A 72,089-nucleotide genomic window follows, 5' to 3' on the forward strand; every position below is an offset into this window, starting at 1 on the left:
CTGTGAGCACTTTGCGGGAGAGTCTGTTCCACTGCTCAACCACTCTCCAGGTGAAGAACCTTATCCTGATATCCAACCTAAACGTCCCCTAGCACAGCTTCATGCCACTTCCTCACGTCCTGTCACTGGTCACCACAGAGATCAGTATCTGCCCCTCCACTTCCACTCATGAGAAAGTTGTAAACTTCAATGAAGCTTCCCAAGTGACCTCAGCCACTCCTCCAATGGCTTTCCCTCTAGACCCTACTGCACAGCCTCCCTGGGCAGCCTGTCTGGAGGCCTGGATGTTCTCACGATGAACATTTTTCTCCTTATATCCAGTCCGAGCTTCTCATTCTGATTTCAGCCGGTTATCTCATGCTCCTGCCACGTGCCCCTGCCAAAGACACCTTCCTACTCAGAATATTCTGTGAAATCCGTGAAACCTCTGCCCCCGATCGGCTACTCCCCCCCGCTCCCTCAACCTCTCTTTACGAGATACTCAAAAGGCACGATCTCCACTACCACATTTACCGGCCAGTATTAAGTCTGACACCAAGCGCACACGCCGTTCCTGCCGCCTTCCTTCTCCCGATCTCCCGCCAGCGGCCGCGCCATGTCCGGGCCCCGCCATGTCCAGGCCCCGCCGCCACGTGCTGCCGCTCTGGCGGGGCCCCGCTACTCCGCTCCTGCATCCACGGCCGGTCTCGGCGACCCCTTCCTCCCTCCCTCCGTCAGCAGCCGCCTGCCCGGCCGGCCACCCGCCCGCGCCGCAGCCCGCAGCCTGCTCGCTCCCTTCCGCGCCCTAACAAGGCCGTGCAACCCCCAGGGGAGCCAGCGGCCCCCGCCCGCCCCTGCCGGCAGCGCGATTCCCCTGGCCGCGATCCTCCTGGCTACATTCACCCCCCCGGATCCCTGTCCCCTTGTCCCCGCTGTGTCCCCCTGGAGCGGCGAAGCGGCCCCAACGCTCACCTTGCGTGCGCACAAAATGGCGCCCGGCTCCAAAAGAAGGGGGCGGGGCGCCGCGCCCGCCCTTAACAGCGGGGCCCTCACAGGGCTGCCCTCGCCGCGCCTGACGGGAAGCGCCGGGGAGGTGTCCTCTCGCCCGCCGGGGCGGAATGTCCTGGGGAGGTGCGGCGGCCCCCGGGATGGTGATCCCCAAAGCAGTCGCGGGGCCGCCTCAGTAGGAGTGTGACTCTTGGGCGAAAGCGGGGACAGCCGCTGGACGTTTCATGGCTTCGCGTGTGTTTTCATGGCCACGGGCAGACACTGATGCCCAGGAAGTTCCGCCTGAACGTGAGGAAGAACTTCTTAGCTGTGCGTGTGACTGTGCCCTAGAACAGATTGCCCAGAGAGGTTGCGGAGTCTCCCTCACTGGAGGTATCCAAGAACCGTCTGGATGGAATCCTGTACCATGTGCTCTAGGATGACCCTGCTAGAGCAGGAAAATTGGACCAGATGACCCACTGTGGTCCGTTCCAACCTGCCCCATCGTGTGATCCTGCGATTCTGTGACACGGGGCTGGTTAGTGGGAGTGGCAGGGAAGTGGGAAAACGAGCCAGGTGTCTATCAGGGATCTCGAAGAGTGAGTCCTGCGGTGAGCAGCCAGACCGCCTTTCATAAGGAATTAAGTTTGGAAATGTAAAACATAAGCAGCCAGCAAGTTGTTTCACGACATTAAAGTAGCACACCGACATTTAAATACGCGGTAGTGTGAGCCTGCTGCCGCGGTTGTGTGCCAGTCACGGCTGCCTGACCGAAGATCCTGGATTCCCGGGCAGGGAAATGGGGTGGGAGAAGCAAGCCAACAGCAGAGGTGAAGAGGCAGTGCAGATCTGGGGCTTCTTATTATTGTAATGGGTTTGCTCCTTATTATCATGCCATAATCTCCAATTTTTGTGGCAGATGTTCCCGCCAGATAAATAGCACGTGAATTCTCCATAAAGAGCCTTTATAGGGCCACAGGTGCCTGAAAAAGAAGCGGATGGTGAGCAGTTTCCAGAGCTGGCAGAGTGACTCATTGTGTTTGTGCATCCTCAGTATCTGAGCAGACAGGAATCACCATGGGAAGCTGATTGCTGTGAGACAAGTGAGGGCCTCCTTCCCCCGAGCTAAACAAGCAGGGATGGTTCAAAACTTGTCTCAGCAAGGAGTTGCCCTAATGCAGAAATTTTTGTTTTGAATGAACAAAGCACATATTTAATCTAGGGGAGGGATGATTACTTAAAGCAGCATATAAAAACATACTTGATCCTCTGACTAACTTCACAGTTGTACTAATGATGTCTTGCAAAACTCAAGCCCTTTCCATCATCACTTTAAAGCTAGTTTAATATTTATGGACCGAAGAAGTGGATATGGAGGATTAGATACACTGTCAGGTTCTGCTTGCAGAGCTACCTGGCAGGGCATGTTCTGACAGACAGGCCCTGTCTCCACACGTAATCTTTTGAAGCAAAGTGTTATATTTAGAAAAACATGTCTGTACTCCAGCTCTGCACCATGAAAAATCTAGAATTTAAAGCACCTGATATCTATGCAGAGCAAAACTATATAATTTACTATGCATTCAGCCTAGGTATTATGAAACTTTTCCAAGCATGATGATCATTATAAACCTGAAGAGCTCTTAGATAAGGAAGTGTATTGGCAACAGATAGGTTTCAGGGAGGATATCAAGCAAAGTAAAGACAGGAAGCCCAATTGTAAAAGGCACTATTGGATAAAGGAAGCTAGGTGTTTGCAATGAGCTGAATGCCTTACTCTTACCAGTGATTTACATAGTGGGCAAATCTCCACATCAACCTAGAAGGAATGGGGAAGCAATGCCACATCTTGAAACTCATGTCCACATACGGAAGACGTATGGAAACACATACAGAAAGTGTAGTTCATAAGGGAGCAGTAACTGTGAACTTTATTGAACTCTGCTTTATTTGAAGCCAAGTGAGATATTCAGGATGTGCTACATGTTTTTTTCCTGAATAAATTGCATGACAGGTTGATTCAAAATTTCAGTAATGTTTTTATTCATTTTATTCATAAATTTACCTTGATTGGCACATTCTCAGGATCCTTCTTTAGCTCTACATTTTAAAGAAACCATCATGTTTCACAGTTTGTCTCCATTGAATCACTGCCTAGGCATGCTGTCTGGGTCTGATGCAAAAGTCCAGCAGTCCATCCTATCTACCAACATTTGATACGTGGTTTCCCAAAATTGTGACCTGATGAGCAGTTAAAGACTGCAGAGCTTTCGTATGTTGCTCACAAAAGGATTTCTTAATAATGGCTGTCTCCAGCAGATAAAGCTGCACAAGTTGTGGGGTGAGTTCTGGTCTGCAAACCAGAGCTAGCAGCCAGGCAGATATGGGGGAGACCTGCACCTCTACATTTCAGACTGTAAGTGCCCCTTTTACTGCCCTGCCTCATCCTCTCAAAAACCCAGCCTAAACTACTCTTCCCTGATCAAACTGCAGTTGTAGGATCCAGATTCCAATTTCTTCTAAGCTATAGAGCAAGCACCACGTCAGGCTGTGCTTCAGAAACACCAGGTACTCAAGACTGGGGTAAACACTAGTAGCAACGCCCAGATTAACGCAAAGATCCAAAACACCATGAACGTCCCAGCCTGGTGCTCCACCCATTATTGTACTCTGAAAATCTTACTGCACCGTGGTAGACTGTTTCCCTCCCACTCTCCCTGACTTGGAGGTAGAGCAAGATGGGGAAAACAGCTTCAAGGGGAGCCAGTTGCTGGGGAAAGGAGCTTGAAAGGGACAGCTCATTAGAAGTCAGAGGAGTGGGGACTAGATTAACATAATTTTGTTTTTCAGAATGGAAAATATCATGCCAAAAACCAACCATTTTCAGTCTCCAAGTCAGGATTCTGGTATTTTCTCTAGGAGCCCTATTTTGTTTCTGCCTGGATAACAGCTCTCTCTAAAGAATAAATGTGCTATGATGATTCTGCACGTGGGGTTGTCAGGAATCCTTCACTGAAATTTTAATGCACAGTGGGATCTGGCTCGCTTCTACGCTCAGAGGACCAAGTGATACACACAGAGATCTCAAGTGTGACATTCAATTTGTGTTGGGTTATTCAGCAGAGGTATGGAAGGAATTTAAATTAATGAGAGTTTGTAAAGGGCTTTGAGGTGAAAAATGAAAAACATTCCCTTTCAGTAGGGTGTAGGTCTCCTGTGTCTCACATAATGCATTTAGTACATGAAAAGGAAAAAAGATAGCTGATTAGGACTGGAGCAAAATTTTAACAGAAATAACTGAGAATAGGTATTAAAGAGGACTGAAATCTCCAGCTCCTCTTGTGATAATGCCGCAAATCAAGAATCTAAATTAAAAATCAAGAGTGTGAAGTTACGCTATGCACAGAAACACAGTGTCTACACTGCGCTTTTGATCAAAAAGCTACTGACCAAAGTAATCTGTGTCACCTCCTCAGTTGACCCTGTTATTCCATTGTTCACTCTTTCCAGAATGATCATGTTATATGGCATCTCAGAATCACGGTCCTGTCCCTTTCATGGTCTCTTCAGCTCCCCAGTGATTCTAACTCTAACAACATTTTTAGTTCTGTAGTCAGTTCATCTCTTCATCCACAAAACCCATTCTGTAAATACAAGCCTGAGCCTAGTTTCATGGGAGTTAAAATCAATAAAATTTGTGTCTAAGCAACCAATTGCCTTCCAAAAATGACAGTGCAGACAAACTTCTTCAAAGGGCTGACTCTGGAATCACACCAGTGCCAGTACAGGTGGCTGTACTAAGCGCATTGCCAGTGAGGCACATCATGGAGAAAGGAATGGAAAATAGCCTTTGAGAGAAATAAAAAGGCAAAAACTGTATAGACCAAGAATTGTGATGAGGCCCAGTATGTCACACATTGGTGAAATTTTTATTACACTAATGTTATTCAGACATTAATTGCCAATTCAAATTGTTACTAGATGCAGGTAGTTTAACACTAGAGGCAAACAACTGGCCTTTTTTCCATCTTTATCTAGACTGCCACATAAAATCTGAAATGCTGAACAAATTCTGTGATTCAACTGCTTATTTGGTTAACATGGCATTCTACTTTCTATATGTACATCAGTGAATACTGCAGTACTGCCCATTCAGAAATCATCAGGAACTTCCAAGGAAGTTGTTGTGTAACTGTGAGCAGCTTCTCACGGGTACCAAATAGTATAAGCCATTTGTCAAACTTCAGATATATCAGACTTCATTTAAAAAGCAATTAATGTCCCTTTCCTCCCATGCTAACAGAGTGCCTTCTCAGTCAACTGGTTTCATTAATGCAGTGTTTTCTAAAACTTCTTGCATTGCTGCCTTTTTGTCTCTGAGTAACCTCTCCTGAGTCCAAACCATCTAGCCAGGAACAATCAACTCCTCATATTGTCACTGTCAGCTTCACTGTACATTTACAGACTTGTTTTGACTAAAGGTGATCAGCCACTGTTAGGCAACTGGTAATTACAGGTAATTCTGCTCCTTTGTCATGGAGGAACTGAGCTGCTGCCAGCAGTAAATCTGGGGATTTTTGCAGTAATGTGGGGATTTTTGCGGAGATTTTCTTTTGATAATGTGTTGAATATAAGTATAGAATTAATATTAAAATATATTTTTAAAAATCTGATCTTCCGCAATCCAGCCTTGAGCCCTTTGCTAGACCTCTGGGGAGCTGTTAACTACAGTTTAAGAAATAACTGGCTTAATGATTAGGATGCTATTTTCTCTTCATTTGTATATGTCTGATCTTATGTGTACTTCTAGCTGGAAAAACAGCAATGCTTGCCCTTTTTCTGTAATGATTTACACAGAATAATACCTCCTTTACACCCTTATTTTACTAAGTAACCCACGCTCTTGAAGCCTCCACACACATAGCAGACTTTGTGCATTTGCTCCCATTCCCACACACCTCTCTTGATTTTCAGTGATCCAATTTGTACACAACAGTCCCAGTTAACTTTCTTACTGTGCACTGATTACTTCTGAGATACTTTCTGTTGTTACTGAAGATGATCACAATCCATGAAACATGAAGCTTCTGGTGTTGATTTTTTTTTTTTTCTGTCTGTAAATGTTTCAGTGCTTTCCTTAACCTGCTGTCCTGGAACTAGGAGAAAATTTTTTAGACCAACACCTGTGCAAAGTCAGGCCCCTCAGTGATTTCAGTGACACAAAGTCAGTTATTATATACTGACGATTTTTGTCAGGCAAAACTTTCAGTGTCTTCAAAGAGTTTTTGTCTATAAGTAATAAACAGGACAGAATTGGCCTTTAATCACTTTAAAATAGATAGGCTAAAGCAAAACAAATACACTCCAGGAAAAACTGCAAACTGGCGAGTGCCAGACTTAGTTGACCTTTTCCTTATCTGATTTCTAGTGTGAGTGTATTTTTTTCTCTATAAAGTATGATTTTGACAGAAGCTTAACCTATGCCAATGCATTTTTCAAGACAAGCTTAACTTTGGAGGGCAAAGCGGTTTAGCTTTAAGTAGATCTGAATATGAGCTTTACTGTTGAAATGTAATGCCTGATGTAAAGCATCATAGATAAGAACAGGTTATCAAAATGGCACACTGGGTTTGAACTGGTGAAATCTCATTGAAACTATATTACAAAACAAATTTTCGGTGTTATCTCTTTGGTGATTTTGCAGGTGATAACTGCAACTGTTGGGAGCAGTCAAATCAATGGAGAGCAGGGCTGCTATTGAGAGGGACTGAGACAGTCTAGAGAAATGGGGTGACACGAGTTTTGAAGTTCAGGATGGGCAAACACAAAGTCCTGCACTTAGGTTGGAATAACTCCATGCAACAGGACAGGCTGAGGGCTGGCTGTATGGAAAGGGGCTTTGCTGAAAAGGGCCTGAGGATCGCGGTGGACCGACAGCAGTATGCCCTTCTGCAAAGGCAGCTACAGCCAGGATTGTGTTAGCAAGAGGTCAATCAGCAGGGAAAAGGGATTCTTCCTCTTTATTTAGCACTTGTGAGACCACATATGGAACATGCATCCTGTTTTGGGCTCCTCAGGGCACAAAAGACATGGACATTTCTGGAGCAAGCCTGGTGGAGGAGCCACCAAGATAAGACTTGTGTTGGGGTGAAAGGACAGGGACACATGAGAAGAAGCTGAAAGAGCTGGGTTTGCTCATGTGGCAGAGGAGAAGGAAATCTTGTATCTTTCTGCTGCTGTCTCATACAGAGAAGATGGAGACAGACACCTCTCAGGGTGCACAGTAGAAAGACAAGAGCCAGTGCACGGAAGTTATAACATGGGAAATTTCTGACTCAAGATAACAAAAACATAATATAAAGGTAGTCAAAAAAATTAAACAGGTTGCTGAGATAGAAGATGGAATTTACATCCTTGGAGCTGTTTAAAACTCAACATGATCCAGAACAATGTGATTTAGCTGGATCTGCTTTGTTGGACTAAAGACCTCTATAGATGGCAGAGATTTTTTCGAGTCTATGATGCTTCCAACTTCTCAACATCAGGTGCTGTAATTTAAAAAGGCAGCATGTCTGATGGATGCAATAGCATAAAGTAAAAATGTGGGTGGAATTATTCTCTATTCTATAAATACTCTTTGGCATTGTATTAGCATATTGGCATCTGAGGTAGCAATTTGTGTTTCTCATTGATTGTTCTGATCACAACCATTAACATAATTGTTTTTAATTGCTTATAAAGGGGTAAAGAGCCTTGCTGGAAGGGCTATATAAAATATTGCTAGTTTTATTTCAGGTAAAGGAATGTTTTCTACTTAGCATTAGCTGAATTCCAGTAAGCACAAATTTAAATTTATCTCCCAACTATGCCAGATTAAATTTGTTTTTCTGTATGAATACATAAAGACGAAGAAGAATGTTTACATATTTAGGAGTGCTACAAAATGCTCTTTTTAATAATGCATGAAGTAACCAGAGTTATTGCAAACTCATTGTAACAATCTTTCAGTAAACATTATTGTCTTGACTCTAGTTCTACATATCTTCTGGATGCTAAAAGAAAATCCCAGCCTGCCTTCATAGCATCTTCTTGAAAGGAAAGGAAGGATCACATACAGAAACTATAGGAGTTAAAAACATACTTTTATCTGCATTAAAGAACTTTACATGTGTTTATAACTCCAATTATATATTTTTTCCTTGTTGCTTTAGCAGTTTTTGAATCTGTGATCAGAAAATGTCAGCCTTCACTGAGTGATTTGCTTTCTGCAGGTCAGCCACCTTTCCAAAGTGGGAAATGGTCTGTAGCTCCTGCAGTCTTACACATACCACTACTTTAAATGATGAACCTGAGACAGACCCCTTGACATCACAGATGCTTTAAAATAGTTGTATTTTTTTAAAAGTACATGTGCATTTATTTTCACCAAGTTTTGAACATTTTCAGTCCTGCCATCACATTTTTCAGCTTTCTACCTTATTGAGCCACAAACTTGTTATAATAAGCAAAAGGTGAATTTCTCACGTAATCCTCATCACCTGAACCCAGGAACTGTGGTTGCAAGGGAACCATCAAATATCACAAGGCTTGCGATAAAATAACAAGAGTTGGCTATGCTCTGACAACCCCTGTCAGTGAGACAACAATAGCTGCTCTGAACAAACACTACGTCCAGAAAAGAACAAATTAACAGTCGGTCAAGGAGAAGTGAAACAGAGAATTGGCAAAGGAAAAACTCGACCAAGCTGTGACCAACCAAGGATAAACTAGACCAACTTTCCTGCCTCTGTAATAGGAATAATAGCCTATATATATATATACGGAGCAGGGTTGTTGTTAAGGATCAATAAATTAATATTTATGAAATGCTGTGGAGTACTACCTGGAATATGCAAAATAGCAATGTCTGCTAATCAGAGTATGTGCTGCTCCAAGGCAGCCACAGCTTATACCAGGGAGAGAGGCAGGTGAAGGGATAAAACAGGGAAAAAAATCCCACAGGCAAATGGCAAGAAGTGCTGCAGGGAGAGAGAAGGAAATGAAATTGCAGGGGAAGTGGAAGGAGGAAATGAGGCCATACAGGATAAGGAGGTGATGCCTGGATTACTGTAGTGTAAAGACACAGGGCACAAACCCATATGAAATTGAGCTTTATTAGTTCTGCTGCTCATCCTATAACCTGTGGTTTGTTGTTGGATTTGAGTTTTTAATTGGTGGGGTTTTTTCCCTTTGGTTTTGTGGGTTGGTTTTTTTTGGTTTTGGTTGGTTGGTTTGGGTTTTTTTTTTTGGGGGGGGGGGAGTGTTGGGGTTTCAGTGTGTTTTATTGTTTTGTTTTGTTCTGTTTTGTTTTTAGAAAAAAAATAAGTGTAACCAGAGAAAAACAAGTATAACCAGATGGGAGTATTTAACTGACCATCTGCAAGTATGTAGGGGAACTGTGGGTTCTCCAGGGTCTAAATCTTGCAAGAGAAGAAATCAAAATCATTCTACTTCTGTATTGCTGACAAAGAGAGCATTGTTTGAGAACTGATTGCAATGTGGACTTGAACAATAGCTTTAGATCAGCGGAAGCATAGAATATTGCTGTTTCAATTAAAACAAAAGTAATTATCCACCCATTAGTGTCATGAAAAACACAGGCTGTTAACAGTAGATGCTCTTTAGGAATTTTATTATCTCCACAAAGCTGTTTCTGGTATTTTTTCTACCTCTTATTGATAATTTTTTCTACTGCATAACTATCTACATGCTTGTTTACATATTCCTCCTCAGCTTTCTTTATATCTTGGTACTGTAGAGACCTGATTAGTGGGGGAGACTGTAACGATACAAACTCTTCACCTGGAGGCTGCCTGTTATCAGATTGTGCGTCAGTGTTGTTATTACATGACAGCTAATCTGGCTTTTGGAAAACTGCTGCGCAGATCACAAAAATATGATCTTGCTGACTGCAGTGGGAAGCGTTGCTTGGTATTCTAGCAGAGAACACAGAGACTGAGGAAGTGTCTTGCACTTCTCACTTCTAATAATGGATTTTCTGAGTTAGTGTTAGAGCACAGTCACTGACTTCTGAAGTTTTCACAATGAGGAGAAACTAGAGTTACCGAAACAATGAATTCTCTAGTGCCTGTGTCAAGAATCAAAGCCATTAGTTTTTAAAGAACAGTTTCTATTATTGAAAGCATTTCATTACAGTATTAGAAAGCCCTCTTTGTACATATACTTGTGCCCTATTTATCCAAAAGATTCTGTTCAGAACAATGTCAAAAAGCACACAGTTATTGTTTTCAAGCCTAGCCCATGTCCTTTTATAACAAGATCACTGAGATGTAGCTATATACACTTCTCTTGCAGAATACAATGACATCTTTCAAAAGAGTTACCATTTTGTATATGGACTATTTTTCTACGAATTGTAACTTTATTTTCAGTTAGAATTCCACATTCTACTAGGAGTCTAAAGACTCAAACAGTGATAACAGTTTAGAAATTTACTGTTATTTTCACCACAACTAAATTTTTTATATTTTACAGTCTATTGGACATGTCTCTTAACTGATGTATATTTTACATTTATAGAAATTTTTATTTAGTTTAGTCGCATATTTTGTCTTTTCTCAGATGCTGAGATTGTTATACAATCTGTATAATATTATACATATTATAATATTATATAATATTATACAACCTGTATCCTAAATCTTCGTTCGCGAATCCTAGCCATGAAGACAACCTGTATAGTAACATGTTAATTGCGTGCCAGCTATACATATATGGCCAGACGCCCAGTATCAGCTGAGCTGTGAAAATGAAAGTATCAAAATATCTCCATGTGTGAACTCTGCAAGAAACAAATAATACCCTCTGCTTAAAAAAAACCAAAAACCAACCAAACTAAACCCACCAAAAACCCAACACCCCTACTGAGGAAAGGTTTGGTTTTCCAATATGGATGTAAGGGGAAAATCATCATGAGCAAATTTTACCCTGTCAGAGAACTCTCACCTAATTTATTTTGTTTACGGATTTAGTCTAATAGTGACTATTTCTCACACCTCTTTGTAAAATATTATGAAATTTACTGATGAAAAGTGCTAAGGAATAGAACAATATTTATCTATTGTACCATTATATATTATAATTTGTGTAGTTTCCTGTGATAATAATTTATTTATGTCTTGCTTATGATTACAACTAAGACTGAATTTCTGCTTTTGAACCTATGAATAAAATGCATAACTACTTGCTCAGATCCTCGTATATCCAGTTAGTCTACCATCATCCCTGTTATGGCTCCCAGAGAGCATGTACAACTGTTATGAAAATAGTTGTATTTTCTGAAAATGTACCCTCAAAGTAATTACAAATATAATTTATTAATACAGATGTTTCACTATCTGTTGGTCAGCACAAGATGAGTTGATAACATGATTTTCCAAATATATTTCCTGTTTGTCTCTTCTATTCCCCTGAAGGATCCAATTTTACTCACATAATGTGTTAAGGCTCTCATTCTGTATAATTTGATGCAGCATCAGGTTTTCTTGGAATTATGAAGTACAAGTTGGAGAAAATGTCTTTTATGTCTTACTCTCTATTACCTCATAGCATAAACCCTGGAACACCTGTTGCCCACAAAGTAAAGTGTATTTCCATAGCAGGGCTGGTTAATCTGTCATGAGAAGGGTGGATAACCTTCACTGGGATATGTGTCAATAAAAATACCAGTGGTGAATTCAGATGGCTTTCTTGCAAGGATCAAGCCGCCTTCCCTCCACCCCCACTATTATGTCTGGATCCAAATTGAAGAGTTTCCAGAACAAGTAGAGGTATATAGTATCATAGAACCTTGTAGGTTGGAAAAGACTCTTAAAATCAAGTCCAATCATTTACCCAGCATTGCCAAGTCCACCACTAAAACATCTCCATAACTGCTATATACACAAAACAACCTGCTCTGACCTCAGATCTGACTCTGCTAGGAGGAGAAGGTTGGACTGGAGACCTCCAGAGGTCCCATCCCAACTGAATTATCCTGTGATCTCATTGTACTATGATATTGCAGTCATATTTTATTAGTCCAACATCAGGTGTGGTGTGTCTGCGTTCAGACAATGCAACAATAGTCCAGCCAGCTAGTGGTTTGATTGGTTAGCAGAGGAGTATATAGACTCATGGGACTTATTCTGTTGTCAAGAAACATTAATGAAAACCTGACATGCCCCAGAGTCAGCAAAACTATCTACAGTTGCAGATATATGATAGAGGCACAAACATACCTGTACCATGCCTACTCTTCAACTTCTAAAGCCAGCCTACCCACGCACCCTAGTGTAAGCTGGGTGCTTGCCAAACCACAAGATTATGAAACAAGGAGAGGCACAGGACGAGCAACAGCAGTTTACACTTGTTATATTTTCTCTTTGCTCCTCTGTATCTATTGGTGCCTCTGTACATTTGGAATGTAAGTTCTTTAGAAGATAGAATGGGGTTTTCTCTCAGTGTCTTACACAGTGACTCAGGAGGAGAAGCACTCTGGCCTCTGACTTGTGTTTCTAGGTGTTATGATAGTACAAATACTGTGTAATAACAACTACGTGCTCTGAGAGATTTTGACGGCAGGAAATCATTCCTATCTGCTCAAGTAATGTACCTCTGTAAGAAGAATTCTTTAACTGAAGCCCTTAGGAGATACTAGATGTGCTATTTCTCTTGACAGCCTATTCCAACCATGTCTTCCACTGTTAAAAAATGTCTGCAATTTATAATTAAAATTTTTTTTATTTCAGTTTATATGTATTTTTCTTGGTATGCCTCTCACTGTTCAAGATTAAAGATCCCTGTAGCCGCCTTCCAGTCTTCTTTTTGATAAGTCAAGCAGATTGTGCTCTTTAAGTCTCTCCATGAAAAGAATTTTCTCCAGCCTCAAATAATTTCTCAGCTTTCTTTTGACAAGTATACCAGAGACTAGCACAGTATTACCACAAAAATCTGTTCAATGCCATACGTAAAAGGAAAATAATTTCTCTTTCTACTTCCTACATCTCTGGTTTTTTAGGCAAAGATTCCATTATTTGCTTATACCATAGCATTAGACTGGAAATTTTCAGTTGCCGCTCTCCACAACACATCCTCTCATCTCAGCAGATATGACCCACTTACTGTATTTTTAAGTAACTCTGCTTATGTCTATATTAAAATACACTGTATCTGAATGGGATGAATTTACCAAGCAATACAAATCTTATGATAACCCCAGCCCGAATTTAATTTCCCCTTTAGCTACTCACTGTCTCTTCACAGCACATCAGTTTTGCTTTCTCATAGATGCGTTAGCATTTTCAGCAATTTGTTTTTCTCTTGGGATCCCTGCCCTCTCCTGCCAGCTCTCCTGAGCAACTTCGCCCTTCCATTTTGCTGTTCAGGGCATCCCATCTACCAGTTTCCTGAATAAACTTCTCTGTTTCCCTAAAGCCAGGGTCCATGGTCTCCTGCTCTCCTTCCTCAGCCCGCATAGGATCGCGTCAGTCACTTCAGTCACTACAGCCCAGGCTTTGATAACCAAGCCATTGATTACTACACCCCTAGTTCCTGAAGAGAGATCCAGCTGGGAATCGCTCCTGGTTGGTTCAGCCAGGCTCAATAAGTTATCCGTGATGCCTTCCAGAAATCTCCTTGTTTGCTTGCATTCTAATGTAATGTTGTACTTGCAGCAGATGTCAGGCAGATTGAAATTCCCGCAAAACCCAGGGTCTGTGATCAAGAGATCTCCTTGTTCCTAATTAAAGTTCTCCTTGGAAGGTTGGCTGGCCAGTTGGCAAAGGTGGTCCTATTCCTTTTGTCAAGTGGATCTTGTCTCTCCTCAGTGATACAAGATATGACTGATATCTTTTCTCAGGCAAGGTTGGTTACCATACTGATCTATATGCATTACACTCACTCTGTTTTCAAAGCTCTGTTTCTTCAAGCATACCCAAACACATGCACAGTCCTGGTCTACCCACCCCTTTTTTTCCTTTAGCTCATCAAACATCTGGCATACTTAATTAATTCCAATGCCCCAAGGGGCTTAATGATGACAATTAAGTGATAATTTCTGATTCTCTTCCTCATTTCCTCATATTTTACTTTAGTTCAATGGTTGAGAGTATAGAAAGTGTTTCTACATTTCCTCTTGTTCTATGTGGCATGAGTTTAGTTTGTTTATAACACACCACCTCAGTTTGCATGGAATTTTAGAACAAAATGAGTCTCTCTGTAGGTTACTAATTTAGCATCTTCCCAGCTGCTTTGTCTCCAGCCACAATTAGCCCACATCTACAGATACAAGCCAGCATAGCCACTTATCCCCCATTCTTTTTGAAATGCGGTCCAATACTCCACAATATCTAAATTTTCCCTTGGAACTACAAACAGAAAGAGCACATCACGACAAGCATATTTTGTCTTCTTTCTCTAATTTACAGGCAGGAAGAAGCTTCTAGGCAATCTATGACTTTCCGTTCAAGTGCCTTTCAAGATTTCCTGCAGTATTCTATGGCCTGTATGGTTCCACTTGATGCCACATAATTGGTTCCAAACTGAATTATCTCCCAGATAACCATATCAGCTTCTGCAGTAGTGCAATTGCTTTTCCTGTTTTTTGCTTCAGGGAGACAGCACGCTGTCTCATTTTTCTGGTGTCATGTTTTAAAGATTTTGTCTACTCTGGATGATAGAGGAGTATCTGCTGTGGTGTGTCTGATTAATAATGTAAGGAATTATTGTTTTGGAAATGTATGGTCAGCACTGTATTTCAGTAAATGAACTGCTGGATATATGAATGTTTGACTCTTCTAGCCAGCTAAATACTCATTCTTGCTTTTTATTGCTTATAAATGGCCAATCAAATACTTTTTTCTATTCTTTCCCATTCCCCTGATGCTGTCCTCCCCCATGGTTTCTGTGGCAACAAATTCAGAATGTAGTCATCCAAGAGGTGTTCATTTTCTCAGATACTATATTTCTGAAACATGCAACTCTAGGCCTCAGACATCATATAAAAAAATTTTATATGATATCTCAGAATATTTCAGGTTACAATAGAGTTTAGTTGTAATACTTTCTAAAGTCATAGTCTTTATGTTTCAGCTGAAGGAAAAGTTCCTATTCCATTAACTTTCCATTTAACTTGCTAAAGAACTTTTACTTCTGAAGATCACAGAATATGCACTGACATATTTTTAATAATAATGCATCTTAATCTGCTAGACATTTCCTCTATATGAAAAAAGACAGAGTAGTGCATATCTTGGCTAGCTTTATGCTTCTTTAATGCAGGTATCAACATCTTGAACAAGTTATCCAGATTTCTGTTACAGCCTGCAGGCAAACACGTGATTCAGCTCTTCCTCAAGCAGATCCCTCAAGTAGTTGATATGACTAGTCAACACATCAGCTTTATTTTCCAAGACTGGAGCATGCAAATCACAGACTCTCAGAAACCAGTGGGGCAGTCATCTAGAAATAAAGCAAGAAAAAGAGAAATTAACAGGCACATGCCCCTCCACATCCCCATCTTCCTGGGAGTGACCCTGGAGGGGAAGCTTTTCCAGCTGCTGTTGGGATGCAAGAAGTCACTTGGAAGTTAGCTTGGCATGAGTGACTGAGTTGATAGGAAGCAAAAATTTCCTTAATGCCATTCCCTAACTTGCTTTTATTGTTTAGCAGTGAGTTATGCCTATTCACACTCCTCATCTCTCCAGGCCACGCAGGAACTCTTTCCCTGGACACAGATCACCACTTGCATTAAGCCATCATGCACGAACTTCCCTCTCATCCCCCAGCTCTCTCATTGCCAGTGCTTGCCCAGCACTCACCCGTTAGATTTCAAGTCTCTTTTTAATCTAGAGAAGAGGAGGCTCAGTGGGGACCTCACCATTCCCTACAACTACCTGAAAGTTAAAGGTCTCTTCTGCCACGCCTACAGCGAGAGAATGAGAGGAAATGGCCTAAAGCTGAGACAAGGTTCAGATTAGATATTAGAAAAAATTTTTCACTGTTAGGGTGGTCAGTATTTGCCAGCAGGTATTGCCAGCGGGTTGAGGGAGGTGATCCTGCCCCTCTGCTCTGGCCTGGTAGGCCATATCTGGAGTACTGTGTCCAGTTTCAGGCTCCCCAGTGCAAGAGAGACATGATGCTCCTGGAGCAGGTCCAGCAGAAGGGCTACAAAATTTTTCAAGGGACTGGAGCATCTCTTTTATGAGGAAAGGCTGAGGGAGTTGGGCCTGTTCAGCCTCGAGAAGAGAAAACTGAGAGGGGACCTCATCAATGTCTATAAGTATCTAAACGAGGGGTGCCAAGAAGATGGAGCCAGGCTCTCCTTGGTGGTGCCAAGCAATAGGACAAGAGGCAACAAGCAGAAACTGATGCAGAGGAAGTTCCACCTGAATACCAGGAAGAACTTCTTTACTGTGTGAGTGAGCGAACACTGGAATGGATTGCCTAGAGAGGCTGTGGAGCCTCTGTCACTAGAGTTATTCAAGAACCATCTGGATACAAGCATATGCAATGTGCTCTAGGACAACTCTGCTTGAGCAGGGAGGTCCACACCAGATATGGACCCCGCTGTGGTCCCTTCCAGCCTTACCCATTCTGGGATTCTGTGGTCAGACATTGGAATACCACCAGGGAGGTGGTGGAGTCACCCCTGGGGATGTTTAAGAAGCGTTTGAATCTGGCGCTGGGTGATAGTGTTTAGTGGTTTAGGGGTTACTGCGGGTTACAGTGGCAGTGCTGGGCTGACGCTTGGACGGGTTAATCTTACAACCGTGACAATTCCATGAGCCTGTGACTTTGTAACTCCCACGCCACCAAGGAACACCCATGAGCTCTCCTCCCCCGGCGCCGCCGATCGAGCATGCCCGGCACGGTCGGGGCGGGGCGGAGGCGGGGGCGGAGGGGCGGGCGGGGAGCCGGGCGCTGACCCGGCGGGAGGCGGGGCCGGGCGGGGCGGGATCCCGGGAGCCGGTGGGTCGCGGGCGGAGGGAGCGGGGCTGCGCGGCGCGGTGGGAGCTGCGCGCCCGGCCGTGGGGGCCCCGCGCCGGCGGGGGCGGGGGGAGGGCTGCCCCCGCCGCCTGCCTACCTTCCTTCCTTCTTTCCTTTCCCTTCCTTTCCCTTCCCCTCCTGATCCCGCACGGCCCGGCCCGGCTCCGCTCGGCTCGGCACTGTGATTGGGCGGAAGATGGCGCTGGGCGGATGGAAATCCTAATGACAGTCTCCAAAATCGCCTCCATCTGTACCATGGTGAGGGAGTGAGTGAGTGCGGGACCGGGGCTGAGCTGCCCTGCCGGGTCCCGCGGGTGGGGACGCGGGCGGTGGCGGCGGGAGGCGTGCGGGGGGCGGGCTGCGGGGGCGGGCGGGGCGGGGGCGCGGGGCGGTGTCCGCGGAGCGGGAGCGCTGCCGTGGGTGGTGATCGGGAGCGGAGCGGGGTTAATCGGCTTTGGGAGACTCAGCCTGGATGCGGGCGCTGAGGGGGCTGGGCTGGGGGAGGGAGGGCAAGGCGGGGTCCCGGCTTTGGACGGGGTAGGAGTGCGGGATAACAAGCACAGCCTTCCCCGAAGTGCTCCCAGAGCAGGGGACGAGAGCTCCAGGGCATCGCCTCCGGTGCGGGTCTGCGTTTTGTAGGTGTGTGGTGGTCACTGTCGGGTTTCTGGAAGCGCCCCCCTCCTCCCGGCACACTCCACAGCGTCCCCGGCTCTCCGAGCACTATGCTCCTGTGCTGGGGCAGGAATCGCCCATCGGCGGGCGAGTGCTCCCCCAGTTATCCGGACAAGTGCCAGCATCCCGTCCCGCCGGGTCGGCTCCTCACGTTGGCATGTAATCCGGCTTGTTTGCATCGATTCAGGTCCTGCTAGGAGGCTTCTCCCAGTGATTACTTTTTCATTACTCCCTCTCGTGATAAATTAGAGCCATAAGCAGATGTACAGATGTGATAAGGCTCTCTTGGGTTATTTTAAAGAGGGATGGGGAGCTCAGAAGATTCACTGATGGAGGAATGATGAACTTAAGGAAGGAAATATCCCTTAGTAGAAGTTACTAGTTGTCATGGAAGAGATGTGTTGATGGCTCATAGCAGAAGGTCTTGCATTTGGGCTCTCTTCTACCTGTTCCATGACCATATGAAAGTTCTTGTTCCCAAATCTATTGCCACGGGGGACGAGAAGAGATGGTTGGAGGGAAAAAGCTGAATTGCCGTTATAATGCCTCATAACATCAAGCACTGGGAAATGCTTACATTTTATACTATTGGGAACTGCTTTATGGTTTTCATAAATCTCGTGAAGAGGCCTTAGCATCTCAAACAGACATTTCAGTGGTGGCCCATGAGAATTTTAAATGAATGTCTGTAAGCCCATAGGATGGGATTGCTCAGGTGGTTGCTGGTCACTGGAGTGGTGTATTTTTGTGACGTGGGAGATCACATCTTTTAGTTTGGACTTGAAAAGTATGACTTCTTGAATTAATCAGCTGTATACCAACATCTTTATATGGCCAAATGTTGTAGGAAATGTACCATGTACTTCAGGAGTTTTCATTATCTAAAGTAGTCAGGTTTTACTTTAGGTTGTTGAGGAATCAGTGTGATTGATCCCTTAGCTAGGGTGAATCTCATTTTATTGCAGGTCTAGCTGACATCTTTTCACCCAGAGTTGACCACTAGCCTTTGCATCAATATAAATTCAGTGCCGACCTCTTGATTTAGGTCGAGTATGAGACCTCACTGCTCTGCTTCTGGACTGCATTAAAAACTGTAGATCTGGACTGGCCAAGCAGACAGTTTAAGATTATGTTTATTAGAAATGACGTTGTGTCTCTGGGATTTAGGTCAATCCTGAAACAAATTTTTCAATTAAAAATATTCTTATGACTAACTAAAGTGTCTATATCCATAAAGCTGAAGATTCTGATGGCAATTAGATATTATCTGTCCAATCATTATTATGTGCACTGAGATGGATAAACTCCAGGCATAAGATTGTCCCTGGGCATTTCTGATCCATGAGTTTTAATGGTACTGTAATATGGGACACCTAGTATAGGATACCTGCTGTAAAAGCTTTTCAACAGTTAATGTAAGTTTGTGCTTAAAAATATATCAGTAAAGATAGTGTGAAGGAGCACTTGGTGTTTACTGTGGAGTAGTTTGAACAGTATGGTTGTGGTAAGGCAAATCTTTTTAATTTTAAGAAGAGTCAAATACTCATGTTTAGGCATACATTTGCAAAACTGTAAAGGAATCTAAGTGCTGAGTAATACTATTTTTTTTTTCGGTTGATGCTTCTTTGTGTCAACACACTCTTTGATAAAGTGCCAGACAACTACCTAAAAATTCTTTCAAGTTTTTCTTGCCTTTTCACATGCCCCTTACACAAACTCTCAGGCTGTTGCTTCTCTTCTTGTGATTGCTTAGTACAAAACCAGTAAGAGGCAATTTCTGTCGAGACAGTTTGTGCCTACACAAACCTAGTATGCATGTAGACTTATAATGTGTAACAGAGCAGTCCAGAACTGTATCGAAGAAGTTCTTCCATTGTGGTTCTGTGTTTCATAACTTGTTTTTCTTTTTTTAATCCGAATTTGAGTTTTTCTTCTGCTGCCTCAGTTACATTTTGTGCATCTTACCCTTGTCGTTCAAGCTCTGAATATTAGAAAGCAATATACTATGTTTTACAGTACTGGCAGGTTGTGTGGGTACAGTGTAGGTCAATAACCAGTATTTTTAGTTTGTTATCTATGGTGTCTTTTAGGGATGATCTTCCAAAAGGGCATTCTGTCTACAGGATTGGTTACTTAGTATGCTTCATTACTTTACTGATCTATACTCTAGTGTTCATACCAGTGATGGCAGAGCTCTTTCTGTAGGATTGTGTCCAAGTGTTGTATCCCTTTAAGCTTCCTTAAAATTCTTTGCTCTGCATCACCACTCCCATGGTCTTTTGTGCTGTAGTAATTACAAGGCTGGAGATTGTGGAAAAGCACTGGAAGTACCTTTGCCCTTGAGTGGTTTAGCCACTGTTCTTTTTGCAAAATGGATGGGGTTAAAATTGTGTGATCTTTTTTTTAAAATTATTTTTAATCTCTTTACAGTAAAAGTAGAATTTGGTCTTTTACCCTTACCAATGCATGAAACTGCAGTCAAAGTCTTACCTAACTGAATTATGTGGGGCTTTTATGCATGGCTGAGGAGTCATAAAATAACCTGTGCTAACTGCAACAGAGATGTGTCCCAGTTTATGTTTACCATAAATACAGATTGTTTCTAGTACTTCTGACTTCTGCTTCAGGAAAACAGGAAACACTTGTTAGCAGTTGAAAGGTATCAAGTCTTAGAGTAGCTGAAACAAGGAGAAGATATAAATTATCTTTGTAGCTTAAAAGCTACAAAAAGACTCAAAGATGTCAGTCTCAGACATACTGAAGGAAGTTGTAATGGTAGTAGTACTTGTTTTTTCAGTGTTTCTTCTAGAAGGTGGTTGATTGTGTTAGCACAACCTGAAAAAGTGTGATGATATTTAAAAGCAAGGCTAATCTAGAAGCTGTAGCATTAGATGTGAAAATCTTCTTTGTGTTTCAAGTATTTGTCAGGTATCTGCCAGAGCAGCATCTTGTATACAGGGTCAGTGTCACTGATTGTCTTCAGTGACCACCGCAGCCCCCCAACACTGACATCAAGTACATAGTTTGTGCCTAGATGTTGATTGCAGGATGTAACTGTGTGTTCTGCCTGAGAAGTCTGTCTGTGTCTTAGAATCCAAATTTTTGTTCTGTTTTTGAAAGAATTAAGACATATGGAGTTATGCTGAATGGCTGGCTATTGTCCTTTCCCTGTCTGTCTCCTCTAAGGGTACTGTCACCAGTAGTACCTTTTTGCCCATTTCAGTCACACTTAAGGGTGAAAAGGTTTCAGAGATACTAAAGTTCAAACACGCTTGTGTGGAAGAAGGCAGCTTAGCAGAAAGAGACGCTGGAAGAACCCAGCTGAGGGAAGGTTGCAGTGCACTTACCTATGGTGTCATAGCAGAGAGGCTTTATTAAAACTCTAAATTACACGAAAATTTTATAGCTGACTGTGACATAAGTATGCATATATGGGCTTTATTACTGCTTAAGGAATCGTTAGTTTACAATGGGGTTTTCAATCCTGATTGTGAAATCTGCACTTAATGTAAATTGATGTTTGCCAGAGTCTGCAGCCAGACAGAAATGGCTATGATGTACTCAATCCTTTTCTTTCTAATTGCACCGTCTCCTCTGAAGCACAAATTATAATACTTAAACATTAATTGATGATCAAGTTAACAGATTCCACTGGAAAGTATACAGAGGACTCATGCTGGAAGAAATGAGGATTGAGAGTTACATGAAGGAAAGAAAAGTTGTGGGAAAACATAGCTTCAAAATGAGGAGGTGACAGAAAAGAAAGCAGAGGAGGGGAGGACTAAAGTAACACAGAATAGATAGCAGTGTTGTGGTATTCCTTTATCCAGCTGTCTGACTTGCTCATGTAGCACGAGTGGCAAGAAGGAACATGTGCTGTGTCTCAGCCACTGCATTTCACTTTGGCATGGTGACCTGAATCTGCCGTGACCAGTGGACTGGAGTGTTCGGGCACGTGTTCCCTTGTGGTGGTTCTATTGCAAGCATATGACATTTTGGAGAAGTGTTTGTTAGGCAGTAGGGGTAAGAGCTTAAAACACATTAGGGAGGTTCACTCATCTGGTGGGAGTTCTTATCAGGAGAATATTTCATGATAAACATGACACTAAGATTCAAGCATGATTGAGACATTTGTCATCATCATTTCTGTAGATGCAACAATGTGCAATATGGTAATAAAAGGATGAGTCTGTATTTGCTCTTTAAAATACAGGGTTTGTGACACGGGCTAGTATACTAATTAATTTAGGCAAATTTGTTTTAAATTTTCACCAAAATAGGAATTTGACTCTAATATAAAACAAATGTCAAATATGAGACGCAAAGGAAAAAATTCCTGAGGTTGTGTAGCTGTAAAGCAGTCTTTATACCAGCACAGGGAATTATTTAGTTGAGATATTACTTAGTTGGATAATTTTATTTATATAAATGTTCCTTTTTCTTTTTACCTGTGTGTATGCTTATATGCATCTTGTGAGTCCTAAGCACAAAGAAACAATGAAATGCAAACTTGGACTCTAGTCTTGCCAGCAGAATTTTTAGCTGTGTCAGTGGGAACAACTAATCCGATTACTAGATGGGGCTTGAATTTTTAGGTTGGTCATTTATGTAGTCCTTTTTATTTCCTTTTTACATTTCCAAAGCAATTAATTTGTATTAAAATTTTTAGGAATGATTCTGTAAAAATGTGGTAAAAGGCTGTCTGTTCATTAATGATATTGTCTGCTTTTCTCTTTCAAATTTGTTGAGGGGAAAAGGTGTATAAAAGCCCTGTGTAAGGGGTAATTTTTGTTTTCCTAGCTTAGGAAGATTGCCAAAGTTAAATGCTTTTGACAAATGATTTATTTCAGTAAGGTCTATCTGATCTTTTGGTTTAGCAGAAAAAATCTAGGTCTTTTTTGTTGCGTAGACCAGAACTGGAAAACGTTTTTACCATTTTTCATAAACTCAAATTCTTTTTATAATTCCATGAAAATTGGAAGTTAGAAATATATTTGTTTTCTGAAAATGAAATTATATGGGTTAAAAGAGCATCTGAAACACACCACAGCATGCAGTTTATCAACAAAAGCAGTTGAGTAACCTGTTCTGCCCACCCACCCCCCATTTTGGGTAGTTAGATAAGTTTAATTTTTCTGAAATATTAGCTTATCTTTAACTTCAGTATTGAAAACACGAAGTATGACTGCATCTAGCTGGTGTGAAGGCAAATAGGTTGTGCATGCTCAGTGAGGCTCAAAAAATTGGTGTAGTAGACATACCAAATGTGAAGAGAAATTAATTTTGTGCTATGCTATAATTTTCCTTACTCAGGCACAGTTGTTTTCACTTTGTACTCAATGAAAAACCTTTATAATAATATACATTATAATAATATACAGGACTATGCCTTTAACTAATTAGTTAATAATATAACAGTATTTTTAAAGTATTTAAAAAATATTAACCGAAACTATCCAGGTGTTTCATAGTTACATTATCAAGTTGTATGTTTCTAAAGCATGTTCTTCTGCAAAGAAATGAACAACAAGGATTATTGAATCCCACTCATATTTCACTTCTGCTTCCTGGCTAGAAACTCTATCAAATGAGTTATGTTTCCGTTTTAGTTGCAGTTGAAACAACAAATATAAACTGATTTAATATAGCTGTTCTCTTTACTCTTAATCCTGATTCATATAAATACACAGAAATGTATGAATTCACATATTCTGATAAAACATAACCAGAAGAGTAGAGTTATGCATTTCTTCTTTAACAGAAGATTCCATCCATCACAGTGCCTTCATAAATGCATTAGTCTATGAAATTCTGTATACCTTCACTAGTTGCATGGGCAACTAGTAAAGTTCTAATCCATAGTAAAAAAAAAAAAAAAAAGTGAAATCACTAGTGAGTGGTTCTTTACCGAGATTTATTTTTGCAAATTATAAATAATTATGTTAATTTGTTTTAAACGTGAAATTTTGGTTTTACTTGGGAAATTTACAACTCAATCAAACTAGAGGATAAAGCTATTAAGTAAACTGCTGAAAAGATGACCCACCAAATTATCAACAGATATTTATTCTAGAAAGGGATAGATCAAATCCCCCTATCCCACACCAATAAGATTAACATCAGTGTAAGCTTCCAAGCACATTAGGCTGGTTATGAATCAAGCCTTTGTAAGAGAAATTCTGCCTGCTAGGTTGAATGATAATGACAAGGTAGGACACTTTAAAACTGCAATTGTTTCCCTGCTTGTTAATGGTTTTAGACAGTATTTTTAATATAGGGAGGCATCCCAAGTTACTATACTTCGGTTTGTGTCTCAGGAGTGGTTTTACAGGGCACAAATTAGATAGCTTTTGGAGGGAACTAAATCAAACAACATAGTTCAGCTGCAACTGGTGCTCAGTCACAAAGCCAGCCTAGAACTACTCTGGCAAAACCCCTCTGAAACCCAAAGGGTGTATGACACGTCTTAAGCACCAAATGATTTGCTTTACAGATTGGCTCCAGTTAGCTTATCCATATGTTAGCTGTTAGTGTGTCTCAGGAGTACTTGTCTGACATGTAACAACACAACAGTGTGGCCTCTGAGGCAGTGAGAAAAGGCAATAATAAAAGTGGAAACGGCATTTAAATGATATTATTGTTTTAGCAACTGAAAAACTAAACAATCAAAAACCAGCATCATATGTCTGAGCCATCTTTTTTTCCCTGTTTTCCAGTGAAATGTACAATATAAATGGGGGTTTTTTTTATCTGTGAAACTTGAAAATCAGGAAAATCCAACTATACTCAATACAAAGGTAGTACACTTTCCTATCCCAGTGTGTTTTCTGGGCTTTGATTCTACTAAACTAAAATCAAACACTCATTTGGTTAATGTTAAATGTGTTGATTTGTAGAAACCTCAAGCTCTTTTGAAAATAAAAATTGAGAAACTTAATTAAGAGACTTCTGTGGCAAACACAGATTCTTATCCCTTCATTAAGAAATTTGCATTTAAGGGGATATTTTTTTTAACTTGATGGGGGGGAGAAACAGTAAGTGTTCAACTGATTTGAAGATGATTAAGTTAAGGTTACTCATGATTTATATCAGTTTGAAGTTAAACACAGGATGAAGTGTACAGTAGTTCACCTTTACACCTAACTTTCACTGGGTTTGTGGAGATTCTTTTATAATCACTGATAGTTTAACATTGTTTCCAAGATAATTTTCAGTAAAAAATAAAAGTTAAGCAAATCTTGATTTCATATTGTATCGTTGTAAACACACCTTAGTTGCTGAACTTTCTACCTTGTAAAGCCGTATTGCATTAACTATGACAAATGAGTGTTCTCTCTGCCTGTACAATTATCTCTGTGCTAGAAGGGGGGTAATGTAAGGCGGTGCTTGGTGATGTATAGCTTTTATACTAATATGATGCAAAAACTGGTAAATCCCAGTACTGTTCCAATATTAGCTTTTCGGACTTATCTTGTGCCTCTGTTCCTTCCCATTTCTGGGTAATGACCTTGTGTGCTTCCACTCAGGACAATGTGGGAATTCAGAAGTGGATGTACTAACCAAATTTGATGATGTTCCTTTCTATCCCATGTATAATATCAAAGCCAGGTTGCAGTGTAGGGACTGAACATGTATGTGTTATTCAGTGACTCCCTCAAAAAAGAGATGTTTATTTTGTAGTCTTCCCACATCCCAGCTAAGTGGCAGAGGAATAAATTCTATACTCTGCAGCATACAGCACAGCCTGAAATTTCCTAAGTCCAATTCCCAAGTCCAATAAACCCATCTTGACTGATGGAAAGAAATACATTGCACTTCTGCCTTAAACCTCTTCTGTCCTCTTGTCCAAAAGGTGATATAGTACCATAATGGTGGTGTCTCAGTGCTCCCCCCTGCATCTGTATTTGCATAAGAGTCAATAAGAGACTGGGACTGATAATGTATACTGTAATCATGATTGGGAAGCGTTTTGCAACAAGGTGTAGTTAGGTTTTAAAATAGCTTTTATGGGTCAGATGTGAACATGCATTTTACTGTACTATTTCAGTGCTTTTGCTCTCTGCAACCAACACTTGCGCAGTGTAAATGAGTGTAAATGATTACTTTAGAGGGAGGAATGTCTCCTTAATGACAGACAAAAAGAGAGCTGTGAAGGGAAGTCTGAGTAGCCTGAGGGTTTTTATATCGATGTAAAACATCCATGCTGGTTTGTACTAACATTCATAAACAACTGCATTCAAACATAGGTAATACCATGCTTTGAAATCATATGAAAGTCTAAGCCTTGAATGAAGCATCTTTGAATTATTGCCAAACCATAACAATTTTGGGGTATCTTACCATGTCTTTCTTATTTCCAAGTCAGGATCTTTATTGTGCTAGAAAACTAAATACAGTGTTCAGGTCTGTACAAAACAGAAACATCAACGTTTATATCATAATATTTTCCTTCCAAAGATAAAGCAGCTACTCCACCCTAGCTTCGAAAAGAGGAAGTGTCTCCTAAGAACCTGCTCTTGAATTTATTTATTTTTAAAGAAGTAGAGAATTTGACAATAGGATAAAAGGCCTTCACAGTTTCTTCTTTTTCCTACTTTATTTGTAAATAACACCCCCCTTGCCAGAGCTCGTAGGTGCATTTCAATAAAGCTGCAAAACTAAATATTCAGAAGTCATTGAGTGATTTTAATGTTAAATGAGGGTAACCCTTTTCCTTACCACCAACATCTCTATTTGAGAACTGCTTCTGAAGTAATAAGCTCTGCAGCTACATCCCCAGTAAAGGAGAGGCTTTATCTTACAGGATAATTGGGGGAGATGTGACTGATGAAAACAGCTAGGGCTGTGCTGTGAATGGAGCAGAGCTGTACTGTCTCAAGTGTGAAGTTACACTATCTTTTGCTCTATTATCTCCTAATGGGCCTTTGACCATGCATTTCCAGTTTCAGAACCACCGAGGTAGATTGCATAAGTCCTGCAGTACTATGATCACATCATGACAGATGCCACATCATAGTTTCATTTTAATTTTATACATTTTGATACAGTTCTAATTTTAATTATGTTCCCTTTCTCCCTCTCTGTAATTAATCTGTAAAATCCTGTGTGCTGCTTTTAATGCAGTCTGTGTTTTTTTTTTAATTCTTTTGTTGTAATGTCCTGTGTAATGACTATTTGCTATAGCCTTGGTGTAAAGAAAGAACTTGTTGGGAAGGAGTCACACCTGTTTTTAAGGTTCTTTGCCATATATTATGTGCTACATTAGCTGCACTTAGGCCTGCTGGAATACTCATGATCATGTATTAGTTTGATAGAGGAGATATATATCAGTTTTGTTTTTTGCAACAAAAGGGATTTAGAGTTGGATACGTTTGCTTTTCTCTAAAAGCAGTCACTGTAAGAGCTCATAGACAGCTAGGTTTTTTGTTCTCTGAATTTTCCAGAGTAGAGGTTTTTCTGTCTCTAAATAAAAAAACCCAAACCTTTCCTTTGAAACCCAGTGTTTACTGCACAAGTTCAGTCAACAGCCATTGGTAGGAACCACAGTTTCCTTCTCTGACTTCGTTTTGAAGATCAAACCTGACAGATCTGTTGGGCAAAGGCTGCAGCATTTGTAATACATGCCATCACTAGGTGTACTACATTGTCTTTTAATTTTACAATGTTCAAGGTGTTTAGCAAATCACTTTGAACATTTTGTATTTTCACTGTAAGCGGAACAGACCAGTCTTTTGGTTTCTTATAAACAATCTGCATGTCTTAACTTTTTCTGAAATGTACTGTGCAGTATGAAAATTACACTTATTAAGAGGACCTCACCATTTGGCCTTGTATCACCTGTTTTGCAATACTGTATTAATGCAATTGTTATTAAAGAAGCTCAACTCTGAAAATAATAAATATAGAATATCAAAGCAGTGTGATTGCATGAAAATACTTGGAAGTTATATAACTTTGAGATGTTTTTGAAAACATCATATTTGGAAATACCTGTAACTTATTTTCAGATGTTTTTGAACAAAACATTTTGGAAACATCTCTAAGGTATTTCTTTAGTTGTGGCCAGGTGTTTTGCAGGTTTGAGTTTTTTGGGGTTTTTTTGGTTGTTTAGATTGTTTTGGTCATTTATCCTTGCCAGAAAACTTCTGGTTTTGTTTTTTTTCCTCATCCAGTTAAATTCACTGTATATATAGTTACAATACTAATATTTTACTGCTTTTGATTTTTTTCTAGGGCGCCAATGCCTCAGCTTTGGAGAAAGAGATTGGTCCGGAACAATTTCCAGTCAATGAGCACTATTTTGGTTTGGTTAATGTAAGTTTCAGACCATAACTTCCCTTGCTTCAAAATGCCAGGATTGGGTTTGTTAAATTGCAAGATTGCGACTGAGTGAATAAGTGAAACACTGAAAGATACAGTCATTGAATATACGTACTATTGAAATACGTTTTCAGTATTCAGTGTATTTGTTGAAATATGCTGCTGAAGTAATTGTTGAAATGAACTCAGTATTGAATATTTTATTCCATTTTACAAATTGTAGGATATTAAAACCAAGTCTGTTGTAGGCTGTTAAAATGTATAAGTCTTAAAAAAAGCTATTTAAAATATGTAACTTGTAGTTTATAATATGCCAATCTAAGTGAAATAAATACATTACAAGAAAAAGAAATTGTGAAAGACTATTGGTAATCTGAAATGCAATGGTAGAAAAAATGTAATAAATTATTTGATTCAACAGTTAGTTTTATTATTTAATTATTAAATTATTTATTGGGGCTTCAGAAAGTACATATTTAAACAAAATTGATTTAACAAGAGCCATTGTCCTGCTTTTCTTAATGAAAATAATTATTTAGGTGTTGTCCTGCTACTGTAACATATGTCTCTACCTCCAGGCTCATAGCAGTGACATTGTTCAAGATTCTGCAGTCCTAACTGTGAAGTTAGTAAATACTTCCTGATAAGCTGGCTTAGATGCCTCTCAGACACCATGACTTAAATTAATGATTTCTTTTCCTTCCTCATGACAATTGAAATGCCCTCAGAATGGCATGTTGTTTCTCTCAAAAAAAGAAATACATCAGTTTAACTGTTAATACTTGATAGTTCTGCAGCAGAGCTTAGGCTTTCCATTTCTCCACAAACAGATTTCTTAAATCCATTACTCTTATTGACAGATAAACTGTTTTCCTAATTTCTTGTCCAAGTCCTGAGAGGATTTAAGACTTAAAACAGTAAAATGGTGTTGTATACCAAATCTTGAAGTTTTACATAGTTTGTACCCTTAAGAAAAGTTTCTATAGAGGATAATCTTCCTAATATATAATGACTATCAACAAATGGCTTTCTGTACCCAAGAGGGAGTAGGAAATTCGAAAGGATATCTGCCTTTAAGTCATTGCCCTCAACCATACATGTGAGAGACAGGCAACTAAGATATCTCAGAGTGCTTTCAACTTTCTGTGTACAACAGGAATGTTGCTTATTTTAGCTTCAGACAATAAAGTTTTATGGACCAAAATTCTTTGAATTGGAGCAAAGAGTAAAATGAGATCCCATTACATTTATGGTACACTGATGCTGTTTTTCAGGTACAGTAGTTGGCTAAATAAATTCAGTCATATTGTTCCTTGAATGGTTTTCAGATCTGTTCTATGGGTTGTGTTTACTAGCACAGTATGTATACACAGTATACACAATATAATGTGTAATAAGCCTGCAGAATGTAAATCTATCAGGAAAAGGAAAAGTAACAAACTATGGCCAATGGCCATTTAGAAAGAATGACAGAATGAGAATGAATACTAGATAATTGTATAATAAATTGAGTACTGTTAGACTGAGAAGTGATAGAAATCACAATTTTTGCCTTCATTGATTTCTCTGATTGTTTTGTAGGAACTGCAAGAAGTGAACCTCTTAGAGGTTCATTAACGTTTACTGCTAAATTTTTCTAATTTGTTTATCGATTTTGTTTGTCGTAAGTTTGTCCACAGTAATGGAAAAAAGGGAGATAATGTGAAAGTCAGTAGCTCTCTTCTAACTGTGTGATAGCTAGACATTTGAGATGTCTGGAAGACAGAAAAGGATTTTAGGTAAAGATGACAATTCTGAAATAGAGGGCTGCCAATTTGTCCAGAGGTAGCGTAAAAGAAGAGGAGGTAGGAGCACTATCTTATCTCTTTTCCAACTTGTGGCAGAATCTAGGGATTATTCTGAGGATGTGCCGAAAGAACAACTTAAGGAGGTAAAAGAAGACTTAAGAAAGGGCAATTATGGGAAACATATGGAAGACCAGATGGTTGATAGGAATGGAAAATTCAGTTTAGACTTGAAAGGACAATACCATCCACTAAATCAGCAGGAATTATTTAAGATATATGGTAAGATGAAAGTGTTAATAGTGTTAAGTTCCATGCATAAGGGACAGTGAGGAACATCAAGTCTGCCTATCATTGTTGTTTTCCTCTACAGAACAGTAATGTAAACTATTCAAATCTGTGTGCTTCACAAATTAAATCATTTTATCCAATGAGCATGAAATAAGATTTTTAATCTTGAAGAGCTACTCTGGTAGCTCTTTAGCAGTTTACCAGACTTCTAGAGAAGAAAGGTTGGTTATTCTGTCTCTTGCAATGGATCTGTGTGTTTTGGAGAAATCCTATTTACTGGAGTGGCCCATTGCAACAGCTAGAAGTTGCCAGAGCTGCCAGTGCATCAGAGCTGTGAGGAACCCTAGAGCTGCACAAAGACAGTGTTCCAACCAGATCTGAGTTCTTGTAAACTTCTTGTTTGTTTTTGTAGATTTGTGGGGTTCAACAACCAAGTTTCTTCCCAGTTGTATGTGCATCAGAAGAGTAAACTATAAGACTGTAAGCATTTGTGGATGTGCAGTGTGTTTGTTGCAAATTTCCCCATTGTGTCATTTCTATTATTTCCACAAAGGTTTGGGTGTTGTAATCTTGATTTCAGAATTTAAAAGAAAAAAAAAGTTCTGTGGAAAACAGGGAGAATGCAGTATTTTTGTTAAAGGAAATAATCTGATTTCTCAGAATTCAGAACAGAAGAACAACATGAACTGATGAGAGGAGAAAAGGTCTTTTTTTTTTTTTTTTACTTTCCTTAGACATGCACAACGTAAGATGGTCTTCACAGAAACAAGAAGGCAAGCAATAAACTAGTTGAAAACACTGGTTAAAATAACTCTGCTGTACATGGTCTCTCCTCTCCTCTCCTCCAGATGAGATGGAGGAGTTTCTGTATCCCATACAGGCTGACAATTTAAGATACAAAATTATGATGATGGTCTTTCTTACAGTTTTCTGCTGCTATTGTTAGGCAAACTTGAGGCACGAAGTTACACAGTTCAGCACTTGCACTCACCAGTGTTGTGCCACTGAGGCAGTGCTGGCTGTGGAGCAGGGAGAAGGGAAGTGTCCCTTGCCAGGTTTGCAGCAGAGCCAAGTATTGAAGACCCAGAATCAGAAAACAGAGTATAGGTGTTTAGCGGGTGCTGGGGAGACTGGATCAAGGTGTTGGGTGTTTTTCTGTAGTGGAGTCAAAGATGCGAACTAAAGTAATAGTGGTGGTAAGACCAGCATTAATTAATTTATTAAATTCCCTATTTGCTTAGTCTAGAAACCTCCCTACCTTTTCCCCCTTGTTGTTCAGTATAGGTGTCATTATAACTTTTTAATGATTGGAAGCATTTATTTTAAAAAGATTTGGAAGGTTGATGCGATAAAGACTGATGCCTTAGAGATAAATGTGAACTAATTACATTTTCTTCAGGAGTTTGTTTTCAGTCTTCTATTGCCTACTATCTTTCTGAATTTGGTTGAAGAAAACCTTTTATGAACTTAATCTGATTGCTTTTATTTCATACTCACAGGCATGTAGGTTAACATACATTCATATTAAATTAATCTGAATTTTGTTCGTATTCTGAGTTCTTCATATTTTGGTCATCTCTCACTGCATGGTTACCGTTCTAATTAATTTATCATCAGACTCTTCCTTTTTAAAATTGGAATCTTATGAAATTTCTAATTTGCTTCCTTTTCATCTTTTGACACTTGCTGTAGAAATTTTAGCACTTTTCCAATTTGATTAAATTTTAAGAACTTTCTGAACACTTTAATGTAGTTCTCTTTTGATGGCTATTTCTAATTATAAACTTATAAATAGCTTACAATATTAAATATTTTGACACAGTGTGATTTCATCTGCTGCCTTTAAAGAAAAAAGCCCTAGTTTTCCTCTTAAGTTCATTGACTTACTTGATTGCAGATTTGGACCACAAGGAAGCTAATATAAGCATTTCCCTAGCTTAAATAAATAAAAATAATAAGTGTTAATTTCTTCACTTTTTAATATGGATATTGTATGACATCTTAATATATTTTTTAAAATACACTTCTTACTTACTCTTTGAGTGTGTCTTGGTTATTTAGAAAGTAGTTCCTTATATTTCATTAATTTAAAATAAAGGAAAGCAATTAACTTGTAAGTTTTGTGATTAAATTGCATGGTGTTCTTGTTTATCATTGTCTTAGTTGAGAGAGAGCAAAAAATAGTTACTTCCCTGTTATTCCTAAGATATAAAAACTTTTAGTTCTTTTTCCCTATTGAAAGAACCTACTCTTAAAATATCTCTAAATGCACTTTTTGCTATAAAAGTGTCCCCATCACAATATAGTCTCAGAATTTGCTACTCCTGTGTGCTACTATCTTTATATATAATGTAAATATGAACATTATTTTCATGTTTTACAGAATGTGTGTAGTAGGTTTGTGCTTCAGTTTGCAAGTTGCACGACTGCAGCTGAAAGGTTGGATTACTTGCTGAGGGCCTTTATAAAGATTTTTTCTACACTTTCAGTGTTAAATGATAGGTTTCACTAGAGAAGGGCAGCATAAAATGAGAATGACTTTATCCGTCAACAGCTCATGATGCCTTCACAGACATGATGGGGAGGTTTACAGTGTTGGGGTGAGCTGGAGACAGTGTCAGTGAGCACAAGACTCAAATGCTTAAAAACTCCAAGGAGTCTGGGGAAGAGGAAAACCTGGAGTGTCCTGGTACAGAGGGAGTTCCGGGTGCTTTTCTTGCTGACTCCTCTTGCTCCTTTTCAATTCAGTAGCTTACCTCCTTCAAAATGCACACATCCAAATCAGGCATTCTTTTCTTTGCAGCCTTGATTTGAAACTACCAACTGTCATAGGTTTAAATCCTGAACAAGCATGTCACATTGGTTTAAGAAAACTCTCCAATACCAATCCTGTCACCCTAAAATGAGAACTGAAAATGTAGGAACAGGTTAAAGCAGTTATTTCTTACTTTGATGACAGCTATTAAGATTGAAGAACCCATTTTCTGAAGTGTATGAGAAGCTCTCCATTTACAGCTGAATTTCTTCACAGTACAAGGTCATGCTGTGCCTGTTCTTTACTGTTGTGGCAGATGTGTCATAGACAGATATTTTTACCTGAGCATATTTTGGGAATTGTGGAACTGGGGGTATTTGTTGAACATTTTGATCCAAGTAGATGCAAAATATTACCAATAAATTAAATTTACAAGTGAGACAAACAGTATTGTTCAAGTTTATCTAGGTTTTTCTTGTATTTACATACAGTGTACTAGGTACTCCTTTGTGAAACAGTATTATGCTTTACTTTAGTCAGAAAGAAATGACTTGCAGAAAGTTGGCCCCTGCTTATGCACTCTATTATACTTTGGATTTAATTTTATCTCTCTACAGTAATACAATGCAAACTAATAGATCTCTCTCTTATTTTATAGTTTGGGAATACATGCTACTGCAATTCAGTTCTTCAGGCACTTTATTTTTGTCGACCATTTCGAGACAAAGTCTTAGCATACAAGAGTCAACCAAGAAAAAAAGAGAATCTCCTTACGTGCTTAGCTGATCTTTTCCACAGTATAGCCACCCAGAAGAAAAAAGTTGGAGTAATACCTCCCAAGAAATTTATAACAAGATTGCGAAAAGAAAATGGTAACTTTTATCTTTTTCTTGTGTAATAATCATAGCAATTATGATTTAATTCTAAAGCTGACATAGTGAAATACCTACATATTTGTTCCACAGAGAAAGTGTTCTTGGTGCTGCAGTATAAACAAGAGGTGACCCTAGAATAAAAGTGTAACCCTGGAGCCATTTTGAGAGAGAAACTTTGTCTTTCTCTGTTCATGTAGAACTAAAGTGTATTGTTGCTGGCTGCTTATGAAATTGCTTGCTAGTTTTGCTGCTCTGTGAATTTTAGATTTATAATCAAAATTCACTGTAAAACCCTTGCTCTTTGTTTAAAAAAAAATTCTTTTGAATGCAGAAATCAGTCTCCCAAACCGAGTGTGTGGCAAGGGTGTTAAGACTTCCCTGCAAGAATCTGGCTTAAAACCCCTGACATTTTAAAATTAATTTAGAATTTTTGCAATACATAGCTTGAACTGCTATTTAAAGAATTAATGATTTTTAAAATCACTTAAGTAATTTTTGCAAAATTTTTTTGAAATGTAATTGATATCCTAAATTTCAAGCGATTTCTAGAGATTTTTAACATTTCTTGTTTCCTGTCTGCAAGGCTAATTGGTTACTGACTGGGCACATAGCCCTGAGAGGCCTGTGATATAACGCTATGAAGAACCTCTGAAGTGTTTTACCTCAAGAGACTTGTAGCTCTTGTTCTGCCTTGATTTACTCAATTAAATAAAGACCTTACAGTTGGCTAGATTGAACTTAGTGAAACTAAGTTCATTAAGTAAGCAACATGGTTCATACTCTTGGCTGACCTATCATGCTACTTAACCTCTCCAAATGATCTAGATTAGCATCAAGTTTTCCCTACTCCAAAAATAATTCAGGATTTTTTTTTCTATTTAAAGTTTACTCCTGGATGTCATCAAGTGAATGACAGTAGAACTTCCATGGAGTGCCTGTATGCATTTCAAAACTTAAGCTTCACTGAGTATCTTTTTCATTCATTTTTCCAGTCCTGAAGGCTTGTCTCTTAGTACATTCTTAGACTGCAAGCAAGTTGTATGACTTGTATGATATTAACCAGTGATATAGAATGCTTTTTAAATTGGCAGGTAAATTTCTTTGTAACAATTCCTGGTCAGAGAGAAAATAAGTAATTATTACTCAAGCTGATATCTTTATGATTTTCTTAGTCTCATTCCTCATGTGAGAACTTCTACCAGCAGAAGATTTCTCAGGTTGGTATCCCAGGGGACTGCAATTAACTATGTTTTCAGTTTGAACATGATCAAGAGAGTAGATTTGTAAGAAAGATCAGATTTATTCTTTAATCTGTGTCATTGCTATACATTGCAAGTATGTGGCAGTGAAACTGTCCCTTTCCACTGAATTAATTTGAAAAATATTGTGCTTAGAAATGTTGACGAACTGAGGACATGAAGCGGAAAGCATAGTGAATCCATTATTATCTATCCAACAAGTTCACCAGTAATAAAGTTGCCACATATACCAGTCTCCAGAAGCAGTATTTCAGATTTTGAAATGACAGATCTACTTACTGCTGTAAGTCCTAATTTTAAACCTGTTTCCTCTAGCTGTGGCTGGAAATTTAGGCCAATTTAACATGACTTCTGCAAATACTACCTTACTTAAGAGCCACAATGAGGTCTCCCTGGAGCTTTTTTTTTTCTCTCCATTCTGAAGAACCCCAACTCTCAGCCTGTTTTCCCAGGAGTGGTGCTCCAGCCCTCTGATCATCTTTGTGGTCCTCCTCTAGAGGAGGACCTGTTCTAACAGGTCTATCTTCCTTGTGCTGAGGACCCCAAAACTGGACACAGCACTCCAGGTGAGGTCTCATGAGGGCAGAGTAGAGGAGGAGAATCACTGCCCTCAACATCCTGGCTGTGCTGCTTTTGATGCTACCCGGGATGTGGTTTGCCTTCTGGGCTGCAAGCACACGATGTTGGCTCATGCCCAGCTTTTCATCCACAAGAACCTTCAAGTCCTTCTCCCAGTCTGTACTCCAGTCTGGGATTGCCCTGACCAAGCTGCAGCACCTTGCACTTGGACTTGTTGAATTTCATGAGGTTCTCATGGACGCACTTCTCAATCTTGCCCAGGTCCCTCTGTGTGGCATCCCTTCCTGCTGTTGTGTCAGCTGTACTGCTCAGCTTCATGTCCTCTGCAAACTTGCTGAAGGTGCACTTGATCCCACTGCCTGTGTCACTGGTGAAGATACTGAAGAGCACCGGTTCCAAGACAGAGCCTTGAGGGACACCACTTGTCCCTAGTCTCTGTATGGATATAGAGCCATTGACCATACCTCTGGCTGCATCCAGCCAGCCAATTCCTTGTCCACCCTTCAAATCCACATCTCCAGTTTGGAGATAAGGATGTTGCGTAGGACCATGTCAAAGACCTTGCAGAAATCTATGTAGATGACAACAGTTGGTCTTACCTTGTTGACTGTTGCAGTCACTCCAGCATAGAAAGCAAAAAAAGTCATTGAATACTTCAGCCTTCTTTTCCATATCCTCAGTAACCAGCTCTCCCGTTTCCTTCCAGAGAGGGCCTACATTTTCCTGGTCTTCCTTATATCACCTATGTACCTATAGAAGTTTTTCTTGTTGCCCTTGATGTCCCTGGCCAGGTTTAATTCTATCATACTTTAGCTTTCCTAAGATGATCCCAGGCTGCTCAGACAATTTCTCTGTATTCCTCCCAGACTACCTGTCCTTGTTCCGACCACATGTGGATTTTGTTTTTTTTGGTGTTGTACTTTGTCCAGGAGCTCTTTGTTCATCCATGCAGGCCTCCTGGCGTTTTTGCTGGAATTCATCTTTATTGGGGTGCATCATTCCGGAGCATGGAGGAGGTGATCCTTGAATATTAACCAGCTTTTTGGCCCCTCTTCACTCCAGGAGGTTATCCCACGGTTACCCCCAAATCCCTGAAAAGGCCAAAGTCTGTTCTCCTGAAGCCTAGAACTTGTTGTGTGCCCTCCTTGCTGCCCTGAGGATCTTGAACTTCACCATTTCATGGTCATGCAGCCAAGACTGCGCTTGAGCTTCACATTTCCCACCAGCCCCTCTTTGCTGCTGAGAACAAGGTCCAGCGTTGCACCGTTCCTCATTGGCACCTCTATCTCTTGGAGAAGGAATTTGTCATCAATGCATTCCAGGAACCTACTGGATTGCCTGTGCCCTGCTGTGTTGTTCCTCCAGCAGATGTTGGGGTGGCTGAAGTTCCCCATGAGAACCAGGGCTTGTGAACATGAGGCCACTCCTCTGTTTGTAGAGGGCCTCACCCTCTTATGTGGACAATGAAGCATCATACAGATAATGAAACACTTCTTATTGTAAGTTCTCAGGTAATTTCTGGGAAATATCAACATCTAATGCTATTTGAGATGCCTGGTGTTATCCAAGATATTGATCTAAGCTTGGCAGAGATAGCATAGTGCCTGCCTGTAGGAGATCCAGTGGCATCTGGAAGCTGGATAGGATGAACTGTGACATTTCAGGTGGCACTACATGTACACCTGTGTTTAGGTAGCTGAATTGTGCCCTAGTTTTCTTGCAGAATGATTCAGTCTTCTGTTAATTCTCATCAGCTGAGTTATTTCTGTTCCCTCTTCGCACCCCCTATATTTTTGACTTAGTTTGTCAAGTATGCATTTTGAGTTGGAGTTGTATTGTCATGAATGATTCAAAGTATGAAATAAAGGAATGGTTTTGAATTTTGAGTCCAATAAAATCCTTTTTTGTAGTATAGCACTGACTGATTAATTAAAAAAACTTTTGTTTTATCTTGTAGAGCTTTTTGATAACTACATGCAGCAGGATGCACATGAGTTCTTAAACTATCTGTTAAATACAATTGCGGATATCCTGCAAGAGGAAAGAAAACAAGAGAAACAAAATGGTCGCCTGCCCAATGGCAACATCGACAATGAAAATAACAGCCCACCAGACCCAACCTGGGTTCATGAAATCTTTCAGGGAACATTAACTAATGAAACCAGATGTCTTACATGTGAAACTGTAAGTCTGTATATACTTTATAAAATTAATTCTACCATGTTTCACTACTTCATGTTTTGTGATTCATTTATCCTAACGGACTAACTGAGTAGATTAGTTTTTTTCCTTAGTAATCTTACATTTGTATAAATATTTTCATTTTTTTCTTTGTTAGCGAGCACATTTCAGCAGCTGATGCATGAATTGTAGGAAAAGACATTTGGGCAATATTAGGCAAATGCCCAATTGGATTTTTGTCAGTGTGATCATAACTTCGAAATTCAGATAAGAATATTCTAAATTGATGCACTATTTAGAGAAATAAAGCCTGCTATTTGAGGGTGTGAAATTCGTCTCAAATTTAATGACTTAACATCATGCTTAGTGATATATTCCATAAATAAGTATTCTGAATCAGTTTCCATTGATTTCTAATTTTTAAATTTAAAGCCATTGAAATCAAGGTACTATAGTTGACTTTTGGCACTGAGACAGTAGATTGGGATTCTCAAAAAACACAATTTAATGTGCAAGAAAAGTAATTCTTTCCTAAATGTCTGTCCACAGGAATTCTTCTAATACTACACCCTGAGAAATAAACTCTTCGAGTATGCTATACTAAAATTTTCTTTGACAAGTTCTACAATAAGAGAAAGAACGTATTTCATAAAAACTTATAATTGAATTTTACCATTGGGAAAAAGTAGAAGCAGCACAATTTGAAAATTACTGTAATTCTGTCATGGTCTATGCCTTAGAGATTGTAAAAAGCTAAATGACTGTGGTTTCTGTATGACTCTTCATACCTATTTTCTCTAACTGAATTCGTAATGTACATATTTTGGCATGACATTGGAAAGGAGGAATTCATTGAATCTGTATATTTCACGTGTAATCTTTTCTGTCTTCTAGAAATACCCCCCTCTTTTATTTCAAAGAAAATAGCTTCATAATGTTATATGTAATGTAACTGCAGACTTTGAGTAATTTAGGTACTGAGTTCTAGCTACCATATTTTCTTTATGGTAGATTTTCCCTCCTTAATGCGTATTTCTTGGCAACTGTCAATTGCTTCTTTTTTAGTTCTTGAACTGTTTTTTTTTCTTCTTCTCGAAACATGAGTTTAGTTTAGTCTTTTCACATGACTGACATCACTACCTTTCTTCACTGTGGCATAATGAATTACTGCTGTCAGAATTTTGATCTAGGCACAGTCTTTAATGCAATTTTAAAATGGTCTTTGCCAGTATATTTTATTTGTTATCAGGCCTGTCACAATTTTGAGAATTTTACTAACATTGTTCAGTTCTGTTTTTCTATTATGTATTGCTGAACAAGATGCACCATATAGGTTTGCCACTGTGCCTCCTTGGACAGCTGAACTTAAAATTCAGTGGTTTAATATACATTGGGTCTTAGATTATTAGGGCCTTTCCAAGCCCTAATAATCTGGAAGCTGTTTTATCAGCTTCTGTCTATTTAATATATCAGCTTGTGTCTAATTAAAACACAGCTACCTGAACATGAGCACTTTTGGACGCACTAAATAAGTAATATTATTGTGACTGGTGCCTTATTGTCAAATACAGTGAATATATATGGGTTTCTTAATGTTTATTAAGAGCTGTTGGCACTTAAATTCTTTCTGTGTTTAGAAATATAACTTAAAATGTCAGGAGTACTTGGATACAGCTCTTGTAGATGATTACATAGCAAAAGTGGATGAATTAGTGCTTATTAATGATAAGACAATAACCTTAGCATATTTTAAATTTAAATTTGCAATTTAGTGCGTACTTAAATATGTAAAGCATAAGATATCTTTGCTCAAAGTGACAGTGATTATATTCCAGCTGGCCAAACCTACTCAATGTTCCTTAAATGAGCATGGCAAAATTTTATTCTAATTTTAATTGTCCTGATTATAGAAAAGAGCATCTTTCCAGGAGCATTGTTCATTAGTCCATCTTAAAGATAAAAAATAACTGGCTAAAGATTTATCTTCTATTTAAGTATGGACAGTGGAATATAAGGAACATAGATGCAATGATTTAACAAAGTTTTGTCTTGTGGAACAAGGCATGCTATTAAATGAATATGTTACAAAAGGGATAGTAAGTTGTCTTTACATGCTTTTAATGTGATTTCTTGTTATAATGCTTTCACCCTTCCTTGATAGAGGCAGTATGTTGAAGTGAATGGAAATTTTGTGGCTAATTGCTAAAAATTATTTAGAAGTTAATTGGTTTTACAGATTTCTCTCACAGTTTAAGGAATAATAACAGTAAGCCAGAAAATAATGTAATAGACTTCATTAAGATTAAATTTGAAACAGCTAAATGTGGCCAGTACTTCTACAGACAAAACCAGGAAATTGTCTTGGGTCAAAAACACCATACGTATCAGTAATGTTTTTCTCCAGGTGATGGTCTTGCTCTTGTGTCCAAACAACTCTTCAATGCATAAAAATCTTTGGCTCAATTCCATTTCGGACTGAGAGGAGGCAATAAGGAAAATCTCAGTGCTCTTTCTTACTGTAGAAACCTTAACTATGCCCCTGTTTTCTTTAGCTCTCTTTTTTCCTGAAACTAAGATAAATAATGTCCTTTGTTTCAGCTTCTTTTAAAACTACTTTGTGTCTTAGCACACATGGGAGTCTACAGCTGCAAAAGCTCTATTGCAAGTGAGCTGATTTACATTCCTAGTAAAATTCCAAACTGTAAGAAACAGCAGATTCTATGAGTGTCAGCCTTCTGAGCTTTCTGTTCTGTGCAGCTTTGGCCATCAGAGTACAGCTGAGCTCTGTGAGTGCAGATCATGTCCTTGATGTGAGAACAGCTACCACCCCCTTTAGCCAGAACACCGGAACATGTGAATTCTTCACTGTTACTCAAATGCTCCTGTTAGGAGTACTCAGATGCCTTTTTGAACACATCAGACCTTGATTCTCCAAGTGATGAGGTTTTCTGATCATGGCCATTTTTTTTAATTCTATAGATGACTGAGCATTGGTGATTGTAGTCTGAGATATTGATTGAGTCTTAGTGATGTGGATTTGAAAGAGCACCTTTACGGAAGGAGTGAATGGGGGGCTGGTAAGAGTGGAGAGTGGCTTTTTTATATTTTTTTCTCTTTTTTTAAAATTAAAACTGTTTGATTTAATGTTAAAAACATCTGTTCAAATACTAATGTTCAAAGAAACTTAAAAATTAAGCAAATTATAATTTATCAACGTAAATGGAAAAAAAGTCCACTTGGCTATTCTTAGAATAAAGCTTTTAATGGTTCTTCATGATCCTAAGTGCACAGTGGACTAGCTAACCTAAGAGAGGTTTTTTTAACGCACTGTTATCACAGAGAATGGAAATAGTCCTTTTGCAAACTTCTGTTTTCAGTGCCAATCTCTATTTAACCAGGTCCAACACATCTCTTTCTTCTTGTCCATATTCTCTGCCCCTACAGCTTCTGCATGGGATAAAACTGCCTGTGAAATCTGTATTGTTTCATGGAATTTTCTTTGATTAGGCCAAGAGAGGAAGAATTATCTAATTGCATGTCTGAACAACACTGTGATCTCATGACTCCTTAATTCCATCTGTCCTAGCTGAAGACTGCAGCAGCAAGAGTATTTTCTATAACTGATTTTTTTTTTTCTGAGCCGTTTTAGTCCCTAGGCTAAGATGATTCCCACCAGAGTTCTTAGTGTTACAAATTCAGGTTTGATAATTCCAAAAGTGGTTTGCCATGGCATATTTTGAAGAATTGTCCACACAACTAAACCATAGTACATCCCTGAAGACAGGAAACGTGCAGCACACTGAAGATGCAGGTGGCTTTTTTTTCCCACTCTAAATATATTGGAAGTTTTCCATATATGTTTTGTGATCTATCCAAAAGTATAAACATAACACTGAATGATGCAGTAGATATGATGTGTACTGGCATACTGGCTTTTTTTTACATGCACACTTACTTTTGGAAAGACAAAGTACAGAACAGTGGGAGGAATCCTTGGCCAGTCCTCTCACAGATATTAACAGAAGCTTTCAACCTAATTTCTTAAGTTTTTGGATTTGCCCTATGATATAAATTCTCAGAAATGGTTATCTTGACCATCTGCTTTTATCCTTTTTTTTTTCCCATGTATGTCACCTTAGGAGCTGTGTGTCTCATCTCTTGATAATCAGAGAACAACTTTCCAATTTTTTTTATTCTGAATTGAAAAGGGAGCATAAGCCTCGTATGTTTTAAAGATCAACTTACATTAGTTCTCCTGTAACTGTTTCACTTTTCCTGCTTTCAGTCAAGAAATTGCAGCCAGGCATCTTTTCTAAAAGCATTTATTTTTGTACCTAGGCAGAAGACATTTCATCAGTGACATTGAGTATCTCTAGACACAGAGAGGACACGCTAGCAGGCAAAAGTTAAGGTTGCAGATCACTATTTCCTGAAACTTTAATAACATAGTTGGTTTTCAGAGCAGCTGTGGATTTTGTTCATCATTTGTCAGGATTTGTGGTGAAATTTATTTTCTTCTAGAATTTTCAGGTTTGCTTAATTGTTACTCTTGCATTTTTTAGAGAACTGACTATGCATTATTCTGCCTATATGAGACCAAGCCCCAAGCTCTCATTCACTAGATTTACTGTCTGCTGTTCATTTCAGAGTATGAATCTAGCCAGGAACAGGCTTCAAAATATTTGTGCTCTTTATTAGGTACACTATGATATGCAAATACATAACTTTCAATTGGAGGGAAGTGCTCTAAATAGAAGAATCTCAGGGATTCTGTTCTTTTGAAAAGAGTGAGGTGTTGAAGAAACTTGGTATTAATATTGTTGAGCTGAAATCACAGTATGATATACACCTGCAGACACATATACACTTCCCTCTTCCTGAACAAAATCAGAAGCAGAGATCTAGCAAATCTCTGAAATAGAAAAACCGCTTGCAAAAATTTTAAAAGGATGTTATAAGGTAGAAGATTCATTCCATCAACAGAAAATGGTACACTGAAAAACAGGTAAATCAGTATAACTTATTTTAACTGTGTTCTGCTGGTTCTTTTCATTCAGGTAAGCAGCAAAGATGAAGACTTCTTAGACCTTTCAGTTGATGTGGAGCAGAATACTTCAATCACTCACTGTTTAAGGTAGACAAAAAAATCTGAATTTTTGTAATTTGTATTTATCTGTTACCTAGAAAACAGGACATAAAACTAGAAGCTCACAGTTCTATCTTACATAGATTTAAATGTATAAAATTATATTTATATTGTACATTTATTTGAATAACACATATAAGAAACTAGTATTTATAGCTTTTTTTTTTTTCAGGGGTTTCAGCAATACAGAAACTCTGTGCAGTGAATACAAGTACTACTGTGAAGAATGTCGCAGTAAGCAAGAAGCGCATAAAAGGTACATCACACTTAGGGAAGGAAAAAAATAACCCATGCATTTCATGAAAATACTCTTGTATTTCCTTTTGTATGTGTATGTCTCAGGGAGAGAACATCCTTTTTCCCTTAATTTTCCTCACTCTTCTTCCACTTAAGAATAACTTGGTTGTATTCCTCTTGCTAGAATTCAGTATGTCTATTTCCATGAGTAATGAGAATCCACGTAAAGTATTTTGGGACTCCTTTGATCATTATTTATTTTACAAATGAGAGAAAGAATGATCTTAAGACCAAAAATGAGTTAAAAAGCCAAGTTGAACTGCTAGTGACTAAACAAAGACTAGTGGCAATGATGAAAAGTCATGGATTGTATGTGACTTTTTAAACCTGATTTTGTCTTGAAAATAAAATATTTTTTTCCAGTTGCTGAAAGAATCATTTTGATAGTGCTTTTTGTAACTATTTTTGTTAGCTGAGTTTCTGTTTTCTTAAAAGTGTTTAGTTAGTTGCGCTAAACTTCTGCTTGACAGTGCTCCTGGAAATCATGGAAGCCTGAAATTCATTATGTTTAAAAACAATTCTTGTTTGCCTAATAATTCTTCTAGTCTTGTTCACACGTGTGAAAAATCTCTCATTTTGTGCACCGCGTGGTGTTTATTATCTGAGAAAGTATTTGGTTGAAGGAGTGGGAACACTGACATGCTCTGCTGGTTATACCACTGATACTGGTTATTTGGTTTACCACAGATTCAACACACAGCTTTTGTATATCTCGTCTCCCAAGTCTGCCTTAACGTGCTGCCTAAGCTTACAAATTGGTGTCTATTAGGTTGGGAATCCAGGTCTGGCCTGTTTTCTGTTGCTTTAGCTCTTTTTCTGTGTGGTGGATAATGTGATCCCTGACCAATATAAGTTGGGTTGACATAAACCTGTACTGTAGGCACTTCCTTGGCAAAACACAGCTTTGATTGTTTATATTTTGGTTTTCATGTGAAGCTTAAGTTTAGTTTCACTACAGTCATATTTTTCTTCTATCTCTATAACACAGTTTATCTGTGTTGGTGTCTACTCAGCTAGCAAAGATGGTGTACCAAATTTCTTCGCCATTGAAAAAGCTCCTATTATCAAACACAGTTGCATTATAAGGAGAGGATTTAATTTGGAAAAAAAAGACTAGAGCAGAAATTATAGCCATAATATAATAAAAAGTAACTCTTCCTAAAAATAGTTGCTTCTGTCATCTTTCTGCCCCTCCCCAGTCGTTTTTATTTCGTAGTTCTCTTGTGGGCATGGAGAAAATTTGAGTCTAAAAGAGTTTCCTACAGGTTGTTGTCAGTCTAAGTTTAACGAGAAAAAGGGAAGAAAGGTGAGTTTTCAAGGATTTGTTCACAGTCCACTGTCTTTTGAAAAAGGATTGTCTTGTACAGACATACTTCTTGACATTCTGAAAATGTGATCTTAGTAGACGTGTCTCAGACTGGGGCTTTATTGTTGAGACTTTTGAGCAATGTGTCGCGGCGGAAAGCACTTGGAAAAATTCATCGCTGTGCTGATCTAAGGCAGTTGGCTGTGCCAAGAAGCAGAGCACTCAGCTTGGAGGTTCTCTTAGTGTGGGCAAATTTATTGCCCAAAGGGTGGAAGTCTGTGTTTGCTGCCAGGCCAGCTATGGTTGGCTGAGGAGGATTTGTAGGCACTGATGTGACATCTCAATACCTCAAACTAGGGAAAGGGGCCAGTGAGCCCACAGTAAAACTAGATTATCACTTTTCTGGCTTCGACTGCTGTAAAACATTGCTGCAACATTTGTACAAAATTATTGTACTAGAGCACAGCCTTATCTTGTTTGGGTAGTAGGAGGTAGTTGTATAACACTGGGCTATTTGTATCCCTTGGCAATTTAAAATGAATGGCTTGATAGGAAGATTTGGGGTAATACTTATGTGACAAAGTGGTATAACAAAGCTTATTTTAAAAAGCTTGTTTGACTTGGCTGGTTTACTGAGAAATTCAGCTGGAACAGCTGAAACAACTCTGTTGCAATACCTCCACTGTATAGCAAGTGGGATCTAGGTTTTGCTTTTGGGAACTCAGAAAAGCTACGGGTAGATGCATTTAAAAACTGAATCTGTGCTATGTGATCTAAATTATTATGTGAGTTCATCACAGCTGTTCTTATATATTGTAGTTCATTGTTTTAAATACATTTTCAGTTCTCTCATTTGTTAAAAATCTCCCTTTAGTTTAGCAACACAGGACTTATTTTAAACAGCTGATTATTTGAGTTTCTTTTAATGCTTGCGGAATTTTTAAAGACTTCAGTAAAATAGGTTTCCTGTTTGTTGATACTGACTGAATGTTTTGGATGAATATTAAAAATACAGTTGGTTTTTTTTGTTTGGTTCTTTTTTTTCAGGATGAAAGTAAAAAAGCTGCCTATGATTCTAGCTCTCCATTTGAAGAGATTTAAATACATGGATCAACTCCATCGATATACAAAACTCTCTTATAGAGTAGTTTTTCCTTTAGAGCTTCGTTTATTTAACACCTCAGGAGATGCCACCAATCCTGACAGAATGTATGACCTTGTTGCTGTGGTAGTTCATTGTGGAAGGTAATAACTCTGTTTTAAGCAAGGGATTTTTGTATAAGCCTTACTATGTTTAAAGAAACAACACCAAGCACCCAGTATCCTATAAATCAATAGCATTTAAAAAACTCTTAAAAGAAAAGTTTCTTAGGAAAAAAAGTGTTGTGGGGAGAAGCTACTAGTCCTTAGAGAACATATCTTTGTTGCTGTGACAGTTCATTGTGAAAAGTGATAACTGTATTTCACATCACAGATCTTTGTATGAACTTAATTATGTTTAAAAAAACAGTTTCTAAAAGAAAAAGTTCCTTAGGAAGGAAAGCATTGTTATTTTATCAAGCATTTCCTTTAGGGTGGGGATTTTTCTTAAGGCTAAAGCAACGTTTTCTGAAATATATCCATATATTATGAGTTTTGTTGATTAATTTGTTTTATTGCTTTCAAAATATGACTGCTAGGTTTGTATTTGATTTTGTTATATTCAACAAATGTTCTTGTGCCTTCAAGGCTTAAAATCAGGCTGCTCTACAAGCTGCTTATTGAGTAGATGAAAGCCCCAAAGTTGAAAATTACGATTTGACACGTAGAATCACAGAATAATTTATATTGTGAGATCAACCACTTAAAGCTCAAAGCAGGGCTAACTGACATTACATTAGGTTGCACTGGGCTCAGTTTCATGACTAGGAATGCTGATTTGACTACATCTTTGGGTGATTTGCTCCAGTTCATCAGTTTTCTCACAGTGAGCAGAGAGTAAAGATAATTAGACCTCAAATCGGCCAGTTGTGGACAGTTTTGGAAAACAAGCCTTTGTGCTCTAGTTTCCTGGGACACTCTTGTTCTGGATTTTAAGGAAAATTCTTTCTGACTGTTCTGACCATTATCTGTCTCCCTCACTCAAGCTGCAGTCTTGGGAACTTCTCCATTCTCAGAGCCATGGCAGGAGATGAACCATGGTTTTGTTGTGTTAGTGATTTGGTACACAGGCATGTCCCTCAGAGATGGCAACCTTCCCTCCCTGATCTGGACATAAAAATTGTATGAGCACTGTAAGCTGGTTGGGGCAGTTCCAGAACTGCTTTAACTAGTTGTCTACTATCAGTTGTAAGGTTCAGCTGTTTCAGAAAGTGTATTATTTCCTTACTTGAAACCTGATGAGAAATAAGACACTAAAGTTTTGATGGATTTTTTTTCTGTCACAGCTGTGGAGAAATTCCTTGTCTGCCATAACTGAAGAGCTGAGCATTATAATAGTTTTAATCGGGAGCCCTTCTCATTGCTATGCTTCTTGAGACTTCTAAACTGCCACTTTAATTCAGCTTTTGCTTACAGTGGACCAGATAAAGAGATTTGTGTAGATGAGCAGCAGTTCTATGGCTTTTTCTTTCTGAAGATCAGAAATAGTTTGGGATCTGTTCTCTATGAAATACTGGAATGTTTTCTTGATTTCATTTCTCTGTCTCTTTTTCAAAATTTCATTTGTATTTTCAATGCCTATGCTACTTATTCTTCATTTGAAATTATAATCCTTTTTTTAGCACAGTATTAAATATAAAGGTAAGTAAGACCTTATGAAGATAATGTAAGTGGACAGTAAAAAAAAAAAAGGGGGGGGGAGGGAGAAAATCCAAACAGAAATTGTAGTGGTAGCCATTTTAATTACTGTTAAGTATTGCTTTTCTACAAGAAAAAAAAAAAAAAACGATTAAATGAAATACATTTCTACATACATATGTGTTATTGTCTGTGTTCTTTTCTAATTTTGTTTTACAGTGGCCCTAACAGAGGACATTATATTGCAATAGTGAAGAGTCATGATTTTTGGTTGCTTTTTGATGATGATATTGTTGAGGTAAGCCCAACCACAGTGCATGTAATCCCCTCGTGTATATGCTTACTTAAAGTAAAATGACTGGGAATGCTAATGAGAAGAGGTTTCAACCCAATCTAAATGAGCAATAACTGTGAGTGCAGAGCTGTGCCTTACAATTTGACTGTACAATTCTTTGAATTGCATTTAGGGTTTTATACTTAAAAGAAGCTCCTTTGTTTATGACCACGATCTTCCACCTTTGTTTAATAAGCTATTCTGTGGCCAGAAGGCATGTCAAATGAAGATACAGATAAATTAGTTTTACTGCGATTTTTTCTGAGGACAATTTGTTGTAGCAAGTCCTTTGTTCATACTTTCTAGGAGCTTATGATTTAACAGAATGGATTAGTCTGTTAGTCTGTTTTATCAAGTATCCCAGATTGTTTAGAATAAAGGTACAACAAATATAAAATAGGCAGATTTTTTAGATTTTACCCTAAAATTTAATCCCTGAAGCAGGAACCTTTTGCTTTTGGTGGTATACTTGCTAATATTAGCCATGCTTTCAGGAATTATTCTTAATAGGAAAAAAAAGAAAAACTAATTTGGAATAGCAGAATTCCCTTCACCCATTTTGACTTTCTGTTTCATCCGTTATCTTTTATTCTTTACTGAGTATTGTTCTGTCATCTTCCTTTTTTTTTTCCCTTGTCTGTGCTTGTGCATGAACAGAAGTATGATTGTGCTGTCCAAGTGCTTTTCATTACTTTATTTGTATTAATTAAATCTATAAAAGTAATTGTTTTCATTTTCCTTACAATACACAAGAACCACATAATTAAAAAAAAAAGAAACAGGTATTGGACTTATTCTTAATTGTCAGGATGAGTCAAAGGTATGGAAGAGTTCTTCTCTCATGCCACATTATGGACAGTTTTTCACATGGGAAAAGACAAACACTGAAATACACAGAACTGTTGGGAAAGTAAAAGGATTTCCTCTGCGTCCTATCAAGATACACAGTAAATTGAAATGTCTTGATAAGGTCAAAAGTTCACTTTCCTCCAGTGAAAAGAGAGAGGGCTGTAGCATATCACATCATTCATAGAGTCACGGCTGAGTTGGAAGGGACCCACGAGATTATCAAGTCCAACCCTTAGCCCTGCACAGAAACATCAGGGACAATCTCTCTAGTTCCAAATCAGTAACACCTGGCAGTAATGTATATTTTTTTCTCATAACTGATCTGAAGAGAAAGGAAAGAATCCTTTTGTTCTTAAGTCTAAACCATCTCATTAACATTTAGGCCCATAGTTCATCAAGTTGAAATAGTTCAGTCCTTCCTGAGAGAGGTTTTATTTCAAGTGATAGGAATGAGATTAAGTAAAATCTAGCTAAGCGAAAGAAAACTTATCTCTTCACCTTTTTATAGTTTGTAGCCCAATTGCCTTTTATTTAAAATGTGGCAAGAGAGAGCTTGCTTTCAGTTCCTTTTATAGCTGAAAATAACAGAACCAGACAACACTCTTCACCTTCTCAACAGAAGTTTTCCATTTTTCACTCTAAATCTTGGTTATAGGAGGCTTTCTAAGCTAACAGTATCGCAAGCAAACAGTCTGTGTGAAAAACATAGAAAAAGTTAGCCTTCATTCTCTGCCGCCTTTTTATTCTCCTCTGCACTTGTTTGGATTATGCTGCTTAGAGTTAGAAATGGTAGTTTGTATTTGCATTCTTCATATTGATAAAAAGTCTCAGTGGGATATGATTGTCTCTACAATTTCTCTGTGTGAAATTTGTGCAAGCAATGCACGTAAAGATTGCACTTACAATAGGGTCACTTAATTCTTAAAAATTTATATATAAAACATATATAGCTGCTGCTCTCTGTGCAGTTGGTGGCAGAGGGGAAGCCAAAACATAAAAAGTTTAAGAATTATTTGGATTTTATTATTTTAGGGTGGAACTTAATTTTATGTGTATATTATGCAAGATATTCCTACTTTAAAATTTTTGTGGGTTTTTTTTTTTTTTTTTACATACAGAAAATTGATGCACAAGCTATTGAAGAATTCTACGGGTTGACATCAGACATCTCAAAGAACTCTGAGTCTGGTTACATCCTCTTCTATCAGTCTAGAGACTGAGGGGGAACTGTAGTGAAAAGAGATTTTTGTGTCTCACATCCTCTCTATCCTGGACATGGAGCAAGCACTGAAGAGACAGAAAGCAGAGATCTCTAGGGGGAATAGCACAGTTTGCACACAACTAAGCAAAGAGTTTGGGGTTCTTAAAACTTTCGTATCATTTTCATTTTATTTGCTCAGGTATCATGCTGATTACACATCTCCACTGCATCCCATAAGCAAAAAGAGAGATACCAGCCACTCTTGCAGGAGCTTTCATTTGGATAATACTGTCTCTCTGATCCTAGTTCAAAGCCCACTGAAGCCATGGAGAACCTTTCATGGACTTCATTGGAGTTTGAATCAGGTTCTAACTGCACTAACAGATTGGTGCAGTAGGAGCACAAGAAATCTGTATTTTATACACAGTTTATGTATAAAAGTTAAAGGATTCTTTATGAAGTTAGTTTCCTGTGCTTAAGTTTGAAAAGGTTAGGATCAGAGGGTTAACATGTAAGCAAGAAGATATATCTGGGCCCAACACAATTGCCTTCTTGATGGTAGTAGTTTAACTGAAGGTGTAAACTGGTGTCAGGGAGGCAAGTATGTTTTGCTTCTCTGAAGAAGCTTACATTATTTATAATGTATGATCGGGAACAATCAGTCAAGATTATGGCTTTTAATCTCCGTATGGGGAAGGATTTAGTTTGTAATAGTTTATTTTTATTTATAAATTATTGTAACTTAGGATCTTGTTATTGTCCTTTTTTCTAATGAGTATTGGAAATTTATATATTAATTTGAATTAAAACTAATTATGTTTAAGTATAACCACGTTTAAGAAGAGCCAATATAAATTGTAAAGACAATGCCTACAATATCTGAAAAAAATTAATAACACAGGAGAGAGGTTTCCTTCTGGAGGAACTGGTATCTAACTGAGATACTTTATTTAATAAAATTAGAATATCCTCTTTTCATTAATGGGTGAAAAAAAGTGATCAAGTTATGACATAGAAGACTTTTAAGTATGCATATTGTAAGAAAATGGTGGTGCAGTGGTGGTATACTGGTCTTTATAGTTCTTTGATAATTTGTAAATGGTTCACATGCTAAGTAAATTACAGTGATTTGGATCAAAGTAAACAATTTTAAGAATATTATTTCCTCTCCAAAAAATGGATCAGCTTCTGTTAAACATTAAATTACGTCTGAGTAATAAGAAGAAATAGGCTTGGAATTTCATGAGCCTGAAGATACCACATTCCTTTAAAATTAATTATACTTAAGACTTGTAGAGTGAAAATTTCTGAAACTAGGCAGTTTACCTTGCTTTAGGTTTGTGAAACGGCATTAACAATTAAATCTTGAGGAAACACCTGATCTGTAAGAACTGTGAACTGTTGTGATTTGACATTCTTCACTTAGGAGTACATTGTCTGACAGTAGCTGAATGTAATTTCTGGAAGGTCATAGGATGTGCATTCCAGATTATGGCAATCAGATCTTGGATGTCCTTGTCACTCCCTCTTCAGCTAGTGATTTTTACATTACTGTAATTTTCTAACATTATTTTATTGATACTGTTACAACTTTTAAAAAGAATGTCTCCTGTCTGCTGCTATAACTGACTATTTACTTACCTGTATCTTTTAGCTCAGGAAATGACTTCACCTATTCACTCAGTTGAACAAATCTTTAACAGGGTCACTAAATAAATTGGGCTATTTAGCAACTGTCATACTGTAACAAATTGCTTTTGTAAGATGCAGAGTTTCTAATGCCTTGGTTTGGCTAGAATTCTTTTATAGAAGATAATGTACCATGATTAATCTACCAGCATTGTAAAGTAAAGCCTAAATATTGTGGGAGATGCAGAAAAATATGATTGAATTTTCTTGAAGGATTCAAATAACGTTAAAACCTTTTTTCGGCTTTCAGTAGAAAAAGGGTTAAGGGGGTAAATCAGTTGGATAACGGTGCACGTTAGAAGGATGAATTCCTTTGCATACTTAAGGTACAGTATTGCAAAAGAACTGTCATATTACTTTTTGCTAATTTAAAATGTTTTATCTTCTTTTTCCTTCTTTTTTTTGTTTGTTTTAATGTAGTTAGAAACTGAGGCTAGTTGTTAAATATTTTATACTCTAAGAAAATTTAAAACATTTTTTGTTGTTTCACTGGTTTTACTCCTGCTATGTATTTTTATAAGATAATGACCTTTATTTTATATAGGATTTTGAGATATTATTCCAAATTATGTATTTCATTTTTCTTTTAGTGCAGCCGAAATAATTGTAAGTTCTTAATTTAACTGATATCAGAAACTGCAAGTTAAAAAAAAAGTTAAAAGAGACAGAGAAATATGAAATATAACTGATTGGTATGTAAAACATTATTGGAATTTTTCTTGACTGTAATACAGTGAGGAGTGTGGGAAGGTTGTCAGTTGTTGTAAATGGTGGAAATTATTTGCTGTGTAACTATGTAAATGTTAATTGGGACTACAGTCCTTTATTTTGTATATTGGAGCAAAAAACTTCTATTAAATAAAGTATGTTCTCTAAAGATATGTACTGTATCCTTTGTGGAGCCCTAATGGTCAGTCAGTCAGCTGCCTTTTGTCCTTTGCAGTGTTTTCAAACTGAAAAAGTATCTGGAACTTCCTGTATTAAGCTGACTGCCCTGAGCTATGGAAAGTGAAGTGTGTTTATATACTCTGCATTATGTATCTTACTCAATATGTTGTTATGAAAACTGTTCAATTGCAGCCATATTTTGGGTGACGTGAGTCTCTAGGGTTAGTTTTTTAGTAAGTCATTGGTTTCTGAGATAGAGGAGAAGGGAGTGTTTCGAAATACGGTTCTTTCTGGACTTCTGTTTCCTTAAAAAAAAAGTGTATCTTGCTACAAAGTATGCCTCCAAATTATCTAAGGGATTTCCTGGATCACCACCGTGTGGGAGATAAAACAGAAGAAAAGAAAAATAGTGTTTCCAGCACTGACAAAGAACAGGAGTCCAGCATCAGAAGAAAAAGGTAGAGCTGGTTACAGTATCCATGTATAATTTGGTATCATTCCTCACTTGGAGTACACAGTTCAGACCCTGACATATTTGTGTTTTGACGACCACATCCATGGCCTTTCTTTGCATAGAAATGGTGACTTTTAGGTGTTCAGCTACTTGTATGAAGGGTTAAAATAAATTGTGTTTTCAGAAGTTAGTCATAAATCAGATTGCATCTGCTTAGGTGACACGTGGGGATTTGGTGCCACCTCAGATACTCTGCCAGTCTTTGACATCTACACAGGAGTGCCAGGTATAACACAAGATCCACAGAAGATCTGCATCCTTCTAGAGCAGCAGCTTGAAGCTTGACATCCTGCCTTGTTCCCCATGTCTGTCTCAGTGTTTGACAAGCACTCTTACATGTGCAGTTTTTGGATCATACACAGATGAAAGTCTGTATTGCTTAGCTACTTTTTTGGGGGGTGATGTTTGTAAAGTTTAAAACCTGAAATATCTGAGGCCTCTAGTTACTTTCCTAATTCCCGTATTAAAATTCAAGGAACATTATCTTGCACTATTTGGTCCGGTCTCTCAGCTGTAGGTTAAGGTGATAATGTATAGTCTTATTATCGGGGTCATCCTTGTAAGTAAAAGAAATTTTAATACATGAAATCTTCAGTCTTCGTTTACCAGAACTTATGTAGCTTTGTTTCTTCTTACCTTTTACTACAGGAATTTCCACTTGCCCTTACCAGAAAGATCTTAACTGTGCACAGTTATGTCATAAACTCCCCGTAACTACTTCTTTCTAGCTCTCTAACTGTTCATTCAAAACTAATAGTTGTCCCTTAGCATACTGTACCTCCACAATGTGGATTATAAAAGAAGAGGGATGAATTCTCTTATGCACAAAGCTTTGTCTACTTATACACATGAAGAAGTGACATCTTTTTTTCTGTTTAACTGCTGACTTTGTTCAGTGACAGAATTCAGTTTGGGCTGAAAAGATGGAGAGTGGGGGCTTCGAAAAAGTGTTGAAAATGCATTAACAACTGAGGATGCAAGAAAGGGTTGGGTGGTGGTTGGGTTTGTGATTTTGGTTTTTTGTTTTCATTTTTGGGTATGTTTGGGTTTTTAAAGTTGTCTGAGAGCATTTATTTGAAATTGTATCCATAGATGAACCCAGCAGTCCATGTTACCTTTACCTGTAAGAGAAGAAAACTTCAATGCAGTTAATTGTCATGCATGTTAATTATCTGTGGGCTGCAGTATTACATTGAAGATACTTTTGTGACTTTTCTGAAAGTTTAAGCAGTCCAGGTATGGCTTGTTTGCTTTCAAAGAGTGGCTTTACTGTGTAAAATGTCCACTTTCCCCACTATATTTGTCTGTGTTGATCTTAAGTCTTAGAAATTCAAGGGGTTTTTTCTCTCTTGATAATACAATATGCACATTTTATGTTTCTAGCCTTGTAAGGCTTCAACGTCCTCTAACCTCTCACAATGTGAGATGTATAATACATTAGTCTCTTTACATGTCAGACTCCCAACTACTCCATTATTACCGAAATTAATATTCTACATAATCTCTATTCAAGGGTTGTTCACTTTGCAGCAGCTTTGCTACTGATTGATTGCTATAAATGAACTATGCAAGTCAACTACCATGCAAACAAACACAAGCTTCATCTTTTAAATACAGAGATCTCTGGAATCCATTGTTTCCAATTTTAATGATAGAGCGTGGTGAGGCAGAAAAGAACTTTTCTTTGGTCTATGTTAAAAATTTTTTGGGGAGTAACTTTAGTAAGAATGTGTTGTGTATATATAAGGAAGATTATTTGCAAACATCACTAGTTTTGAAATGAACTGAGTAATAGCTTCTAGTTTCTTCATGAAAGTACAAATAAATTACATTCTTTTGCTCTAGTGGCTTGTGATTGCTGCTTGCATAAGAGATTGTAAGGGCTCAGAAAAGAGCAAGGTACTTTGTACCTGGCTCTTTGTTATAGAACCTGTGTTGGCATCATTAGGGAGCTTTAATTACAGAAGGATCGTCAGTCGTGTCCTTGATCTGCATTCTGCAGCTTACATTATCCAGGAGAGAGAGTACACAGCAGGAATCTGTCTGGAAATAGAAAGAAGTAGCTTTACAATAATTTATTAACACACTACATCTGAAAGCAGCATCCTCCCAAAAGACAAAATACTACATTTAATGCAGATTTATGGTATCTGGAGAATTTAGGAGGCGCTCAAAACATCCTGCCATTTTAGGCTTTTTCATGCCTTTGTGTGAGTGTGTTTAATTTGCTATTTAGTCTATAGTCTATATTTGAAATTTACATCTGAACACAGATTTGTTAAGTGGATATGATTATATTGATGAGTGCTCCTCCAGAAACAATTTATGTGTATATGTGAATCACAGGGAATGTAATCTTTTAATGGTCTGATCTACAAAGAATTTTTGACTGTTCACTTGGACTCATTTTTGTATTTTCCATTACTGATTTTAGAAAACAAATACTGAAGATCTCCAAATATCTTATTAGCATGCTCTGTTATTAAGTGATTCAATATCCAGGGATGACTCAAAATCTCTACTGTCAAGTATCAGCTGAATTTGTATGTCATCACATCGTAAGGCAGGTTGATAGACATCAACTGCTTTGAGGTGTGATTGTTACATTACTTCAACTCTATTTCACTGACTGTCTCTTCATTGTAATGGCTGCTTTAATCAGCTCTGACGAGATGTGCTAACGACATTCAGCTCAAGTTACCTACTTTCATGCATGCACATTCCTTTGTGTTTCTAGAGGCTGATTATCCTAATGTTATGTCACATCAGTCTTCTCTCTGCATCTTCCATGTCAAGGAAGATTACTGATACACACCCTCAGACAATGTTTGCTAAACTACTGAGTTGTATTTCAGTAGTTTAGTTTAAGATTTTTGCATCAGAAATACCTGAAGCTTTTTATTTTCTAATCCTCATGCCTCTGTGGTGAAAATACTCTTCTATATTAAAAATTAAAAAAAAAATTTGAATCATGGGATTGAACAAACATGACCTTGGTGTACCCTTTTCCTCTTCTTTTTAAGCAGACTGTAAAAGGCATGCAGTGTTTCTCCCTAAGATTATTACATAATCAGAAACATATTTTAAAAATGAAATGTTTGTTTTACAGAAGATGACCTTAGACTATTTTTGAGTTTGTTTATGGTTCAGTGTGAAGATATGGTGATGTCACACAGGGGTCTCTCAGAATGAGAAGCACGTTATGAGAAGAGCATTAGGAGCTAGATACTAAGAAGATCTCACTGTGATTGCCAATCCCAGTGTATTGTAGCAGGACCCGAATTTTGCAGAGCAGCCATCAAGAACCTTCAGTGAACATCAGGAGAAAAATCGCGTTCAGCAGGACCATACTTGCTGTGCATATGCAGGGCTCTGAGACTGGCCACTGCTCTTTTTCGTTCCCTTTTTTTTTTTGGGTAAAAGGGAGATAGACTACTTTGAAGATACAATTTCAGTGTGTATAGGCTGTGTATTCATTCTTTTTTTTTTATCTTGCAAAATAGTTCCAGTAACTTTCACTGAACTGCAGAGTATTAGGGGGAGGCACTGCAGGTTAGATCAAGAAGTATGTTCCATATGTATATCACAACACCAATTACCCTCTTTTTTTTCCATATTTTGCATATAGAAAAATTCATAACTTACCAGAGGAGAAAAGAGACAAAAATTACTATTGTTGCTAAGCTGTATTTTGCCTTTATTCATTATGGGATTGTGTGTAAGGTAATATATATTTGTGGGGAAAAAAACAGGTTAAAAAATAACTTGGGCATTTAAAAAAAAAGTAGAATGCATGATAATTTTGTGCTTCAGTGAGTAATAGAAATTGTTAAAGAATGTGAAAGAGTGGAATGTTGCTTCTGGGCAAGTTTGATAACTTTAAAAAACAACAGCATACTGAAAGTTTAATAAGGATTAGAGTGAGATGAAAAAAGCGTCAGAGCCTTGAAATCTCTAAGAACAATGACCATCCCACCAGACTGGCTGGTGAAGCAGTGTGTATTATACTGACTATTGGCTTGCACTGTGAGCTTGTGTGTCCGAAAAACGGCATCTCCTGGTGTTGACATTGTACATCAGGTACATCTACATCCATGAGAAGACAGAGCTGTTTGTTCAACTGAAGACTTCCATAAGGAACATACCTGGGATAATAATAACAGCATGTCAATATTTTTCTTTACTGCACAAATACCAACTTCCATTTTGGAAACTGAGAAGGAATAATGTGAAAACACAGCTGCCATGTGTCACCCCAAAAAAGATAAATCTTGGGTTTATGTGGAGATGCTGACTCCTGAGTAATCCCATCCCACTTCAGTGTTTCCCATCAAGAAAACGTGTTTCAAAGAGCTGCCACGAATCTCAGGAGGACCATGGCTTGCCTGCCACTTGTTCTGCTGTATTCTAGTGTTGCAGCCACCTACGCAAAGTGTAGATAAAAATTCCATCTTATAAAACACTCCTTGCAAAATTAGTGGTATGCTTGTGTAGAAAGCTGCATAAGCTAGTTGTCTGCTCTTCCTCTAGTGTGCAACAGGCACAGCAGCTTCAAGAACTGAGCATATCAGTGGTTTTCATAGTCAAGACATCCTTGTTCTAACTTGCTCTGTTTGGTGGTTTTTAACCGAGGGGCATTTAGCATCTGCTCATGGAGATTATCTCATTAGACCATGATCTGACTCCAATTTCCATTGCTGGCAGGGCATGGATAGAAAACATTTCCTGATGTTGCATGGCTGTTTACATAAGTACTAAGAGCAACACTGCGTTTTTTCTTTAGTTCCCTCAAGGTCTCCATAAGACTAGGGGTGAGCATGCAGAAAAGTTACAAAAATCCAGTTACTAAATTTAATAGGAGTTATGTTTTTTTATTGATAAGGACAACAGATCATGTAGTGTAAAGGAGTAGTAATTCATGTGGAAGCAAGGAGTGCATGAAAGTTTTTTGGTCTTGAATATCTGAGAGAAGAAACCTTCCAAGTGCTCCTTAAGAGCATACAGACCCACAGAAAACAACATCTCTGTCTGAGCATTGTCTTGAAGATGCTGATTCAATGCAGATAACTTATCTTTTCTCATGAAATGAAAAGCAATGAAACATTTTTCCCATTTTGCTGGCAAGATCTACAGGAATTTTGAGATTCAAGATGTTTTTCACTGAAAATTATTTTTATATGTTGTGATTGATTTACTGGAATCCTTCTTACAGGTGATTGAATTCGGTGAATTAAAGTTCTAAGTCTCCTTGTATCATGGCTGGTGTCCCATTGTTGCTGTTATTTTTTTAATTATAGTAAGGAAGATGTGGAGATTAGAAGTCAGCTGTCACATTAGCGTTCCATTTATTTGGCAGATTGCTCTGTTGTGGATATCAAGGTAATAATAATGTAAAACACTGACTCTTGCTACTGGCCAGCTTGAGGGGGTTTCCCACAAATCTGTCAGTTCTTGAATGTTCCTCCCAAAGTGTGAGGAGGAATTAAAAAACATTTTGACATATCCATGCAAACGTAAGCTGAATGTAGACATGCAAATGCTTAAAGTGTGGTATCTAAATGTGGATGTTTTCAAACTGCTCCTTTTATACTGGAAACCAGACTACATATTAAAAACCAAAAACTGTTGAAATGAAAGTGCCTGAAACTAATCATCTCAATATGATTTAAAATCCTACTTGTCTTCTGAATATTTTTTCAGTGTTAACAGTGAAAGTCTCCTGAAATGAAAAGGAGCTGTATAATCTCAGTGTCTCTGGAAAGATCATTACAATGTGGGTGCCTAGTAGACATTTGGAAGCTTAACTTTTTATACAGAGTGGACAATTTTGGCCTAACTTATTAATATAAATTTTTGGTAGATTCACATAAGGTAAAGAATCCATCTTGTGGAAGGTGATGAAAATCTACAGGGCCACAGGACTGAAAATAAATTTTTGCATTATAAAATCCTTATTTTCTTTAAATCACTGGAGCTAGTAATAACAATGGTCAAAGTATTAGGAGTGTTCTAAGTGTGGCATAACAGCATAGCATATTCAAACCTGTGTGAGCAGAGGTTTGTGTTTATGGATGACTAATGCTATTCATGCAAAAAGACTAATAACATCAGGAGCTTTGACATACTAAGTGTGGGAGAGAAGTTCAACTTTAAAGGGTCTTTGGAAAGCAGTCTTTGCTCATAACTTTACTGTGCTCAGCTAATTGGACAATTCTTTCTCCAGAATTTAATCTAGTCTCCTTCAGATACCATTTGGGGCTTGGAGAAAATATTCACAATAAATTTGGAGGCCTTTATAAATTCAAATGAATGAGTTTCAAAATAAACTGAGTGAAGTATGCAGCCAAACATAATTATGATTAGTTCATTCACAGGTCAGTAATAGCCTATTTATTTCATATAGAATTTTAAGTCTTCAAAACTGAACTAATGAGCCGTGGAGAGTTGTGCTTCGTCTATTTGCTTATAATGTTGACCTGAAGTTCATTGGTTTTGATAAGCATCCAAGTATTTGAGAAGAATAGCCCCCCCCCAGTGATAAACTAAATCACAAAGTTATATAGACATATACATGCAATTCTGTAAAACTGTGTATGTTTTTCATAAACTACTGGAATAAATATTGATGATGATGTTGACTAATTCTGAGCTACAGCATGGCAAACTAATTGAAGGGTTTGGACTTTTTATTTTGTAAGTCATGCTTTGGTTAGTGGATAAAAATATGCACCTATCCCTATGCCTCTGTTGTGCCCTGAGAATAAGATCTAAATCTGGTGTTCCTGTTGCTGGATTAGAACTGATAGGCAAAGAGGAATACTGGCCACTGTGCATAATACATGAGGTCAGTTCCAGTTATGACTGAAAAAAGCAGGTGGTCCCATTAGGATTTCCTGTGACCTGGACTCTTAAGACTGGCTCTGGCTGTATTGTGGAAGGACAAACATTGGACTGTGCTACAGAATTCAAACACTCCTGTTAAACCAGTCCTCCCAAGGCAGTGCCATGTACAATATGTGCTAAATATTTGCTTGTCGTCAGGAATTTTGTTGATGAATAATGGTATATTAGGGATTTTTTGGTTTAGAGTGCTGTCATGAGGAAAAGAAATTGCATTCATGTCAGCGATACATGCTTTCAAAAGCAGGGCTGCAGGAGCAGCTTTGTGGAAAAGAGAATCTAGTTCTGTTGAAACATGTTTCTCTTTCCATGTCAAAACCGAAATGCAGCAATTTGCTTGGGTAACAATGGGACTGCAGAAGGGAGCTTTGAAGGAGTTCCAGCTCACATGCAGTTGAACATGCAGTGGGCGACCTATCAAGCAGCACTTGTCACAGTAAACATAACATCCTGGCACTCTAAGCCCTGTGCTAGCTTGCAGTAGGATACTGGCTCAAATCTGTCATGCTGTTCCTGGTCTTCAGAGCACCAACAGAATGTGTCTCAACTTCCTCAAAGTCCATCCTTCTCTCTCTGAGAGTTGAAGGAATTTGAGACCACTAATCCACCAAGGACCAGGGTGAAATCCACTAATGGGGTACAGCACTTTCTGAAGAGGTTCTGCTCCTATTTTGCACTTGCGTCTTCAGAGACACACAGGGTAGGAATTTTCCAGCAAAGATAATTTTGTTACAGATCAATTATTTGTGAAAACTGGAATGATTTGTGGGAATGTAATTCACCGATTTGTGGTGAAACAGCTGCAGAGTGAAGACAGCAATACGGTTTTGCTTGCCTGCCAGCTCATCGGGTGAGTTTGTGGGAAGCCCAGGTTTTAGGAGCACTACAGGGTAGTCACGAGGGTTTCAGACAACATAAATATCTTGAGACTGCTGTGATTGTTTGAGTTCTTCCCAGGATAGCGTGGCTTCAGCCTAAGCATTTGGGTGATATGTGTATGCACTAGGAGGCTGGACTAAGACTGCCTTCCTCCCAATTCGACCCTTTGCATACTTGACTTTGTCTGTAGCTTTCTGGATTTCAATGAGAGGCAACAGGAAGAAGCAGAGGTGGTTTATTGTGCCGATAATTTATCAGTATCTAGAAGGACTTTGGCTCTGTCCCAAAAACCCTGGCATTTGAGCTAACAGAGCAAGAGATTGGGTGGTTAATTTCTAAAGAGTTTGGTATAAAAAGAAAATAGTCATATGAGATAGCATGTGAGCTTCACAGAGACTTATTGAAGAAAATAGGTGACCTTGGAGTGATCTTCTGACTCCCCAGGCTGGACAAGATTGTTTCCCACTTAACCCTCTTTTGTCATGCCTGCCCATGGCAAGTTTTTTGAATTGCTTTCCCATGCCATCTTCTTGTTTGCTTTTAACTTTGGGGAATTAAAGTTTGTTAGTGAAAGATCAAAGACTATTCCCTTCCCAAAGCTATGTTCAGACAGTATCTGTGGTCAGGCTGGGTTGCTCAGGGCTTTCTCCTTTTGGGTCTTGAAAGTGCCCAAGGCAGAGATGCTTCAGCCTCTCTGGGCAATCTGTGCCACTACTTAACTGTACTTGCCATGGGAGTTTCTCCTTGCGAGTCTGAGCTTTTCTCTCTTCAGTTTATGACAATGATCAATCATCCTCCCACTGTATACCACAGACTGTAGCCTGGCTTCCATTTTCCATGTTTTAAAACCAAAGACCTATTATTACTTAATGTGACCCCTTATGTATCACAAAGTTATAAATTTCATCCTGCTGCTCCTGTAGGACACCTGTAAGTGGTGCATGCCTCCTCATTTAAAGTGCCTCTTGCTGGCTTTCTTATGAGGCTGAAACTGAAACTACCGAAACTCAGTACCCTTCTATTCATCTGCCTTCAGGTCTGAACCAGCAATCTCCTTCCCTCCAATATGACTAATCTGTCCTTACCCATGTTTGCCTTCACCTCACTCTCCCTCCATCCAAATTTCTTTCTTTTTGTGTAAGTCTCATTTTCCCATATGACCACCTTCCCACTTCTGAACTCTATTTGCATCTCAGGACAGATGTCTGCTCTCACATGATTGCTCTCTCTGTTTCTGCCTCTGCCTTCCTCAGCCTCAGTTCCCAGCCTAATTCATCCTACCAGCTCCAGTCCTACTCTCCTCTTGCCCTCTCTCCCTCCTCCTCTGGGGTGGATCTGAGACTTGCTTCCTCTGCATTCAGACTAGAAGGTCTTGGCCTCTCCCTGCTCAAGCTCAGCAGCAGGATGCTTCTGCTGCAGATTCAAGTCTAACTCCCAACCCCGACCTCAGCATTTAGCTTGTGACTCATGAGTTCCACCTTTGAGACCTGCAGATTCACTGGCTCAAGGTAGTCCATGTAACATAGGGTTACCCTTCTCCAGAGCCTGAGCAACACTGCCTGCCAGAGGGGATAATACCACTTAGTCTGTTTTCAGCTTGGAAGCTCTGTCCTGTGCAGTGCTTTTGTTGTACTAAACAAAGCTACATGCTTTAGTTCCAAGATCTCCTACCTGTCAGTGGTCTGCTCCTCATCTCTACCTGCACTCTGGCTTGGACAACCATGTCAGCTTAATTTTCCTGACAGAGTCACAATACCTTATCCTTCATTTCCATAGACACATAATATGAGTGCTCTACTTAAAGTTTAGTAATTTGTAAACTAAAAGCAGTGATTTCTGTTCATGATCTCCTTCTTAAAAAAATTATCCTTGAAACACCTGCAAAACTATCTGATGTACTGTGCCTGCTGCTAATAATATCCTATCTTCTCTCATTTTCTAATTTTAATTTTGCACCGTTCATATCCATTTATAGGTCTCAGTGAGTTACTGTGTTATCCTGAAATTGTTGGGGGGCCAGGCCATTGCTACCCGTTTATGCAGCATGAGTCCAGGGGGGCTGGGGCCCTATATGCTGGGGAAGGTCAATCATAGCAATTGTTATTTATGGAGGGTATTAGACACTCAAATAAGAGGCATTCATTACTCTTGAACTCAGATTTATACTTGTATTCCCTGTGATAGTGATGGAAGTAACTTTAATTTAAATTTAATTCAGTACTATTTCTAATTTTTTTTTTCCCTTCTTTGTTGATTGTGGAGATTTCTATCTGCCAAGAGATTTCTTATTCTCAGCTGCATGTAATACATTGCCATTTTAATTTTCTGTCCTGCAAAGTGGGCACATTAGGGGTTCCTGCTGCTGTGATTAAACCGTGGTAGTGGAGGTGGAGGGCATTGGGAGTGTCCCAGGGAGGCAGCTGTGTGGTGCAGTGCTCCAGCTGCCCTGCCATGACTCCCAGCCTCTCAACAGGGCAGCTTGCCTAAACTGCGTCACCTTGAAACCCAGCAGTTTCCGGGTAAGGAAAGGAGGAAAAGCTGCAATAAAACAACCTCTGTGTTACAACAGCTTTCTGTTTACAGCTGTCTTACTGCTGTTGGATTTAGCAGCAGGTCTGTCTCATCAGTACTGCAATAACAAACCGAGCTGCAGGAGGACTGCTTTCTGCCTCTCAAAGAGTGTGCAACCAGCCCTGAGAATTTCTGGTTTTCTGTTAACAAGTAATGAGTGGCTGCAGGATGGACCCCTGAGAAGTTGTGCTTTCGTGCTTCTGATGGAGAGTAAGTTGTTAGCCATCCATCCAAACAACATGCCAGTTTTACACATTGGTTTTTGATGAAGAAACATGGAGTTTCCCAGCCACTTGCTGAGCAAGGGTTGCTGATGGAATGATGCTGATCCCCTCCTTCGGTGGCAGCTGCCTCTCCAGTGGCTCCCCCAGGACAGGTAGCTGCCGCCTTGGGGGGCATGGCTTCCCAGTACCTTCCTTCCTTGTCAATATATGAGCTCTTGTCACCCCAGGGGAGGTGAACAGCTTGGCAGCAACACAAAAACCTGCGGAAACAAGCTCTGGGGGAAGTGTTTTATAAACATCGCACTAATTCTTTACAAAACATAATCAAGAGTAATGAGAGGAGGTGCAGTTCCAGCATGCTGCTAATTAGGCTTTAAAAACCTGAGCACAGTTGTCAGCACCTCTGTCCTCAGTGATAATTTAAAATGTCGTATTTCTCCCCTTCCAAATCCCCGTTGATGAATAAATAAAGTGACATTCCGTTGTAATCACATAAAGTTATGGCAAAACCCATTCTCTTCAAGCTGTTACACATCTAACAGTCTCTGGCAAAGTCAAGAGGACTCATTCCAGTTACACTGAAACAAGAAAATATATTGCTATCTTTTTTATTAAGTTACTGAAAATTGCACTTGTTATTTCCCCACAGCTGATGGCAGTAGTGCCACTTCCTCATTTGGCTAGAATCCAGCCCCGGCCTATGCTGTGTGCCTGCCATGGCTTGTTTGGGAAATTAGCTCCCAAGTTGTAATTTATTCCCCCAGCTGGTGCCTGAGCAGCATCACTGTAGGGATGTGCTAATTACCTGCTATTAATTCAAGCAGAGACAAGCAAACTGTACTTTGTAATTTGTAGGGAGAATGAAGATAGTGGACATTGGTTCTACCTTTAGCAGCCTTTTGGTTTGCTTTTTGATGAGGACATTAAACAGTGCTCTGCCCCCTGTACTGAGCCTTGGGGAACCCCTCTAGTGACCAGCCACAGCTGGATTTATCTCCATTCCCCACCACTCTCTGGGTCTGGCCACCCAGATGGGTTTTTACCCAGTGGACTCATCTAAACAATGACTAGCCAGTTTCTCCAGGAGAATGCTGCGGAAAACACAGGCCTTACTGAAGTTAGAGCATACAACATCCACAGCCTTTCCCTTATCCACTAAGCAAGTCATCTTGTCATAAAAAGAGACCAGGTTAGTTGAGCAGGACCTGCCTTTCACAAACCCATGTTGGTTGAGCCTGATCCCCTGGTTGTCCTGTGCATGCTGTGTGATGGCACTCAAAATGATCTGCTCCATGACGTTCCCCAGCACCAAGCTCGGGTTGACAGGCCTGTAGTTCTCTGCATCCTTTTTCTGGCCCTTCTTTTAGATGAGCATCACACTTGCTGACCTCCAGTCAACTGGGGCCTCCCCACTTAGCCAGAGCTGCTGGTAAATCACAGAATTGTAGAATAGTTTGGGTAGGAAGGGACCTTAAAGATTACCTCATTTCAACCCCTTGCCATGGGCAGGGACACCTTCCACTATACCAGTTTGCTCCAAGCTCTATCCAACCTGGCCTTGAACTCTTTTGGGGATGGGGCATCCACAACCTCTCTGGACAACCTGCTCCAGCACCCCATCAGCCTCACAGCAAAGAATTTCTTCCTAATATCTAATTGGTTGCTCTGTTGGAAAGTGGCTCAGTGAACACTTCAGCCAGGCCACTCAGCACCCTTGGATGAATCCTGGCCAGCCCAATAGACTTGTGCCTAAATGGTGTAGCAGGTCTAAGTCACTAAACATTTCCCCTTGGAATATGATGGCTTCATTCTGCTCCCCATCCCTGTCTTCCATCTCAGGGGGAATCCTGTGGTTTTGGCAGGTCATGTTGCAAAGGTTGCAGACTATATTTATTGCTGAGATCATGGAAAGAGGTAAAGCGACTGCTTTGCGTTAGGAAATCCTCACTTTTCTAGATCACACTCCCATCTTCTGTGTTTCCAGAAGGAAGGCACACCTGCCAAATGCACGGCTGCACAGAGGTGCTGGGTTTCACTGAAGCCATTCAGTATATGAGGTCTGTCCTTGAGGCACTGGTGATGCTCAGGAGGCTTCTGGCCTTTGGCTGCTGCTGTGTTGGACCCTACCTGCCAGCCAGTGGCTCCTCAAGGGCCTGAGCCTGTCCTGGCTAATTGAGTCTCCCAGTCTGGGAGAGACTTAACCATGAATGACAGGGAAGGGTTTCATGCTTGATTCCCATTGGATTGAAAATCCCTAAATGATGGTTGCCATTCCTGTTCTTAGTAACATTTCTGCAGGTGTTCCTTTAACCCCTTAAATCGCACTAGCTCTGAGGCTAGACATAGAATCATAGAATCATAGAATCGATTGGGTTGGAAAAGACCTCCAAGATCATCGAGTCCAACCCTTGGTCCAAACCCAGTCCATTTACTAGATCATGGCACTCAGTGCCACGTCCAATCTGCGTTTAAAAATCTCCAGGGATGGTGAATCCACCACCTCTCTGGGCAGCCCATTCCAATGCCTGATTACTCTCTCTGTAAAGAATTTTCTCCTGATATCCAACTTAAATTTCCCCTGGCGGAGCTTAAGCCCGTGTCCCCTTGTCCTATTGCTGAGTGCCTGAGAGAAGAGACCAACATGTGTGTTGAAATCCCACAAATACTTCAGCTGTCATCAGAGGCAGAAAGAACTTGAGTAGGCAGTGACTTATTTTTAGTCCTGATGATAAACCCATGGAAAAGGTTTTGTATTTGCCTTGTGAATATCTTTCCACTTAATAAGAGTTATTCACCCACTCTGCCACAGTTTCCTTGTCTGGAGTAGATAGTGACTTGGAGTTCCAGGCATAAATCTTCACTCTCCACGTCTGAGGATCCCTCCCAGCATGGGTTATACCAGCCATCTTTGTGATGTGCTTGTTTCAGCCCCTCAAGTATATCTGACAAGCCAAGGGAAAGGGAAGTGGTCTGTCAGCTCGCTGTCATTGGTGGAGAGGAGGGGGACTTGGTGCATCAGAGAGTGGAGACTGGGGCCCTTCCCCTTTCCCGAGGCAGCTGAAGGTTGTGTGCTACTTACTTTTAGCAAAACAGACTGAACCCTGCTTCTTTAACTCTGAAAAATAATCTGTTCTTCTGGCAAATACTTCTAGAAAATCAGTGACTGCAGGGAAATACCCAGGGAGAGGAGGAGAAGTTCTCCAGGCAGCAGTGTAACAGTCTCCCTAGTAGACAGGCACGCTGGCATCATGATGGCCCAGGTCCACGTAGTTAACCAGTCTCTTAGATAATTGATGGATGTTTATCAAGTTGGTGGAATATAAAGATGATTCTGTTATTCAAGGTAGGAATACTAGAAAGACAGTGGGAAAATGCCTCTGGGCTGGGGTGAGCAGTGGGTGTATGGTAGCTGTGGTGATCAGTGGGGGTATGTGTGGCTGTGATGAGCAGTGGGTGGTATGAAACACATAGCAGCCAACCCCTGTGTTTTCCCATGGTAGTTAGGGCCTCTGTGAGAATCAGCTTGTACTGATAATGCTAAAAACTACTTGCAAGCAGTCCTAACAGAGATACTGCAAGTTGAGCAGAGATATGTCTGATCTGGAATGAAAAGTCCCTGGGGGTGGACATGAAGAGGGCCTCTACCTCAAAGGGCTCCCAACCCACGCCCAGAGCCTTGTCAAGTTTTTTTGCAGGGAGCAGTGTTAAAGAAAACCATTTCCTCCCTTTCAGCTTTGTTTTTAAAGTCTATCATGTATAAATTATATAAAGAGATCAGGAACAGGATTACAGTCTCTCTGTCTCAGAGGACACCACTAGCTGGGTGTGAGATTTCCCCTTTCTCAATATCTACCTGTCTGCTGTGTTATTTGTTGTACCATGCCCTAGTTCAGCAGGAGGAGTGCGCTGGCCATATGCTCAGCCAGCCTCTCATCCCTTGACTGATGCCTCGCTGTGGGTGCCAATCCACATGTAGACACGTACCATGCAGGTTGGAGACATGACCCTTGAAAAGAGATGGCAGGTTTAAGTCACTTGCTCTTTGCAGCATTTACTGCTTGCTTGCTCTCTGCAGGTCCCTCTCAGAGGGCAACAGTCCGTTTGAGAGTTTTTTCCCTACTCTGTCCAGCTGCCATGTAGTGTATTTTATTCCAGTGGGGGATGAGATGCTAGAAGTCTGCATTGCAACCATCTCAGCCACTTACCAGACCTTTCAGTGAGTTATTCTCTCCTCACATGAAATACCCTCATCTCAAGTATATTATGTGAGATGTAATTACAGAATGAGAGACCTGACAGTACAGCAATCAATGTCTGTGGGGAGGGCAGGAGGTGTTGCCTACAGCTACAGAAACCCTGAAGAGCTCAATGCTGGGCAGCTGGGGCCAGCCATGGGTGAATCTATTTGGCATCTCCCCTGTGGCTCTGGAGAGCCCCAGTTGTCCACAGTTCAGTAGCCAAGCTCTAATTTGGACAAGAATGTTCATGTCCCCAGCACACAGGGCAGCAGTAACATATCCTTCCAAAGGGTCAGCCAGAATTTCCCCAAACACACAGGAAGATCCAGCATGGGTTAGCTAAAGCAGCATGTTTATTTTAAGGCACAGACAAGTAAAAGATTCAGCAAGACCTACAGGAGGATTTTCAAAATGCTTTTTTCTTTTTTTGAATCCAAGTCTGTAGGAAGCGAAGATGTTACACTGCAACACTTACACTGGTCTATTTGATTTAGTAGGTCATGCTGAGCTTAAATATAATTTCATTTGTCCCTCTTCTGCCTGCTGTCCTCAGATATAGGCCAAGTTCCTTTTAGATACAGCCTAATGGTGAAAGATCTGTTTTCCAAAGGCCCAACCTCTCTGTACCACCTGCTACCTCCAGCAAAGTTCGGGAGCTCCTGGTGTAAATGAAAAATCAGAGCCCTGGCACATTGCACACACAGGTCTGTAAGAGCCTGAAATCACTTGTGATGTGAAATCCTTACGGAGCAAAGGGTTCATCCAGTTCAGTGCTGTCCTTTGTTCTCCTCCTCTTATTTCTGTGCCACACTGAAGCATATGAAGGGTGGAGGAGTGTTCACCTGGGTGTGGCTGCTTGGAAAGGGAGTGAGAAGGGAAGGAGCAGCTGGCTCTGCTGCCCTGGGTGCCGTGAGAGGCAATCATGGGCCTCTGTGGTTATTTCTGGTGGAGATCGCAGAATAACTTGGAGAAACAGCATGCAGACACCAGGGCCTGTCTGGTCAGTTCAGCTACTTTTGGGAGGTTCCCTTAGTCTCCCTGCTTGTGTCTTCTCCAAGAAAGACTCTTGCTGTTGGGAGGTTGGAGAGGCCCTGGGAGCTCTTCTTCTTGGGAAAAAACAGCAACTGGGAAGAGGAAAGAGAGAAAGGGTGCCTTAAAATGAGACAACATGGGTGGAATATCCTCTACATCTCCTTCAGAGGAGCAGCACAGCAGTGGGGAGACAGAAAGTCTTCATGCTACCTCTGTACAGTGCCCTTCAGCATCCCCTGTCTGCCTAGGGGAATGACTTTGGTGGGACTGCCTCAGAGAACCAAATGTTTGCTTCTTTAAAATCTGGAGATAATCATGAAGATTTTTGTGAAACCCTCTGATGTTATCATCTCCAGATGGGGGAGTACAGGACAGCACAGCACAGCAAGCCAATAATTCTTGCTACATAAGTTTGCTGGAGGATCAGGGCTGGAGATTTTGCACGGTGCCAGAGGGGTGCAAAAACATCTATGCCCTGATCTTCTAGGAGAGTGGTGGCTCTGGCAAGCCAGCCAGAGTTCCCTGACAAGATGAAGCCTCTTGCTGCAAGGTTCTTTCCAAGAAGCAGTGCCTACTCCTCTCCACCTAAAGAGCAACATGCTCCTGTCTGCCTCCCTTTCCTCCCATCAGCTCATGTGGGATCCTGATCTGCCAGTTTAGATGTCTTTAGTGCAGGTATAAATACAATACCAATATCATTTATTTCAATTAACCTGTTTTCTGATTAAAGCAATCAAGCCAGCAGTCACACATCTCACAGAAATGGGCTTCAACATATTTTTTCAATTGATAATGCTGCCAGCTGAGTCACAGGAACCTGAGATCCATGCTCAAGTGCTCTGGGCTTGCTACTTTCTTGGTTCGGTGTCCACTGCAAATGCTTTCTGCCATCCAGCTGAGTGAGCATGTCAGTGCCATCAGCACTGGGACATCTGTGAAGAAAAACCTTTTTCAGTAGTATCACTATTTCTGGTGCAACCTATAATGTCCAGGACCTGCTAGCTCCTGGACTGAAAGTGCAAGTGAAAGTACATAGGGCCATAGAATGGGTTGGTCAGAAGCTCACCTAGTCCCTGGCAGGCCATGGATACCTTCCATTAGACCAGGTTGCTCAAAATCACATCCAACCTGGCCTTGAACACTTCCAGGGATGGGGCATCCACAACTTCTCTGAAAAACCTGAACCAGTGCTTCACCACCCTCAACAGTAAAGAATTTATGCCTAATATCTAACCTGAATCTCTCCTCTTTCAGTTTAAAGCCAATCCTCCTTGTTCTGTCACTACAGGCACTGCTAAAACATTATGTTCCCCTCATCATCTGCTCTATGGGGTATGTCAGTAATGGGACTGTGGTCTCTCTTGTGCACATATGATAACCAGTCCCTGTCTGCAGATCAGGTGGAGAAGGACCAGGAGGTGGCAGCTGGGAGTTGTGGCAGGTCCTGCCAGTACTCCCCTGTGGGTGCAGGATTGCTGCTGGGGTGTCAGGAATATGTCTTGTGCCTACAGACATGGTGAGAACCTGCAATCTTGTTGCATTTCTCCTCAACAAATTCTATGTAGGTGGAACCAATTATATGTAATGTACTTCAGCCTCCTAAAGGCAAAGCATAGGAGGCTAAAATGTGCCCCAAATTGACGTCAGCAGCATTTCAAGTGTGTAGCTGAAGGCAGCATCCCTTTGATATCTGTGTATTAGTATCTATTTTGCTGACATCATGGGTAGTTTTTTCTTCCATTCATCTGTTTAGAGGTTTTTTTGAACTGCATTTTAAATAATGATTTTCACCAGCAGAATGAAAGAGAGTTAGCAAAGACCAGGATGGAGGGGCATGTAGATATTTTGAGAATATATTCCTTTGAGAAAATATTTCTTTGGGGTTCCTGGGTTCAGAAATAAGCTTAAAGTCACATTAAAGTATATCATGCGCAAGCCAGTGGACTTTAAACTGTGCATGTGTCCCTCAGCTCTCAAGGGTCCAGGTAATAGTTTTGCTTTCATAAACACATCTATTCAGTAAGAAATTGTTTCTCAGCAGCTTTGGAAATGCAAGAGCTGCTCAAAGCTGCACAGGCAAACCCATTTCTATTGCAGGCAGCAGGTAGGCAATATGGAGGTAGGAGTGTGAGGGAGATGCTGGGGAACATATTTGAGGGAGTTGAGGATGGGGAATAGCCTTCAGTGGGCAAGGGCTGGGATTTCCAGGGGCTGTTGGTAGGGCACATCTCTCTTCATCCCACACCACCTTCTCCCTCATCCCATCAGGGAAAGGAAAACCTCCCATGAGGCTGTCCCAGGTCCTGGGAACCAGAGCCACCTTTATGGCCATGCTGCTTCCTCCCATCGCCCCACAAGATGAGCCCACAGGGAGAAGGTAAGGGATGCATAAGCAGCCAGGGAATGCAGCCCCCACAGACAAACAGACACAGGTCCCGTGAAGGGTGTGAGATGCAGCCTTTCCGTACCTCCACAACCTTAAGAAAACAAACGTGAGTGCCTGGGATTGCACAACAGGCAAGATGCACACTTCTCTCTTGTATGAAAAATGCTATTAATTCATACAAGGACAGAGCACACTCAATAACCAGCCATTGCACCAGTCAGCATTTTCCAATACTTCAGGCAGCCCTCAGTGTCTGTATCCTTAACTGCTACTGATGTTTCCACTACATGGGGGAAAGGATGGTGAAAAAGAACAAGAAGGTTTGTCTGTCTTCAGAAATGGACACACTTCCAGTAGCCACTGACAACCTTCAGTCATATATTTCATGTCAAAACACAACATTGGTATAAACACTTCATGCTGTGGATTTGGTATAAACAGTAGCTTTACATATGCTACTTATTCAGAAAACTCATGTCTACCAACTAATAAAGTGTAGTTAGTAATGTTATTTTAAACAGATTGTTCTCTGTGATGGGAACTTTCAGTCTGTTCTCTGTATCATTTTCTTGAAAGCTCCAACAAGTACTTCTGCCCTCCTGCTAAGGCCACTGCTCAGGAAGTTGGTAAATGAGAACCTGAACACAAAGGCAATTAGTTGAAAGTACATCTTATCCCTTAAAAAGCTGGTCCTATTAAAGAGCACTCAGCCCATCACACTCAGACCTGACAGCAAATACCGAGAGGTCATTTGGGAAAATTTGTTATGCAAAACCAACATGTACTAAACCCACTCAAGGTAAAGGACATTCAGGTTCTTGAGAAGTCAGCAGCCATCACATTGAGGGCTGTCTATACTAATAGCTCCTGGCAGCTCCTATTCCTCCTTGTGCCTCTCAATCCTTTTCAGTGTCCCACAGATATACCCAGTGCCACTGCCCTTCTCAGGTTCTGAGAAAGCAGGAAGAAGTGCTCACTGAGTCACTTTCACAGAATCATAGTCTCAGAATGGTTTGGGTTAGAAGGGACCTGTCAACCTGACATTGGTGCTGGGGAAAGTCATGGAGCAGGTCATCTTGAGTGCCATCATGCAGCATATGCAGGAAAATGAAGGGATCAGGCTCAGCCAGCATGGGTTTTTGAAAGGCA

At 39.6% G+C, this 72,089-nt stretch overlaps 2 protein-coding genes across 3 annotated transcripts in view; one reads left to right on the forward strand and one right to left on the reverse strand.

Moving 5' to 3' along the window:
* RPL21 (ribosomal protein L21) overlaps positions 1-1,052 on the reverse strand; it is a 4,910-nt gene extending 3,858 nt beyond the window's left edge. Inside the window, exon 1 of the mRNA XM_027651917.1 lies at positions 952-1,052. The gene's annotated coding sequence lies outside the window, so the exon portion shown is untranslated. The remainder of the gene's footprint in view (positions 1-951) is intronic.
* A 26,849-nt stretch (positions 1,053-27,901) lies between these two features.
* Positions 27,902-52,189, forward strand: USP12 (ubiquitin specific peptidase 12). Of its 2 annotated transcripts, XM_027651928.1 has the most exons (9): positions 27,943-27,978; positions 30,472-30,539; positions 33,473-33,686; positions 37,485-37,711; positions 42,766-42,842; positions 43,027-43,110; positions 45,505-45,702; positions 47,455-47,533; positions 49,537-52,189. In XM_027651928.1, exons 2-9 carry the CDS (start codon positions 30,510-30,512, stop codon positions 49,636-49,638), a joined length of 1,011 nt encoding a protein of 336 aa, XP_027507729.1. In that variant the 5' UTR covers positions 27,943-27,978; positions 30,472-30,509; the 3' UTR covers positions 49,639-52,189. The 2 variants fall into 2 exon arrangements, with proteins under 2 accessions (XP_027507739.1, XP_027507729.1); XM_027651938.1 differs by lacking the exons at positions 30,472-30,539; positions 33,473-33,686 and having other exon boundaries at positions 27,902-27,978.
* Positions 52,190-72,089: the final 19,900 nt, after the last annotated feature.

The sequence above is a fragment of the Corapipo altera genome, unplaced genomic scaffold, assembly GCF_003945725.1.
Source record: "Corapipo altera isolate COAL_440 unplaced genomic scaffold, ASM394572v1 0, whole genome shotgun sequence".
Taxonomy (NCBI): Eukaryota; Metazoa; Chordata; class Aves; order Passeriformes; family Pipridae; genus Corapipo; species Corapipo altera.

Excerpts from the sequence above, each read along its gene's own strand:
- USP12 (XM_027651928.1), top strand. The coding sequence starts at position 30,510 with ATGTGCATCAGAAGAGTAAACTATAAGACT. Across the intron at positions 37,712-42,765 it reads GATGTCTTACATGTGAAACT|GTAAGCAGCAAAGATGAAGA; the intron begins GTAAGTCTGTAT and ends CTTTTCATTCAG. Across the intron at positions 43,111-45,504 it reads AAGCAAGAAGCGCATAAAAG|GATGAAAGTAAAAAAGCTGC; the intron begins GTACATCACACT and ends CTTTTTTTTCAG.